The sequence below is a fragment of the Zootoca vivipara genome, chromosome 16, assembly GCF_965207765.1.
Source record: "Zootoca vivipara chromosome 16, rZooViv2.hap1.1, whole genome shotgun sequence".
NCBI classification, from domain to species: Eukaryota; Metazoa; Chordata; class Lepidosauria; order Squamata; family Lacertidae; genus Zootoca; species Zootoca vivipara.
The window spans coordinates 35,436,662-35,508,750 of NC_142599.1; the positions used below are offsets into that span (position 1 = coordinate 35,436,662).

A 72,089-nucleotide genomic window follows, 5' to 3' on the forward strand; every position below is an offset into this window, starting at 1 on the left:
ACATAAATCCGGCACTGCCCAGGTGGGAAGAAAGAGGGAGCGGAGCAGAGTGCAAGCAGTTGTGTGTGTGTGTTTGTGTGTGTGTGTGTGTGTGTGTGTGTGTGTGTGTGTGTGTGTGTGTTTTTAAATGCTTTATGCATCTGGGTCTAATCTTGTCCCTTTCTAAAAAATAATAATTGGTGCTTGTTTTTCTTTTTGTAAAGAATAAATGGGGTTTTCTCAGCACAGTGGAGGTTGTGTGTGTTGTGTCCCATTAGCACAATGGTGGCAACGCTTGCCCTTCTTCTGATAGGAAATCCCCTATATGCGGGGGGGGGGGATGAGGAGGCTGAGGAGGGTCAGTTGATGGGGAGTGAGAAAGTGAGAAACATCCCTGTTTTCACCTGAGGAATGTTGGAGGGTGTGTTGATTTATTTATTTTTAAGAGTGGGGTGGAGGTTCAATCTCAGCTACATTAAATCTTAAAATCTTGGTTCCAAATGAAACTACCACCAAGTCATTTTAAGTGAGAGACCAGAACCTGGGAAGCCTGGGTTAAAATCTTCCACTGGGCTGCGAAGCTCTTGGGCAAGTCGTCTCCGCCTACATCAGCTGGAGCGCTTCAGGATGAAAGTGAAATAAATACTTATCATTCTCTCCCGCCTGCTTCCAGTCATGAGCTCACCAGGAAAACGCCCGCAGTGTCATCCACCTTCCATGGAAATGCTCAGACATGCAGGAGGAATTCTTTGGCATGTGGGAAATTATTACCTGCGTGCTAAATATCAGGTACAGCAACACTCAGAGCTTACCAGCAGCTTAATCATAACCCATCCAACTGGGACATTGTGACATTGAATGTCTTCTCCTCCGCACATAAATTTGCCCCAATGTTTTCATTCATACTCAGTTGCCAGCTCTGCCTCCTAGTTTAGTGGCATCCTTAATGAGCTCATCTAATGTCTTCTGGGATGCAGGTGGCGCTGTGGTCTAAACCACAGAGCCTAGGGCTTGCTGATCAGAAGGTCGCCGGTTCGCATCCCTGCAACAGGGTGAGCTCCCGCAGCTCGGTCCCAGCTCCTGCCAACCTAGCAGTTCGAAAGCACGTCAAAGTGCAAGTAGATAAATATGGGCCGCTTCAGCAGGAAATTAAATGGCGTTTCTATGCGCTGCTCTGGTTCACCAGAAGTGGCTTAGTCATGCTGGCCACATGACCCGGAAGCTGTACGCAGGCTCCCTTGGCCAGTAAAGCGAGATGAGCACCGCAACCCCAGAGTCGGTCACGACTGGACTTAACAGTCAGGGGTCCCTTTACCCCTTTACCTAATGTCTTCTGGAGTTTCACCCATTCTTTGGTTTCATAACAAAGACCCAAAACATGTTGTGCAGTTAGTTGTGGGCTTCCAGCCAGCAACCTGTGGCTTTGCGTCTCATAAAGATACAACCTTTTGAGTCAACAAAAACGAAGATAAGGCAAACACGCTCCTTGTCTATATAGTAGCAGTTAGTACAGCTAAGCAAACTGCAACATTAAAAGAAGGGAGCCAGAGTGTTGGACGAGGTCAGGCATAGGCAAACTCGGCCCTCCAGATGTTTTGGGACTACAACTCCCATCATCCCTGACCACTGGTCTCGTTAGCTAGGGATGATGAGAGTTGTAGTCCCAAAACATCTGGAGGGCCGAGTTTGCCTATGCCTGGACTGTGTGTACCTGGGAAAGACTAGGGTTCAAATCCCCACTCAGCTGTTAACCTCCTGAGTGATCTTGGCATACCCTCCAACATTCCTCAGATGAATATAGGGACATTTCTCACTCCCCACCCAACTGACCCTTCTCTACCTCCCCCTGTTTTCTTCTCCACCCCCCACAGGGCATTTCCAACACCACGGCACCAATGAGACCCTCTCTTCCTGATACCTGCTTAAAATAGTTTTCAACCAGAAAAGTGGGGCTAGTCTAAGAGCATCAGCTTTAATGGACATTACCCCCAATTCTGCACTCAGCATTGCTATTTTTTGTGGAAATAGGGACCGAGAGAAGTCTGTCAAAAAATTATTTCATGCTCTTTCCAGTGAATCTAAATTGGCCGTAGCCCACAGCGACGCTCCATACAGCAGCTTTGCCAACATCCTGGTGTTGTAGAGTTCTAAAGTGGGTTGTACCGGGTTGCTCCCTTTTGTGCAATGATCAAATCAGAAGCTGAAATCTCAGGCCAAAAAATAAGATCCATAGCACATGGTGCTATAATATTTCTGCCGAGTTTCATGGTTAGAACAATTGGGAAATAAATTCCCTCGCATCATTCATAAGGAAATGGGGTCCTCGTTAGTTGCGTGATGACAAAGTTGCCCGTAGGATGTTATTGCACCTGACACTCGGCAGGTAGGCAGCTATTACTATTATATATATATATGTTTAAAAAACAACGCCTCCCATATGTCTGAGCCTTCCCAAGGGAAGCCTGCCAGTATTGCTTTTGTTTCCTGGTTAGGTAATTGGCACTGGGTATTAGAGGAAGAAATCAAGGCTCATAGGCTGCTTTAGGCACTCTAAATATATGAGTCAGCTTCTCGCCAATGCACAAGCAAATGGAAAAAGACTCCTCCAAGTCCATCTCCTCCTGTCTTTTTCTCCTGGGGGGTCGGGTGAATCATTCTGTGTACTGTAGCTTTCACAGCCACCTTGGTGTGTTCTGAGGCCGGCAACTGCTGTCCTAGCTCCTCTGGCCCAGAACCGGTGTCCGGGGTGAGAGCATGGAAGCGATTTTGCAACTCCAGTGACAAAGTGTGGTTCAAATCCCCACTCAGCCATGAATCTCCCTGGGCATGACCTGGACATGACTTGTCTCTCGGCCTAATCTACCTCACAGGGTTGTTTTGAGGATAAAATTGAGAGGGAGAGAACTATCTACACCACCTTGAGCTCCTTGGAGGAAAGGTGAGGTGTAAATGTAACAATAAAATAAACATCTCAATAAATCTACATCCCCTCCAAATGTATACAGTGGATCTGCTCCTATATCCCCACTTCTCCAGCATTTTTCATGTGCTCCATAATCTTTTTTGGGGGTAAGGTCCCAACAAAGGTTTGTAGAAACTTCCATCTCGGTAGTGGCACCCGCCCTGTGGAACGCCCTCCCAGCAGATGTCAAGGCAACAAGCAACTATTTTACTTTTAGAAGACAACTGAAGGCAGCCCTGTTTAGGGAAGTTTTTAATGTTTGATGCTGTACTATTTTTAATATTCGGTTGGAAGCCGCCCAGAGTGGCTGGGGAGACTCAGCCAGATGGGCGGGGTATAAATAATAAATTATTATTATTATTATTAATTATTGGTTCAATTCCCAATATAAATTTCAGCCATCTCCATCTCCACATCTTTTCAGAAGTTCTTCATCCAAAATCACCCCACCATCTGTCTATATAAGCATTCTGGGAGCTGTAGTTTGTTACGGGTGCTGAAAGTTTATACGAGACCCCCTGTTACCCTGACAGAGATACAATTTCCAGGGCAATTAATCCATAGCTGCCAAGTTATCCCTTTTTTAAAGGGATTTTCCCTTATGCTGAATAGGCTTCCTCGTGTGAAAAGGGAAAACTTGGCAGCTATGAATTAATCTCTCTTCATGGGGAACTCTGAGAATTGTAGCCCTGTGGTGGGAAAAAGAGGTCTCCTCACAAATGTCATAAGCCTTAACAAGCTACAGCTCCCAGAATTCTTTGGGGGAAGCCATGACTTTTTAAAGAGGTATCATTGTGCTTTAAATGTATGGGAAACAGTCTTACTAGAAAAGCTAACCAACAGACTGAAACTGACATGGGGGACAAATAAAGTAGGACACCTTCCCCAGACCCTCCAAATGTCCCTATTTTCCAGGGATGTCCCTGATTTAGAGAAGCCATCCTGGTTTTTGATTTGATCCTAGAATGTCCCACTTTTCCTTAGGGTGTTCCTATTTTCATTGGAGAAGTGTTGGAGAGTATGGAGTTATCTGGCCCCCGAGCTGTCTGAAGGCAGCCCTGTATGGAGAAGTTTGTTTTAATGTTTAATGTTTTATTATGTTGTTTTAATAATATATATAGTTACAGGTAGGTAGCCGTGTTGGTCTGACGTAGTCGAAACAAAACAAAAAAATTCCTTCCAGTAGCACCTTAGAGACCAAATAAGTTTGTCATTGTTATGAGCTTTCGTGTGCATGCACACTTCTTCAGATACACTGAAACAGAAGTCACCAGACCCTTATGTATAGTGAGAGGGTGGGGAGGGGTGATTGGCTGATAGGAGTGGTAAACCTGTTGACGACTGTTAATGACTGATAATGACTGCAATTGGTCTTGCAGGAAAAAGCAAGGGGTGAGATGGCTAAAGAAAGCTTTATCATGTATAATAAGATAAGAATCCAATGTCCTTATTTAGACCAGGTCTCTCCATGGTTTTAAGCTTGGTAATGAGTTGCAATTCAGCAACTTCTCTTTCCAGTCTGTTTCTGAAAATTTTCTGTAATAAGACAGCTACTTTGAGATCTTGTATAGAATGTCCTGGGAGACTGAAGTGTTCTCCTACTGGTTTCTCTGCCTTGTGATTCCTGATGTCAGATTTATGTCCATTTATCCTTTGGCGTAGGGTTTGGCCTGTTTGTCCAATATAGAGAGCTGAAGGGCACTGTTGGCATTTGATGGCATACACAATGTTAGAAGATGAGCAATTAAATAGTCCTGAGATGGTATGTTGGATGTTGTTGGGGCCAGTAATGGTGTTGTCCGGGTGTATGTGGCAGCAAAGTTGGCATCTGGGTTTATTGCAGGCTCTGGTACCAGTGTCCATGTTAAGTCTGGTGGTGGTATTATTGTGGGTGAGGAGTTGTTTAAGATTGGGTGGCTGTCTGTAGGCAATAAAAGGTCTTCCTCCCAGAGCTTGAGAAAGGGAACTGTCATTGTCTATATATACCGTGTTCCCCCTTTTTTAAGACACAAAGAACCACAAAGCCATCATATGTCTTGGAAAAAGAAAATGTCCCCAGGAATTGCTCACCCACCAGTGAGTGAGAAGGTCTCAGGAAAGAATGCGATTGCTTCAGTCTAGGCAAGGGGATATGGTGTAACGTTTCATTGAATGAAGCAACCTCTGGTTCTCCACCCCAGACATGAAAATGGTTGGGCAGACTGCTGGAAGTGTGTGTGTGCGCCAATTTCAAGGTAATTACAAATTAATGTTTCCCCTTCAGCTAAACTGCTTGAGAAACTGATGCATATCTTCTAGCCGATGAACTGCTTACAAATGCAGAACTAAATGACCCTGAGTAGATTCAAATGCACCCTTCCCTAGCTTGTCAGATTCCGCGGGTGTACGGTAGAAAGAATAACAAAGGCTCCATCTGCGTTATAAAATCAAAACACCATCTTGCCACTTTAACAGTCGTGGCTTCCAGGAATTCTTTGTGCTGAGAGTTGTTAGGCAGGCCTCCCCCCACCTCCCACAGAGCTACAATTCCCAGAGTTCCCAGAGAAGAGGAACTGATTGATAAAACACTCTGGGAATTGTAGATCAACGAGGGGAAGAAGGGGTCTGCTAACAGCTCTCGGAAGCGTTAACAATACAGTTCCCATGATTCTTTGGGGGAAGCCATGACTGTTGAAAGTGGTATTATAGTGACACCTGTAACATGCAGAGGTCACAGGTTCGATCCCCAGCATCTCCAGGTAGCACTGGAAAAATCTCCTGCCTGAAACCCTGGACAGCTCCTGCCAGTCTGTGTGGTCAAGACAGGGGCGTAGCAAGCTCTTCTGGTACCTGGTGTGACGGTGGTGGAGCGACCCGCCCAGGGGGCCACCACTGCAATCCTTATGCAGGGGCAGCCACCGATGCCGATGCGAGCCTCGCACCCCCCCAATGGATCGATGTGTCAGCAATCCGCCGGGGGTAAAAAGATCACTCCCCAAGCGGATCCGCCATGCTGATTGGCGCATTGGCTATCCGCCCAGTGGGCGATCTTGTCACCCTCCTTAGGCATGACACCCAGGGCGGGGCACCCCTCCGCCCCCCATATACCTATGTGAGTGGGTCAAGATGGAGTTAGATGGACCCAAATGTTCTGACTCAGTGTGTGTTCAACTCCGTACAACCTAGGGGTTGTATCTAACTTGATCCTAGACCTATTGGAATGAACAGGTCTAAACCATGTCTGTTGATTTCCACGGGTCTACACTTAGAGGAAGCTCTGCAAAGTCTCAACAACTGTTTTGCCCAACCCTGCAAGGAGTTTGCCCTTACCATCAATCTGACAAAGACCACGTATCAGCACTGTTGACCACATGTTTGAGGTGGTAGACTATACAGTCGTACCTTGGTTGTCGAACGTAGTTGGAAGTTTTGGCTCCCGAACGCCACAAACTCGGAAGTGAGTGTTCCGGTTTGCGAACGTTTTTTGGAAGCTGAACATCCAAAACGGCTTCCAATTGAGTGCAGGAAGTTCCTGCAGCCAATCGGAAGCCGCCCCTTGGTTTTTGAACCGTCTCGGGAGTCGAATGGACTCCCAGAATGGATTAAGTTCAACAACCAAGGTACCACTGTGTATCTCTCCCTCTCCCTCTCCCTCTCCCTCTCTCTCTGTGTAAAATTTAACAATCAAATATTCCGTATACAGTGGTACCTCTAGATACGCACACCTCTGGTTGTGTATCTTTCAGGATGCGAAAGTGGCAAACCCGGAAATATTTTTGGGGGTTTGGCCATGCGTGCATGCACAGAAACAGCACCTCTGGTTGCGAATTCCTCGGGATGCGACTGGACCTCCGGAACAGATCCCATTTGCAACCGGAGGTACCACTGTATTTAAATATACTCCATATATAGTATAATATAGTAATATTAAATTGTTAAATTGTTATTTTATATAGATAACTGAATCATATCAATTACAATTAATATAGCATAATTAATATAGTATGGCATGATGATCAACAAGCTTGAGGAAATGGCTTCTTTCCTGCCCCCGTCTGTCAAGGGAGTTTTGCTTAGTAAGCCCGGCTTCTCAGGCCCCCATCCGCACTGTGCATTTAAAGCATGTTTTGTTGTTGTTTAGTCGTTTAGTCGTGTTCGACTCTTCGCGACCCCATGGACCATAGCACGCCAGGCACTCCTGTCTTGCACCGCCTCCCGCAGTTTGGTCAGACTCATGTTGGTAGCCTCAAGAACACTGTCCAACCATCTCGTCCTCTGTCGTCCCCTTCTCCTAGTGCCCTCAATCTTAATTGGGCAGAGTTTCCCCCAAAGGAATCCTGGGAAGTGTAGTTTGCAAAAGGTGCAGGGAATTGTTAAGAGACACTCCCACCCTGCTTTTCAACTCAATCTCTTTAGAAATTTTGATGCTCTTTCATAAGATATCCGCAATGGTTTCAGAAAACTTTGGTGCATGTTTCGCAACACGAATTCCCACAGCACGTTATGGTTTATGCAATTTAACATAATTTGCCCACAGACATACAATATATATGTGTATGTGGAAAGGATGCTCATGGAATCTTGCTTCACGTGTGTTCACTTCAATGAGAGCCTGAAATGGCGAATTGCCTCGTATTTCATGAGCAATTTTGAAAGATGCAAACTTGGTTCACATCCCTAGTTCCTGGGTTGGCCCGAGTCAGATCAGCATGATCTGGACTCCTGGATTGCCCCCCCCCCACATTGAGTCAAGGAAGGTCTCTGCTTGAGCTCTTGCAGAGCTGTTGTCAATCAAAGTGTACAATCCTGATCTAGGCAGACCAGTACTGTATCTTACCATAAGGTTGTTTTCTATGTTCTCAAGATGCAAGTTTGATGACCGAACTTGGTGTCTTCTGTGCATATCAGAGCCGTTCAAATCCGCAATCTAAATTGAGAAACACTTCAAAGACCAAATCTAAATATGTTTACATTAAGGATCCATCATGCTTGGCAGGTGGATCCACACCCCAGCTGGAGGAAGTGGGCCCCTGCCAACCTGGTGCTCAGTCTGTTTTAGCATATCTTGTGTCTTTGCCTAAGACTGCATTTCAATGGCTCGGCTTGTTGTTCCAAATCATGCATGTTTCATTCATTTGTTCCATCGCCTCTAATTTCATCCTCCCCAATAAAAACTGGATTACACAAGCGTCAGACTTGGGGACAAGGTGGAAGCAGGCTTGGCCCCATATTAACACTTCAAAAAGAGAGAGCGAACCCACATTTGGGACATGACTCACCATAAATTTAGCTGGATGATTTGCCCTGAAACATTTGGATGTCTGCAATGGCAGAAAAGCCCAGTGGATGGTCTTTTAGGCTAATTTTAGGAGAAGGAAGGGAAAGGGTCTATCACTAGCTCTACTGGAAATAGTTACAGGTAGGTAGCCGTGTTGGTCTGACGCAGTCAGAACAAAATTTAAAAATCCTTCCAGGTATCTGAAGAAGTGTGCATGCACACGAAAGCTCATACCTATGACAAACTTAGTTGGTCTCTAAGGTGCTACTGGAAGGATTTTTTTTTTGTCTACTGGGAATGACAGAAATCCATAAAACATGTCAGAAGAAACAGGCACTGAGCAGACCTTGCCTCCCAAACAAGGAAGAGAGCTGAAAATGTATGTGCCATGTAACCTTAAGCAAACCAGGCACAAAAAGGGTTTTTAAGTCCCCCACCTTGCTTGGATTTAACTTCTGCAATTTTAACCAGCCTGCCTTTAGCTGTGTTTGGCTGAAATTGCACCAGTTAAATGTGTGTAAGCTGTGATTGTACTGTATAGGGCTTTGAGTGTGGAGACCTTTTAACCACCCCCAGAAATAAATTCAGACATGACTCAAATATTTGGATTGGTTTTTGGCAGAATTTAGGCCACAACTTTATTGATTACAATCAAGTGAGTGGTTGCATAGGCTCTGGGTTCGACTAGCTACCTGCAGCCCTGCAGGCAGCGCTGACTCTGGGCACCAGGGCTGTCTTAAGCATATCTGGTGTCCCCACCCCTCACCCCATTTCTCAGCGCAGCTGGTGGGCGGGCGCTGCAGCGCATCGCCCCCCGGGCGCCCTGCACCACCCAGCCTGGCCATAGGGCCGGCCCTGCTGGGCACCAATCATAAGTCAGCCTTGGGTGAACACCTGGGACAGTGGCAAGCAGGAGCCCTGCTTGGCCGCCGCCCAGATGAGCCCTGGACTCAGGCTCCGGGCACAACCCTGCACGGGGAAGACCAACCATGAGCCCATGGATTCCTTCTTAAAGGAATACCCAACGCATAGGGATGGCTAGGTATCCGGCCACCCCTATCCACCTGAACCAGAGCCCATCCGCAACCTTACAAGTTGTGACGATCTGCTACGTGGCAGGCGAAGCCCAAGTGGCACCAGCCAATCAGCCAAGTAGGGGAAATTCCTGCTGTGCCCCTGTCCCAACGACAGGCGACACACGACGGCAGAGCAAGGTCAAGCGCAAGCCCTAAATATAGGGAGAGGTGGGCGGGTGTTCCGATGCACTGAGCCCGAAAGAGGAAGCTCAAGGACACGTGCATGGGCTTAAATAGTGGTCCCTCGATTGCTTGGACTGGCGTCCCTCAGGCCCAATCGCTCCCTAGATCGAGAGACCACCAATAGGGTGTTGTGGCCGCTCCAATGTCCCCACCCACAACACAGGGTCTGGTTGCCAGGTCCCACCGCAACACATGCCTTCTTGTTAGGGAGGACCTGATTTATAGCACACCCTCAGAAGAAAATAGGGACATTTCTCACTCCTCCCCAACTGACCCTCCTTGACCTGACCCCCCATTTTTTGTCCCCACCCCACCACAGAACATTTCCTATCAGAAGAAGGGAAAGCACCGCCACCACCTCACCAATAGGACACATTCCCTCCACCGTCCTGAGGAAAACCGCTTAATCCTTATTTTATTTTATTCTTTTGCAGATTGACAAAAACACACACCAGTAAATAAATTTTAGAAAGGGGCAAAATTCAATGCGGGCGCACAAAGCATTTTAATAATAATAATAATAATAATAATAATAATAATAATAATAATATCAAGACTCCTTGCGCTCTACTCCACTCTCCCTTTTCCCCCACCCAGGGCAGCCCTGCCCTCTGCCTGCCCCACAGAACCAGGTGGCTGCAGCCTCTCTTCCTCTTCACCCGCTCTCCAGCAGCCACTACAAGCTGCCCAAGGAAGGAGGCCAGTAGTGGCAGCCACGGAGACCCTATGAAGAGGCAGCTGGGTGCTGTTTTGCAGCCACCACGACCGCCATTGTTCGGGACAAGCACCGATTCACTCTCCTCCGCAAGCTTGGCAACGACAGTGCTGGAGGGGGAAATAGGGACATTCCGGGATCAAATGTCCCTATTTTGATCCCTATTCCAGGGATCAAATGATCAAATGATCCCTCTTCCAGGATCAAATGAACCTGGCGAACCGGGTTCGCGTCTCCGCTCCTCCACATGCAGCTGCTGGGTGACCTTGGGCTAGTCACACTTCTCTGAAGTCTCTCAGCCCCCCTCACCTCACAGAGTGATTGTTGTGGGGGAGGAAGGGAAAGGAGAATGTTAGCCGCTTTGAGACTCCTTCGGGTAGTGATAAAGCGGGATATCACATCCAAACTCCTCCTCCAGATCAGAAGCTGGGATAGTGTTCATAATTCTGGGACTGTCCCTGGAAAATAGGGACATTTGGAGAGTATGTTATTGGTATGCATCTGATTGTCCACTGTAGGAAGCAAGATACTAAAGTGTCAGGAGTTTGTGCAGGAGCCGGTCCCTGGGACCAGCAGGGCTTTGCAGGACTGGGATCCTCTTCGGCTTGTTCCAGAGAGGCAGGGCACGACCGCAGAGGTGAGGCCACTTGATATCTGCTGCACCTGGTAGCAAGGGCTGGCAGGGGATATAAAGCCAGCATTTCCCCTCAGCTCTTTGCCACAGCAGCACACTCTCTGCCTTGCCGTGTGCCTCCTTACCTTTTGACTGTGACTTTGTGCTTAGACCTTCGGACTGTGCCTTCTTCCCTTGTGCTTCTTGACCCATGGACCTCTGCTCTTCGGACGTTTGTGCCTACCATCTTGCCCCCGGTCCCGACGCTCCTTGCTGGGACTTTGTTCGTAAGCAGCCCGGACTGTGACACCAAGCAGGGCTCTTCTCACATTCCTCATAAATGATTAGACACATTCACAGAGGGTGGTTCTACCAGGTTTATGAAGCACAATAGCTAAGAGCAGAGCCTCCATGTTTAGAAACAGTCTACCTCTGAATAATCATTTCCATGTGTTTATGCTCAGCGACAGGAGTTGGCCACCACTTTCCTCCCCGGTCTGCTGATATCCTTCCTGAAGACATCCGGCAAGTCTCCATTTGGATGTGCGAGCAACAATAAGATCCACGGCGAGATTATTATACTTGTAATTTGAGTTAATAAACAAATGTGTAAAAGCAGGGCATTAATAATAAATATGGAGCAACTAGTTATGCAGCATAGGAAGCCTTAATGTATATTGTACAGACACTGTAGGAAACTGGTTGCTGAATTAGATTCAATGGAGCTGTTGGCTCTGCCCTGCAGCTCCATCAGGTGGAGAACTACTTAACTGAAGATGGAAGTTTCTCCGCAAAGCACCTTGTGCTCCTTCTGCTGCCTAAGCTGCCCTCTCACACACATGCTAAGCAGGAAGGGGGAGCGTCCTGCTTTTGTTTGAGAAGGATAGAGCAGCTTCCTGAGTCCCTACGCAGCTGACTGACGGAACCTTAATAACTGCAGGAACTCAGCTACATTGAGAAAGGAAAAGCACTTTATATGGCCGTATCTTGGTTTTCGAACAGCTTAGTTCTTGAATGTTTGGGCTCCCGAATGCCGCAAACCCAGAAGTGAGTGTTCCGGTTCGCAAACTGATTTTGGAAGCCAAACATCCGATGGGGCTTCTGCAGCTTCCTCTTGGCTGCAACCAATTAGAAGCCGCTCTTTGGTTTTTGAACATTTTGGAAGTCGAACGGACTTGCGGAACGGATTCCGTCCGACTTCCAAGGTCTGACTGTATGTGTTATAACACTGTGACACCAGATGGTGCTGTGGAGTTACGTCTTTCACCATTGTGATTTCCCCCCTTCGAGTTTTACAATGTGTTTTTCTGAAACCCTTTTTTGATGTGTCTAGATCAGGCATCCCCAAACTTCGGCCCTCCAGATGTTTTGGACTACAATCCCCATCATCCCTGACCACTGGTCCTGTTAGCTAGGGATCATGGGAGTTGTAGGCCAAAACATCTGGAGGGCCGCAGGTCTAGATCCAGCTTAGGAACACCATACGTTTATCCTGAATCAGACCGTTGTTTCTTCTAGGTGATCTAGATAGTCCTCAATATCATGTACTAGGTTGCCCTTCCAAATCCAACGGTGGCAGAGGGGCTTTGAACACTAAAATGAAAAAGATATCGAAAGTCCTGAAGTAAGAAAAAAATCCCACAATCCACTCCCACCACAAATTTGGCATTAAAAGCTGAGTTACCTGACAGAGAAATGTGGAGGGAGAGGAAGTTCAGGACTAAACTGTTTTATTTGTGGAAGTTTTCAAGAAAATCTATCCAGCTTTATCTTCAGACTGCGGCCCTTTATGGTCTCCAAGAGCCACTTTTCTTCCAGGGATTCCTCCTCGCCTGCTCCAGCTGCTAGCATACTGGCAACCCTACATCCAGCTGCTTGTTGTCCTGGTCTGGTGGTATTCAGAGCTTGGGGTTGCTGTGGGCTATGCCAATTGGGTGTCCGCACTAAGTTTGGCATCAATAGGAACGTTACCGTATTGGCGCAAATATAAACCACACTTTTTTCCCCTTCAAAATTCCGTCCGTGAAAAGTGCTGCTTAAATTCGTGACCTTACAAAAATGGGCTTTTGCGATATCGCTGCTGAAAAAGACATATGGTAAAACAGAAGTGCGTGTGGGATTTTAAGGGAGCGGCTTATATTCGGGTATTGTCCCCCCCCCCCCGCCTTGAATTATGAAGGTGTGGCTTATATTTGGGCCAATACAGTAGAACATTGCCTTAAACTGGTCCATCTAACTCAGTTTTGTCTAAAGATTTGCCTTGCTTTGACTGGCTCCTGCCTCCATCCATTCTTCTCTGACAGATAATGGACTTAGGAGACCTTGAATCCCTAGATGGGGAGATGGGCTGTAAAAGCCAACTGCAGTTTTTTCCCTTGAGGTCCCGGGGGCTCAACAAGGAGCTGTTGGATGCAGAAGTGATAAACATGCTGCTAAGATGAAACCCATTTTAGCAATTCCCTTCATTCAGTGGGAGTCTGCAGGAGCAGAAATCAAGCCAGGGCAAACCAGAGAAAGGATAAAGGAACAAAGTTCAACCCCTTCACCCTTGTTTTCTAATTTCTGTAAACATAGTCACTATTGATTGGAGCTTTGCTCTGTAACTGTTTTAGGAAAATAAAAAAATTCCTTCAGTAGCACCTTAAAGACCAACTAAGTTTATATTTTGGTATGAGCTTTCATGTGCATGCACACTTCTTCAGATACACAGAAGAAGTGTGTATCTGAAGAAGTGTGCATGCACACGAAAGCTCATACCAAAATATAAACTTAGTTGGTCTTTAAGGTGCTACTGAAGGAATTTTTTTTATTTTGCTTCGACTCAGACCAACACGGCTACCTACCTGTTTTAGGAAAGATAGGGGAGAGGACTTCACAAGGTTCCCCCCCTTCCTCCAGGAGGCTAAACTCCCCTCAAAGTTTCAAGGGGGTTTATGAACTCTGTTATGCCTCTTCCTAGTCTGGATGGAAGATTAGAGAGGGGTCTTGGAGTGCATGTAGAAACTAGCCTGCTACATAAAGGTAAACTTTGCATTCCTTGCTCTACAAGCTTTCCCCTCTGTCCTGGACCTCAGGAGGTTGCCAAGAAGTTGCCCCTGGGCTGAAAAGGCTTCCCTTCCCAAGTCATAGAGGATGAAAAGAAGGGAGAACAAAAAGGGAAACACAATGTTTCTGTGATATGCTGAGCAACTTTAATGAGGGACAATGGAAGGAGACAATGGAAAAAGATGGTTACAGATGCAGATAAATGTGGGATGGAGCACTGAAAGCTTTAAAAATCTCGTCTCCTGACAAAGCTGATACAGAATTGTGGATTGAAGCAAAGACGGCAGGGTTGATCTCCATTCTCCCGTTTGACCTTGTGGGCTTAGAATCCTTCAACCAAGTACAGCCGAAGTATCTCTGGTGGAGGGTCCTGGCACATCCTTAATAGGGGCAAGTGTCATGGGGAAACAGGAGCCTGTTGTGAGAGGGAAGCATGCAGGAAGAGGCAAGCCAAAAGAATTAAGCCAAAACACCATACAAAGGATCGACAGAAATGCCGAGACCTCTAAAAACCCACTAACTACACAGTTGGGTATCTGGGGGTGCTCAGCCTTTCCAAACACCAGGTCCATCCATTCAGCTGAGAGTCAGAAGACTGCTTCTTCTTTCCTGGATATTTCGTCAAGGTAGGCATCAGGGCTTAACATGGTGAGCAGGAGGCTCCTTGGGGAGATCAGTAACCTCCTGGAGGATAGCAGCAGCAGCCTCCTGAGGGATCGCCCCATTTTACTTTTACTTTTTTGGGACAGCAGCAGCCCCCTGAGGAATCGTACCATTTTGCTTTTACTTTTTTGGGACAGCAGTGCCCTGCATGAGGATAGCCGTAACCTCCATAGGGATAGCAGGGCTCGCACCCTGGGCCATATCCCTGACCACAATCAGGACCCCAACCTGACCCACATCCATAGCCCCAGCCTGGACCACAAGGATAATAACAAGGGTGGTGATGCCAAGGATGCCAGTAGAATGGGCAACAGTGGAGGGAATCCTCAGTATTGTAGGGGCTGTTGAGGAAGGTACTGTAGCGGTGATGATTGCCTGGAGTCATCTTGGAGCAGGGAGAGTAGACCTGAAATGAAAGGAGACATTGGGTATAAAAGACAAATACTGCAAGCAAACAAGTGTGGGGAGAAGAAGAAGAAGAAGAAGAAGAAGAAGAAGAAGAAGAAGAAGAAGAAGAAGAAGAAGAAGAGGAGGAGTTTGGATTTGATATCCTGCTTTATCACTACCCAAAGGAGTCTCAAAGCGGCTAACATTCTCCTTTCCCTTCCTCCCCCACAACAAACACTCTGTGAGTTGAGTGGGGCTGAAAGCAGCTGCATGTGGAGGAGTGGGGAAGCGAACCCAGTTCACCAGATTAGGAGTCTACTGCTCTTAACCACTACACCACACTGGCTAAGACCTAAGACCAGGAGCCAAGCAAGTCCCCAGACCTCTCTACCAGGCCTGAGGACGTACTGATCTTCCTTGGTCACAGCCCTCAATGAACCTGGCCTTCGTATCCTCCAAGAGCATTTTCTGCCTGGCCTTTGAACACTTATAGAGCCTCTTGCAGACTGAACAGAAATCAGTGTGTGAGTTTGTCCTAGAAACTCATCATTGCAATATGCATCCGAGAATCTTGGAATATATTTAAAAGCCACTGTCACGATTCTATCCCCAGAGTTAAAGATAGGGTTGAAAGACATACGGGGGATGTCGTGGGCTGGTAAAACAAATCAGCATATTAGTGCAGTTTCCATTTCTTTAAACTAGATGTTGGGATTCTTCAACTACCATTGACCTTCCACATGGTAAGTCACTAGAGGAGGGAAGAAATCCTTTTGCAAAATGAAAACGTATATGAAAATATATCAAATCTTATGCCATTGTTGTGACAGGATGCAGGAATTCTGGGAAGATCTATGATGGCTCTCCTAAATGCTGAGTAAGATCATTGATCCACACGGCCTGTGGTGTCCACACTGGCTGGAAGCATTTCTCCAGGGTTTTAGGCAGGGAATATTCCCACCCATATCTGGAGATGCCGGCGTCTGAACCTGGGACCTTTTACATGCACAGCAAGTCTTCTTCCACTGAGCCTTGGCAATCTCATTTAAAAATAAATATTTTTTACGTTCCACAAGTATTTCCTCCCCGTTAATTACCCCTGACATTGCACAGCAGGGAAAATTCAGCAATTAATTTTAAGTTACTCTTACATTTAAGAACAGACAGAAATCAGAGCTATCTGAGCCAGCAGGAAGACCACGAATAGAGCAAATATTACCTAGTTTGCAGTGGTGCTGTTGAGATGGTTTCGGAGTCTGGGATCCCTTTGGAGTAGTCCATAGAGGGACAGCTCTTTTTATACTGTTCCGTGACGCACCTGGAGGAACTGAGTCTTGCTTAGCTCCAGGAAATTGTCATTAATTGTTAAGACCATCTTTCTCAGACTTGTAAAACTTTAATTGAATCTCCCCAATGATTATGTTTCTCTCATCGAGATGCTTTATTTTTTTCATACAAACTCAACAGTGATGTGTAAGTTCACACCCAGGAAGGGAATAACATTGATTTTAGAATATATTGGGGGACCAAGTCATTTCTTTGTGTTATGACAACCCCCTTGTGACCTGAATTCCCCACCCACGCAACTGGCTCCATTTATGGCACTAACCAAGTGCCTTTTGGTTAATTAGAAAACCATAAAATGTACTATTCATTGAGTTAATTGCGGGGCATAACCAGTGTTTAAGAATCACCCCGTTTCATAGAATCAGCATGCCCTGTGTGGCCTATGCCCTACAGCAGAGCAACTTGGGAAGTTGCCTTATACTGAATCAGACCATTGGACCCTCAAGCTCAGTATTGTTTACATGGATTGCAATGGCCCTTGAGCTAAGACATTTCCCATACTACTACTACTACTACTACTAAGGTTACACCCACAGCATTCATCTCAAGCACTCCTACACAGGGGCGTAGTGAGGCGCCGCAACACCCGGGGCTGCAAATTGCCATGCACCCAGGGGTGCGGCATCGTTACGTAGCGCCGGATCCAGCGCGTGCGCACGTGCTAGATCCGGTGCTTGCGCAGTCCGATCGGGGTGCTGCTGGCCTGCAGCGGCTCCACGTAGCACTGCTCGCGCATGGCAGCCTGTTAAGGGGTGCCGCATGAGAGCAGCATCCCGTAAGGCTGCCAAGCGCGTGCGGAACACCGTGGAGCTGCCACACACCAGTGGCACCCCGATCGGACTGCGCAAGCACCAGATCCAGCACATGCGCAGTCAGCACGGGGTCACGGTGACGTCACTGTGACCCCGTGCTGACTGCACACGCACTAGATCCGGCACTTGCGTAGTCCGATCGGGGTGCCGCTGGCCTGCGGCGGCTCCACAGAGCACCGCTCGCGCACAGCAACCCATTAAGGGGTGCCGCACGAGAGCGGCACCCCTTAAGGGTCGCGGTGCATGTGCGGAACACCGTGGAGCCACCGCACGCCAGCAGCACCCCGAACAGACTGCGCATTTGCGGGCGGAGGCGAGGGGTGGGCCAGGGAGGCCGTGTGTATGTCACCCCACCCAGGGCATCACTTGGGGAGGACCGCCCCCGCCCCCACTTGCTCTGCCCCTGCTCCTACACCTTCACCCCTCATGGCCTACAAGATGACTGCTGCATCAAATAATCAATGCATCCATTTTCAAAATGATATTCAACAGAAGCATGTATATAAATTCAGAGACCTTCAAAGAACCAAGCCCAGTCCTTTCAGCAGCTGATTGATTGCAGCCCATTGTCATATGTCAGTCCAGGAGCGCCTCTTGATTAACCCCAATATTCCAAATTATAGAGGAACCAGGCACAAACCATGCTGGAGACGGAGGCTCGTCCATGGCAGGGACACACTACCACGTCACACCCATTCTGCCTTTCAAGTTGACAGACATGGCCTTGAGTGGTACAGTGGTATGCAGCGAGATCCCCAGACCCTACTGGGAAGCATTGCCAGGATTTTTGCCTTGTGAATCTTGGCGTTCCCCTGCCTGAACCTCCTCGCTGCCTATGGAGGGCAGCAAGGAACTATGACCATGGACTCGTGACGTAGCCGGAAACCCAGTTTCCCTAATTCCCTTTTAAAGAGACACCATCTAAGTTGGTGTCTATCGCCACATTTCATGGCAGCAAACTTTCAAATTTATATACTGAAGGAGAAGCTTCTTTTGTGGCTCCGGAATCATTGAAAAAAAAAATCTGGTAAGCTTACTTCAGAAGCCTCTTAGGCATCCCAGTTAGCTCAGTGGTATAGCATCTGCTTTGCTTACAGAGGGTCACAATTTTGATCCCTGGCATCTCCAGGTATGGCCGGGAAAAGACTCCCTGTCTGCAATCCTAGAGGCAGCAAAAGCCAAAGGAGGGGCTCCCTATACAGTATAAGCAACAAAGTGGAAAAAGTTGCAGAAGCCAAGGATTGAATATACTGGGTGGTCAAAGAATAGAAACAAAGCAGGACAAAGTAACTTTATGAAAACAAGGCACACAATCTACTGTATAAGATTCTGGCATTATCCAGACCAGTAGTTCCCAAACATTTTGCCCTACAGACTGCTTGAAAATTGCTGAGGGTCTTGGCCTCAAATGTTTGACCTAGCGTGCTTCATGGCTGAGTGGGGATTTGAACCCTGGTCTCCCAGGTCCTAGTTTGACACTATAACCAGTACACCACACTGGCTGCCACTGACATAGGCATCACAAGGCAATTTATGTAAGATTAGAGACACATGAAAAAAACTAATCATGGTTTTGCGCAATACTGAAAAACTAGGGTGATGATTCCATCCGATGGGGCGATCCTTAAACATTATTACTTTTATTATTATTGCTGGTTGTGTCCTGCAATTAAGGCAATGAATATTACATGTTAAAGTTTTCTAATTGAGCAAAAAAGGTATTTTGCTAGTGGCAGGATTGGAGCAGGGAATCCAGGTCAAAAGATGGTCACGGTCACATTAAGAAACGTATTTTTCCTTCAGGATTTTGTACAACCGATGCCATTTTATTCCCTCCCCTTCCAACGGGTTAGCTTGCAGCCCATGGTAGAATGAACCCTGGATTAATGCAACATATCCCAGGGAGAAAAGCAAAATAATTGGATACTTTCAATTAAAATTTTGAAAGTCTGACAAAGATGGGCCAGACAGTCAGTGATGAGTTCCTGGAGCTAAGCATTACTCACTTCCGCAAGGTGTGTCACTGAACCATATAAAAAAGGTTGTCCCCGATTGACTACTCCAAAAGGATCTTGTACTCCACCCAAAAAATCAATAGGTCTACTGGAATCCAGTTACAGAATCACAGAATCATAGCCTTGTAGAGTTGGAAGGGACCCTGAGGGTCACCTAGTTCAACCCCCCTGAAATGCAGGAATTGCAGCTAAAGCATCCATGACAGATGGCCATCCAACCTCTGCTTAGAAACCTCCAGTAAAGGAGAGTACACCACCTTCTGAAGGAGTCTGCTCCACTGTCCAACAGCTCCTACTGTCCAAAAGGTCACTATCCCTCTTAAATTGTATTGCCCAGTACTGGACACTGTACTCTAGGTGTGGTGTGACCAAGGCAGAATAGACTGGATATGAAGAATGCTAAGCCAACAAGGTCAAGGGGGGAATTGGAGATCAACCAGGTTCTGTTTGCTTCAATTCACAATGATGAATAATCTTCATCGGGAGACAAGGTGTCTAATGGTTACTCTTTCAGTAGTCCGCATTGCATTGATCTGTAATGGTCGCTTCCCACTGTCTCTTTTTATTTTTCCTCAGTAAAGTGGTCCCACTTTGCTCTATTTGAGTAAAAAAAGTATTTTGCTAGTGGCAGGATTGGAGCAGGGAATCCAGGTCAAGATGGTCATGGCCACATTAAGAAATGTATTTTTCTTAATGTGGCAAAACCATTTTGTTTTCTTTTGTTCAATCTCATTTCTTTTCATCCTTTATGATTGGGGTCTAGAAGTCTTTTCAATCTGAGGGCCATATTTCTCTCCCTCCCTCCCTCTCTCTCACACACACACGATTTCAAGATTCAAAGTTGCATTTTAACACTCAACAATAATAATTGTATTCTACAATACCAATGACTTCCCACTCACCCAGCTTCGATGTTTATAATTGTAATTACATTTAATCGCATTTTAAAGTTCCCTCATACCCAGTGCCCAGCGCAGCTTCAGCTGGAAGTGCCGATAAAAGTAGAACTTTCGTTTTTGCCTTTTGCAGACAACTGACCAACAAATGCTGTCTTGAAACTGCTGCGTTATCTCTACATAAACTGTGTCTGCCCAAGTCTCACTGCTAAAAATAAAGAGGGATTGAGACTTATGTATGCAGTTACAGCTATTGCTATAGTGATTGTAAACAGTGCTACCGTGAAGTGTATATGACTAGTCAAACAAGACACCACTTGACTGAGTTTTACGTTGTCTGTGAGTATTTCTTCTCAAAGTGTAGCTTCAATTGCTGACCACTGCTTGCAGAGACTCCTCAGTGGATGAAAGCTGCTAAAGAGGTGCCTACACACGAGTATACTTGCAGCGAAAGTGTGATGGACTGTGATCTTTAATAGTTTCATCCTCTTTAACAGGTTTCTTAATATAATCTACTATTTTCACCCTTAAACTCCACTGTGGACTTCATATATAAAGAGTTGGGGTGTGGGTGGCGCTGTGCGTCTAAACCACTGAGCCTCTTGGGCTTGCTGATCAGAAGGTTGGCGGTTCAAATCCATGTGACGGTGTGAGCTCTCATTGCTCTGTCCCAGCTTCTGTCCACCTAGCAGTTCCAAAGCACACCAGTGCAAGTAGATAAGCAGGTACCACTGTGGTGGGAAGGTAAACGGCATTTCTGTGGACTCTGGTTTCCGTCACTGTGTTCTGTTGTGCCAGAAGCAATTTAGTTCTGCTGGCCACATGGCCCGGAAAGCTGTCTGTGGACAAACGCTGGCTCCCTTGGCCTGAAAGCGAGATGAGCGCTGCAACCCCATAGTTGCCTTTGACTAGACTTAACCATCCAGAGGTCCTTTACCTTTACCTTTTACCTTTATATGGTTACTTTAAAAATAAACTAGAAAAGGATTGCAGTCCTCTTTGAGAGAATCTAAGCTTGAGTCTCTTATCAGCACTGAAAGTTTAGCCACCTTTGCATACTCCATGATTTCAGTCAACCATTCTTTTCTCCTCCCACTTATGTGCATAGAGATTTCTTGCCGCTGTGGTTTCATTCATAAATACAGTTGAAGCTTCACTTGGAATTTCACTATCCAGAAATATGAAGGGCCATAATTCCTTCTTGGCAACCTCCTGAGGGCCATATGCCAGTCAGTGGCAAGTGGTGCAACAAATGAACATTTTACTTTTGTGCAGTAGGCTAATATCTACACACACTCACAGACTCGGTCTTAGGAAGCCTTTGTGTGTATTTCACAGTCACTGTTAGGAACTGGATGCTGGACTAAATTCGCTGGAGCTGTTGGCTCTGCCCTGCAGCTCCACCATGTGGAGAGCTACTTAACTGAAGATGGAAGCTAGGCTGGATCTAGACACGTTGTAAACCTCATAATGGAAGATCATGTTGGCGAAAGACTGAACTCTACCATGCCATCTGGTGCCACAGTGTTCTAACACATCCAAAACGCTTTCTCTTTAGGCTCTGTGCTCCTTCTGCCCATTGGAAATCCTCTCCTCCACACCCATCTACTAAACAGGAAGTAGTATGAGAGACCTTCAGTTTCTGTTGAACCTTACATGAGCAGGATAGAGCAGCTTCCTGAGTCCCTATGCAGGTGACCAAGGGAATGTTAACACCATACGTTTATCCTGAGTCAGTGGCGTGGCATGCAGGGGGACCATGGACCTGGGTGCAAATTTCTGAGATGGCTCAACCAGGCACCCCCATGACAGGTCTCTCATTGAGGCTGGAGCTGTGGGGAAGTAAGTTGTGCTCAGGCCAGGCCTTTGGGACTTGGGTGGCAGTGGCTCCTTCTCCCCGTGGCCAGCAAATGGACACCCCAGGGCCAGCTGAAGGGGAGGGCACCACTGCCACCACCCAATGAAGAAGGAAGGAGGAAGAGGAAAGTGGGAAAGCACTGCCAGAGCCGTATGAGTTGCTCAGAGTGCCTCGCAAGGGTGACAGGGCAAGGTAACACAGCAGCACCCCTGACTTTATGTTTCTCTGTCTTATCTCAGTTTGGAAGGAGGGATTCCCTTGATTAGATGCTGGCTGGCAAAGGGACTGGCCACTGCCCAGTCCACCAGGGGGCACAACACTTGTCCTGTCCTGGGTGTCAGAAACCCACACTACCCCACTGTCCTGAGTCAGACCGTTGGTCCTCAAGCTCAGTATTTTCTGTATTATACAGGCTGATAGTGACTCTCCGGGGTTTCAGGCAGCCTTACATGGAGATGCCTGGGATCGAACCTGGGACCTTTCACATGTAAAGCAGACCACTGAGCTATGGTCCTTCCAAAGTAGGAGCACACAAAGCTGCCTTATACTGGTCCATCTAACTCAGTTTTATCTATGCTGACTGTCAGTGGCTTTCTGGAGTTTCAGACTGAGGGCTCAGTGAAGAACTTCTGTATGCCAAGCAGATTCCGAAGTGACGGGCAAGCTGTTGAGATGAACCCCATCTTAGCAATTCTCTAACCGGGACATTCCCAGATCAAATCAGAAACCAGGATGGCTTCTGTAATTCTGGGACTACCCCTGGAAAATCGGGACACTTGGAGATTATATGGACCGGAGTTTCTTTCCTTGGCTCTCTAGTGAGAACCTCTGGTTACTTTGGAAAACAGCAAGGTCAAAAATGTTGTGAAAGGAAGACCATGAAGCGAGTACCTCCATTTTGACCACTTTAGGAAAGCCAGGGAGAAGGACCTCACAAGTTGCCCCTGCTCCAGGAGGCTGAACTCAACTCAAAGTTTCAGGGGGCTTCATAAAGGGAAGCATCTGTTTTGCACGAGAAAGCTCCCCATTCAATCCCTAGCACCTACAGGTAGGACTTAGAAAAAGACCCACCTGGAACCCTGGGTTCCCACTACCTGCCAGTGTCAGCAAAACTGAGCCAGGTGGGCTGATTGTGTGCCTATTTAAACCGGTCCTTTCTTCAGAACCAGGAGGACTGGATTTCTGCTTTATATTTAGGGAAAGGTCCATGGCATAGAAGGTCAGAGCACATCTGTTGCATCTAGAATCTCAACAGGTTCAATCTCTGACAAGCTGGGAAAAGCTGGGAATGTTTCTGGAGAGCTGCTGCCAGTCAGAGCAGACAGAATTTGGAAGTCACCCCATGCCCAGCCTAGGATTGACAGTGGAAGAGGCAGAGACCAGCATCCCTGGCAGTTGGCAGCCCAGCCTGTCCTTAAATGCCTCCAGGATAGGAGAGCCTAGCACCTCCCAAACCACATTGTTCAACTTTTGAATGCCTCTTACCTTTAGGGATATATCTTTTAAACTGTTCACTAGGGTACTGTTTAGTTTTACTTTCGTTTTACTTTACTAGTGTGGCAATAATGGGTGAGCTCATGATTTAGCATCCTAATGCCACTTAGTGTCTTCCACAATTCCCCAGGTGTTGCATTGCAAAAAAACAACCCATCCTCAGCTGGCCGACAATGCCCACTGCAAAAAGCTGGGCGTGCTGGCAGGGGAGACCTTCTGATGAGGCCCTGCACTGAACTGAAAGCAATCCAATGAGGAGTGTAGTCGCACTACACTAGAAGCAGGGTCTTCTCTGCTATGGCCCCAGTGCTATAGAGAAAAAGTGGGGAACCTCAGTGTTATGTACTGAGCTGAATCCTAGAACAATAGGATCCAGAATGCAGCAGTCTGAGTGGTCCGCAGGAGCCACCCAATCCAGCTCCAGGTGGAAGTGAACCAGCAACCTGATTGGCCTATAGGAGCAGCCAATCAGGCTGCTGGCAGAAGTCAATCCACAACCTGATTGGCCCACAGGTGCAGCCCTGAAGTAGCCAATCATGCAAGGCCCATTGTGTAAATAATGTATATAAGCAGACGTTTTTGGGGGAAAGAGCGATTCTTCTCTTCTTCTTCTATTGCTACTACAAGCTGAATAAAGAGCATGAAATTCACTCTCGACTCCGAGTATATTTCACTCAGGCCAGAGGCTCAGTTTGAACCTCCGGGCTTCTCTAGCTTGCCCTGCTCTGCAGACTATACTCCTCACTGGCCCTATTTACCACCCCAAGTGTTTTGGCTTGGCTGGGATGGGATGTGATTTTGCTTGACGGGATGGATGATGAGAGAGGCGTTTGTGAGTGCATGCAGAAACCGGCCTGCTATACAAAGGTAAAATTTGCATTCATTGCTCCGCATGCTCCTGCAGCTCTCCTGGCTCTCAGGAGGTTGCCAAGAAGGAAATGTTGCCTCTGGGCTGAAAAGGTTTCCCAACCCCAGTCATAAAGGATGAAAAGATGAGAGGATTTTTTTTTTTTAAAAAGGGAAACACAATGTTTCTTTGATATGCTGAGCAACTTTAATGAGGAACAATAGAAAAAGGCTGTTACAGATGCAGATCAATGCAGAGCGGAGCACTGAAACAATTGGATACCTTGTCTCCTGACAAAGCTAGTACATCATTGTGGACTGAAGCAAAGGCAATATGGCTGAATTCAAATTTCCCCTTTGACCTTGTGGGCTAAGCATCCTTCAGCCAAGTACACCAGAAGTGCCTGTGGTGGAGGGTCCTGGTGTATCCTTAACAGCCCTAAGAGGAGGCGACAGGTTTGATAGGGAAACGAGGGGCTATTGTAAAAGATAAGCATCCAGAGGCGGGGAACCCAAAGGAATTAAGCCAAAACACCGTGTAAAGCATCGACAAAAATGCTGAGACCTCATAAAACCCAATAGCTGCACTGTTGGGTCTCTGGGGAGCTCAGCCTTTCCAAACACCGGGTCCATCCATTCAGCTGAGGGCCAGAAGATTGCTTCTTCTTTCCTGGATATTCCATCAAGGTGGGCATCTGGGCTTAACATGGTGAGCAGGAGGCTCCTCGGGGATAGCAGCAGCCTCCTGGAGGATAGCAGCAGCCTCCTGAGGGATAGCAGTAGCCTCCTGGGGGATTGCAGCATTTCGCTTCCGGATAGCAGTGCACTGCATGAGGATAGCAGGGCATTTCATGAGGATAGCAGTGCACTGCATGAGGATAGCAGGGCATTTCATGAGGATAGCAGTGCATTGCATGAGGATAGCAGTGCATTGCATGAGGATAACAGTGCCCTGCATTAGGATAGCCGTAACCTCCATAGGGATAGCAGGGCTCGCACCCTGGGCCATATCCCTGACCACAATCAGAACCCCAGCCAGACCCACATCCATAGCCCCAGCCTGGACCACAAGGATAAGAACAAGGGTGGTGATGACAAAGATGCCAGTGGGATGGGCAACAGTGGAGGGAGTCCATTCCGGGGAGTTTACTGCTCTCCCCAGCTGTATTGTAGGGGCTGTTGAGGGAGGTACTGTAACGGTGATGTTTGCCTGGAGTCATCTTGGAGCAGGGAGAGTAGACCTGAAATGAAAGGAGACATTGGGTAGGGTGATTATAAAAGACAAATACTGCAAGCAAACAAGTGGGGGGAACCGAAGAAGAAGAAAAAGAAGAGTTTGGATTTGATATCCTGCTTTATCACTACCCAAAGGAGTCTCAAAGCGGCTTACATTCTCCTTTCCCTTCCTCCCCCACAACAAACATCCTGTGAGGTGAGTGGGGCTGAAAGACTTCAGAGAAGTATGACTAGCCCAAGGTCACCCAGCAGCTGCATGTGGAGGAGTGGGGAAGCGAACCCAGTTCACCAGATTAAGAGTCTACTGCTCTTAACCACTACACCACACTGGCTAAGACCTAAGACCAGGAGCCAAGCAAGTCCCCAGACCTCTCTACCAGGCCTGAGGACGTACTGATCTTCCTTGGTCACAGCCCTCAATGAACCTGGCCTTCGTATCCTCCAAGAGCATTTTCTGCCTGGCCTTTGAACACTTACAGAGCCTCTTGCAGACTGAACAGAAATCAGTGTGTGAGTTTGTCCTAGAAACTCATCATTGCAACATGCATCCGAGAATCTTGGAATATATTTAAAAGCCACTGTCACGATTCTATCCCCAGAGTTAAAGATAGGGTTGAAAGACATATGAGGGATGTTGTGGGCTGGTAAAACAAATCAGCATATTAGTGCAGTTTCCATTTCTTTAAACTAGATGTTGGGATTCTTCAACTACCATTGACCTTCCACATGGTAAGTCACTAGAGGAGGGAAGAAATCCATATGCAAAATGACAATGTATATGAAAAAAATACCATTTTTTTTGCAATTGTTGTGACAGGATGCAGGAATTCTGGAAAGATTTATGGCTGCTCTCCTAAATGCTGAGTAAGATCATTGATCCACACGCCCTGTGGTGTCCACACTGGCTGGAAGCATTTCTCCAGGGTTTTAGGCAGGGAATATTCCCACCCATATCTGGAGATGCCGGCGTCTGAACCTGGGACCTTTTACATGCACAGCAAGTCTTCTTCCACTGAGCCTTGGCAATCTCATTTAAAAATAAATATTTTTTACGTTCCACAAGTATTTCCTCCCCGTTAATTACCCCTGACATTGCACAGCAGGGAAAATTCAGCAATTAATTTTAAGTTACTCTTACATTTAAGAACAGACAGAAACCAGAGGAAGACCACGAATAGAGCAAATATTACCTAGTTTGCAGTGGTGCTGTTGAGATAGTTTTGGAGTCTGGGATCCTTTTGGAGTAGTCCATAGAGGGACAACCCTTTTTATAGTGTTCTGTGACGCACCTCGAGGAACTGAGTCTTGCTTAGCTCCAGGAAATTGTCATTAATTGCCAAGGCCATCTTTCTCAGACTTGTAAAACTTTAATTGAATTTCCCCAGTGATTATGTTTCTCTCACCGAGATGTTTTAATTGAAACTCTTCAATAATTTCATTTCTGACTTTGGAATGTTTTATTTTTCATAAAAACTTGACAGTGATGTGCAAGTTAGCACCTTGGAAGGGAATAACATTGATTTATTCTACATTCTATTTTGTGGGGGCAAAATCATTTCTTTGCATGATGATGACCATCTTTTGACCTGAATCTCACCCCCGCAACTGGTTCCATTTTTGCTATAAACAAAGTACCTTTTGGCTAATTAGCTATATAATGTACTGTTCATTGGGTTAATTGAAGGGCATAACCAGTGTTTAAGAATCACCCCATTTCATAGACTCAGCATGCCCTGTGTGGCCTATGCCCTGCAGCAGAGCAACTTGGGAAATTGCCTTATACTGAATCAGACCATTGGACCCTCAAGCTCCGTGTTTTTTACATGGAATGCAATGGCTCTACAGCGTTTCAGACAGGGGGCTTTCTCTGAGTCCTACCTGGAGACACCAGGGATTGAACTCAAGGTCTTCTGCATGCCCTGCCACTGAGATTGGGCTCTTCCAATGGCTCCTCACTCAGTTTGGAGAGATCCGTTTGGAGCTGCTTGCAATCCCATTTTCCTTCTGTGACCTTGAGCAGTTGGGTCTCATCAGCAAAAATGTCCACCTCACTGCTCACCCCTAGCTCCAGGTTATTTACAAATAGGTTCAAAATTACAGGCTGAAGCACAGATCCCTGGGAGAACCCTACTTATTACACCTCTCCATTGAGAACTTTCAATTTATTCTGGGCATCTCCAGGAATGATCCCTGTCTGAAATACTGGAAAGCTATTAAGATAAAGCCCTTCCCAAGTATTAGTATTCTATATTTAATAATTCTATATTTAAATTGTTTTAATATTGTGTTTTAATGTTACTCCACCCTGGGACCTAATGATTAAGGACATACTAATATAATATAATATAATATAATATAATATAATATAATATATAATTATTATATGCCCTTAACTATTCAATCCCAGGGTGGAGTACAGCATTAAAACACAATATTACAAATGATTTAAAAAAACTTGCAAAAATAACACAAGCTCCTTGAATTTGGGCCTGGAAATGGGCAACCAGTGCAGCTGAGGTTGCGGCGCTCATCTCACTTTACAGGCCGAGGGAGGCCGGTCTTCATCTGCAGACAGTTTTTCTGGGTCATGTGGCCAGCATGACTAAGCTGCTTCTGGCGCAACAGAACACTCAGCGCACGGAAACACCGTTTACCTTCCCACCGGAGTGGTACCTATTTATCTACTTGCACTTTTTTGGGGGGGGGGGTCGTGCTTTCGAACTGCTAGGTTGACAGGAGCTGGGACCGAGCAATGGGAGCTCACCCTGTCACAGGGATTTGAACCACCAACCTTCTGATCGGCAAGCCCAAGAGGCTCAGTGGTTTAGACCACAGCGCCACCCATGTCCCCTACTTATGTAAGATTAGGCACACACACACACATAACTAATCATGGTTTTGTGCAATAATGAAAAATTAGGATGATGTTTCCATCTAGTGGGGTGATCCTTAAACACTGGTTATGTCCTGCAATTAACACAATGGATATTACATGTTACAGTTTTCTAATTGAGCAAATTAGAAACCCTAGCGGTAGGGTTGGAACAGAGGATTCAGGCCCTAAATATTTGTCTTTCTGTATTTTCTAAGCTCAACACCATTCCAAGGGGGTTAGCTTGCACACATTACAGAATGAAGCCTGGATGAAAATAAAATAACTCAGGGAGAGAAACAAAATAATTGGAGACTTTCAATCAAAGTTACGCAAGTCTGACAAAGATGGGACGGACAGTCAATGATGAGCTCTTGGAACTAAGCAAAACTCACTTCCTCAAGGTGTGTCACCAACCCATATAAAAAGGGCTGTCAGGCTCCTGTACTCCACCAGCATTTCAACGGTGGAATCCATGCACTATTTCCTTAATTCATGGTCTTCATGCTGACTGAGATATCTCTTTTATCTGTAGGTATGGAAATGTAAAACTAACTGGAACCTCCACCCCCCCCCCTCTCCCTCCCTCTCTCTCCTGATTTTTGCCATTTCAGTGAAAAGTCCTCCTTCGGCAGAATACTGAAGGGACATTGAAAAGAGATTCAATGAGAAAAGAGGAGACTGAGAGGAGATATGATAGCCATCTTCAAATATCTAAAGGGCTGTTACATGAAAGATGGAGCAAGCTTGTTTTCTCCTGATCTGAAGGGTAGGACCTGAACAATGGCTTCAAGTTACAAGTAAGCAGGTTCTGACTAAACATCAGGAAGAACTGTCTGACAGTAAAAAGCTATTTGACAGTGGAACAGACTCCCTTGGCAGGTGGTTGACTCTCCTTCCTTGGAGGTTTTTAAGCAGATGTTAGATGGCCATCTGTCATGGATGCTTTAGATGCAATTCTTGCATTGCCGGGGGTTAGACTAGATTACTCTTGGGGTCCCTTCCAACTCTACAATTCTATGGTTCTATGATATCTAACAAATGCTTTCAAAATTTCCTTCACTTTAGGGGTTAGACTCATGGCAGCTGCTTCTAAATATATTCTAAAATTCTTTAGTTTAGTATAGTGTAAAAGCAGATTAAGAATTTTATAATATGAATTAAATGAAGAAGTATGTTTAAGGCAGAAATATAATATGTAAGGAGAGAGGAGTATGGTGTTGTCATAGATGATAAATATGTAATATATAATGAAAAGGATAATTATAGAATTTTGGTGTAAAATTTAAGAGGTATAAACATGTCTAAGATAGAAAGAAACAATGTTAAGATTATGATTATAAAATTGCCAAAGAGAGTATAAGATGAACCACAGTAAGGGGGGCTGAGGAGGTCAACCTACAATGTCAGAAAAGATGAATGGTTTTTGAATTATATATGTATGTTTTTATTTTTATGTTTAGATATGTTAATGTTTTTATTTGTGTTTTTTGTTTTCTATTTTAGGTAATGCCGGGGTTGGTGTGTGGCTGATGTATGTTTTGTTATTATATGTCAAAAAATCAATAAAAATTATTATTATTATTATTATTATTATTATTATTATTATTAAAAAGCTAAATAGATTCTAAAATTTTCAAGATTCAAAGAAATATATCCTAACATTCTCAAGTGGAATGAATGGTTTCTAACACCCACACACCTCCCTGCTCTATCTTCTATCCAATCAAGCAAGAGGCTCTATCAGAGTTGCAAGACACATTCCACCCAGCTAGTGGACTTTCTGAGGTTTTGGCATTTCTGTCAATCCTTTCTATGGCGTCTGGGCTTGTTCATTTGGCTTCCCTGTCCCTGGTTTCCAGTCACACTTGTCACCTTGTGTTCGACCGTTTAAGGATGCACCAGTACCATCCATTGTAGTCACTTTGACAGTATTTGGTTCAGGCATCCCCAAACTGCGGCCTTCCAGATGTTTTGGCCTACAACTCCCATGATCCCTAGCAAATAGGACCAGTGGTCAGGGATGATGGGAATTGTAGTCCAAAACATCTGGAGGGCCGAAGTTTGGGGATGCCTGATTTGGTTGAAGGATACTAAGCCCACAAGGTCAAAGGGGAGATTTGAGATCAAGCATGCCATTTCTGCTTCAATCCACAATGATATTTCTTCCCATCCCCCCCAGTTCTTCTGCATATCTTTTTTTTAATTTTAAAAACATCTTTATTTCTTATTTTAAAAAACCATACAAATAATACGGTACATAAAACAACAAAAACAAAACATAAAACACAAAATACACAAAATACAAAAAGTACAAAAAAAAGAACTTCCAGATATTTGATATGGGTTCCCTCTCACCATTTCTAAACCCTTATGTTTCTTCCTTTATATATTCCTCAGATATATTTATATATTCCTCAGATATATTTAGATTAGATTCTATCCTCCTTAATTTTGATTATATACCAAATAACTTGTTGGTCCTATTCTAGGCATATCACCCATTTTGAACTCATTCCTTCTTTCTCCTATCCTTAGGGATATTCTCCGGTATTAAAGCTTAAAAGGAAAATCTCCGGGTTTCCCCCCCCAAATGTCCATTTTAGCATTCTTTTCAATTTTTCATATACATCATTCCAAAATTTACTCACTTTATTACAGCTCCACCAGCAATGGAAATAGTCTCCTATTCCTTCATTGCACTTCCAACATTTATCCGCCTCATTTTTATATATTTTTGCTAATTTAGCCGGTGTCAAATGCCACCTAAATACCATTTCCCACATATTTTCCCTTATCCCCATACAGGCCGTAAAGTTTATATCCTCCCCCCACAATTTATCCCATTGGATGCTATCCTGTGCCCATCTAATAATGACATGCTGGTCAGTCAGTTCTTCAGCATGTCAGTTCTTCAGCATATCATAAAGGGACCCCTGACCATTAGGTCCAGTTGTGACCAGCTGGGGGGTTGCGGCGCATATCATCGAAACAGCAAAAAGAATATTGGAGGGCTCAGGATGAATTAGGCTTGTGGTCTGGGAAGAGTTATGAGGTCCGGATAGAATCATAGAGTTGGAAGAGACCACAAGGGCCATCCAGTCCAACCCCCTGCCAAGCAGGAAACACCATGAAAGCATTCTTGACATATGCCTGTCAAGCCTCTGCTTAAAGACCTCCAAAGAAGGAGACTCCACCACACTCCTTGGTAGCAAATTCCACTGCCGAACAGCTCTTACTGTCAGGAAGTTCTTCCTAATGTTTAGGTGGAATCTTCTTTCTTGTAGTTTGAATCCATTGCTCCATGTCCGCTTCTCTGGAGCAGCAGAAAAAACCTTTCACCCTCTTCCATGTGACATCCTTTAATATATTTGAACATGGCTATCATATCACCCCTTAACCTTCTCTTCTCCAGGCTAAACATACCCAGCTCCCTAAGCCGTTCCTCATAAGGCATTGTTTCCAGGTCTTTGACCATTTTGGTTGCCCTCCTCTGGACACGTTCCAGCTTGTCAGTGTCCTTCTTGAACTGTGGTGCCCAGAACTGGACACAGTACTCCTCTCAGGGCTTTAAATTTGGGGTGGGGAACATGAGGCTGGAGGGGTGACTTCCGGTTTTGCCGCGGATCGTCTCACAGGCAGGAAAAAAGAGCGCTGCTGCTCTTCTAACTCTGCTGGGCAAAGGGGGAGTCCCGCGTGGCTTGCGGACCCCAAGAAAGGTCGGGGAGGCGATCCCCGTCCGAACGGTCGGTCGTGTCCGTGGGTACTCCGGATATCTCGCGCGCACGGCGCGAGGAAGAAAGAGACCGGGACACTGCGACGTATTAAGAACAGCGGGACCAGCAGAGACAGCCAAACCGCGCCTGAGCGCTCTCGCCGGTAAAATTCCATCTATTTTAATCCCATCTGCAAACCCCCGGGCGTGATTTGAACTAAGTGAGAAGGGGCAACAAAAGCGCTGAGAGCGTCCCTCTCCGCACGCAGTGAGACATATAATTGCAAAACAAGTGAGACGGGGAGAAGGGAAGGAGTGAAGCAGAAAGTTTTTAAAGAGACGCTTGCAGGGATAAACCAACGTTTATTTAGGGGGGAGATATATGGACTAATTTACTGGAGCCAGTTGGACTTTGAATTGAGGGAAGCACACACACGCAAGTCCTGAGTCGTGTAACAGTGTGGCAAAGGGGAGAGGGGAATTATCTGAGGTAAAATGGCGACAGAGCTACAGACAGTATGACTAAGCAGAAAAAGTGCTAGAGAACGGGGAAGTGACGAGACGCACAGCGCCAGGAGCGTCGGACAGTTAAAGGGACACAGCATAATTAAGGAGAGACAATATTGATAGTCAGCGGCTTAAACAAAGCCTGCTTTCCCAGTGATTGCCCTTCGTCTAATAAGCAAGTGCGCCACCGTGTGTCCAAATAGAGGCATGCCACAAGATAACAAGAAATTGGAGAAAGTGAAGAAACTAAATGCCGAGACCACATTACAAAGAAGAACTTCTTTAACCAATCACGAAATGGAGCTTAAAGAGCTGATTCTGAGCCTAAGGAGCGATATAAGCAAAATAAAACAGGACCTAGCAGAAATTAAGACTGAGATGAATGAGAGGGTGAAAACCTTGGAAGATAAGGTGGAAAAGATTGAAGAGAAATACGAAACCATTGCAAAGGACACTCAGGAAACTAAAAATCATTTGGAAAAACTGGTAGAGACTTCAAACAAATCGGCAGAGACCATTCAAGAGCTTCAATCTAAAAACCAAACTATTGAAAAAACAGTGGACAAGATCTCTAAGGAAAAAAAGAGGTGGAAAGAAAGAGATGGAAGATATAAGGAAAGAGCTTGATAAGCAAAAGGCGGCTTATGAAGCCCAACAAGATGCCTTGGCTCTTATGCAAATGAAATTAAGAGAAAAAACGCTCCGTTTTCGAAATATTCCAGAATTACCACAGGAGAACATTGAGACCAGAGTGTCCAAAGCCTTGGCGAATTGGCTCCAGATAGAAGAGTCAGAGATAGAAGCAAGAATTGAGGAGGCTTTCAGGATCTACTCCAGGAAAGCAAGAATGAACAACTGGCCAGGAGACTGCCTGGTGTCCTTCACGACCTTATGGCTCAGAAATAAAATTCTACAGACTAAAGGGAAAAGGAAACTGATGATGGACGGTGTTGAGATAGTGGTCATGAAGGAAATTCCACCACACTTGCTTCAGAAAAGAAAGAAATACCAATTCTTGACCAAACACCTGCAAGCTAAAAAGATCTTCTTTAAATGGGAATACCCAGAGGGTCTTTCACTTTTTTATAAGGGAAGGTGGAGAAAGTTTGAGACGCCGGACTCTGCCGATAGATTTTACAGGACATACTCACAACAACTAGGGGCGGAAAGGAATGGAGAGTCTAGGGAGAGACAAGAACTGAGAGAGGAAGAGACAGAAATTGAAGCGGAAGGTGAGGAGGGAGAATCAGCGGCAAGCGATCTTGACGAGGCTGAAGAAGAAGGAGCGATAGAAGATTAATCTCACAACATACTTGTGGGCTGGACTTTAATAATAGACAAATATTCTACTCCTGACTACTATCCTCTGTCTGTTTTCTTCTTCTCTCTTTGTATTTTGTCTCCCTTCTCTTTTCTTTTTTTCCTCCTCTTTCACACCTTTCTCTTCCTCTCGACATCTAATTGGTTATATTGAATAAATATGAGTATTAAAGTAATTTCTTGGAACATTAATGGATTGAATAATAAGAAGAAACAGGACTAGCCATATATTGAAAAAAGAAAAGTGGGATGTAATATGTCTCCAAGAGACACATGTAAATAACAAACATGAAAGGGTTTTAAAAAATGAAAAATTGGGCCTAGATTTTGTAACATCCGACACGAAGAAGAAGAGAGGAGTGGTGATATATATAAAAAATAAATGGTGCCCAGAACTGTTATGGAAAGATAAAAAAGGTAGGATTGTAATCGTAAAAACACGGATTGAAGGAGAGAACTGGATCTGGGTGGGGGTTTATGCCCCGAATGGCAGCAAAGTGGTTTTTTTTTAAAGAATTAGAGGACCAATTGATGAAATATCACGGAGATAAAATTATACTGTTAGGAGATTGGAATGGAATTAAAAATCCAACTTTAGATAAATCAGGCCCTTTTCAAAGGAAAAAACAAAATAAGCTGCCAAAAATTTTTGATGATCTGACGGGAAACCTAGATTTGGTGGATGCGTGGAGACATAAACATCCCTCTCAAAAAGATTTCACATTTTTCTCTCACAGACACCAGGTGGCGTCTAGAATAGACGCCATTTGGATCCCCAGGGAACTTGTTTTGAGATTAGCAAAAGCGGAAATAAGCTCACACACCTTATCGGACCATAACCCGGTATGGTTGACGTTGGTTCCAGAGGTAAAAGATAGAAGATGGAGGCTGAATGTGTTCCTGTTAAAAAATTCAAAAATAATTCAAGATGTATCAACACAATACAAAGACTATTTAGATATAAATAATGGGGGAGAAGTGGACCCCACTATAGTCTGGGACGCAGGGAAAGCAATGTTACGTGGGTTCTTCATTCAACAAAACGCAAAATGGCAGAAAATCAGAGAGGAGAAAAAGGCTAATTTGTTACAAGAAATTAGAAAGAAGGAAAAAAAACTATTAAAAAAGGGAAATGAAGCCATAATCCATGAATTAAAAATTTTAAAATTGGAATATGAGAAAATGATTGATGAAGAATTGGACCAAAATTTACAATTTTGGAAATACAAAAATTTTAAATGGGCAAATAAACCAAGCAAATTATTAACCTGGCAACTAAAGAAGAAACAAAAAGAGAAAATTATTAATAAGATTGAATGTAATGATAGAGTTCTAGAGAAATCAAGCGAGATTGTGAAAGCCTTTCAAAAACATTATGAATTGGTTTATCAGAAAGAAGGTACGAACTTGCAGAGAATAGAAGAATTTATTAAAAAACATAATATGCCATCAATACCATCGAATAAGCTAAGAGCGTTAAATATGGAAATAACAGTAGAGGAAATAAAGGAGACCTTAAAGAAGATGAAAAATGGCAAGGCCCCAGGCCCAGATGGCCTCCCTACGGAACTATATAAGTCCCTGGATGAGGTAATGTTGGCCCCTCTGAAAGACCTATTTAACTTAATATTGGAAAAAGGTATTATCCCGCATTCTTGGGAAGAAGCGCAAATAATCTTAATCCCAAAATCAAAGCTAGAAATCCCAACTCCGAACGACTTTAGACCAATCTCGCTTCTGAATAGCGACTACAAGATATTTGCAAAACTGTTAGCGAATAGATTATCCCCCATATTAGAAGATATAATACAAAAGGATCAGGTTGGCTTTGTGAAAGGCAGATTCGCCAAAGACAACATAAGAAATGTTATAAATATTATAGAACTTTTAGAAAATAGAAGGGACAAACAAGCCGCAATTCTGTCCGTGGACGCGGAAAAAGCCTTTGACAGGGTGGCCTGGGACTTTATGCTAAGATTGTTAGAAGATGTAAAAATGGGGGACAGAATAGAAAGGGCAATAAAGGCCATTTACAATTCCCAAAATGCTAAATTAATTATAAATGGGAAGTTCACTAACAAGATTAACATCACGAGGGGGACAAGACAAGGGTGTCCTCTGTCCCCCATCTTATTTATCATTACTCTTGAAATTTTATTAAACACAATTAGGAAAAGCGATGAAATTAAAGGAATTGTGGTGGGCAATAAATGTTATAAAGTAAAGGCCTTTGCCGACGATATTATAATAACATCGGAAGATCCAATTACAAGCATTCCCAGTGCCATCCGGCTGATAGAAGAATACGGGGAAGTGGCGGGCTTGAAAATAAATTACAATAAGACAAAATTGTTAGTCAAAAACCTTGAGGTAAATGAGGAAAAACTGCTGCAAGAAACCACAAAACTTAAAATTAGTAAAAAAATGAAATACTTAGGAATTGAAATGACAACCAAAGCAATCGATCTGATTCAGGATAATTATACGGTAACTTGGAAGCAAATTAGGAAGAAATTTGACGTGTGGAGTAAATTAAAACTATCATTTATGGGTAGAATCTCAGCTATTAAGATGTGCGTGGTGCCTAAGATGAATTTCCTTTTCCAAAACCTTCCATTGTTGGGGTTGGAGAAAAATTTTAGGGATTGGAAAAGGGACATTGCGAAGTTCATATGGAACGGGAAAAAACCCCGTATAAAATATAAGATCCTGATAGATCATAAGGACAGAGGGGGATATGGCCTCCCAGATTTGGAAATTTTTCACGACTCAGCGGCATTAGTCTGGATTAAAGAATGGGTAGTTTTAAAAAATTCGGATATATTAGATCTAGAAGGTGATGGGCTAGGTCACGGCTGGCACTATTACATGATGAAAGATAGGATAGACAAGAAAAACTCTTTCATGTTCCATATTATTAGAAAATCTTTATTTAAAGTTTGGTTAAAATATAGGAGATTCTTTGAACCAAAAACTCCTTGGTGGCTCTCTCCAGCCGAATTACTGGCGGTGAGGAGACGTAATATGAATAATACCTGGCCCACATATCGTATGCTCCTGGAAGAAAAGGAAGGAACACTGAAATTAAGAGAATATAAAGAAATAAAACACCACTTAAATACGTGGTTAGATTATTTTCAAATTTATCAGAGACTACAATTGGATAAGAAAGTGGGATTTGAAAAGAATAAATCGAACCTGGAGGAAATTTTAATTGATAAAGAGGGCAAATATATATCAAATTTATATCAGATATTATTAAAATGGGAAACAGAAGAGGAGTTAACAAAAAATTATATGATCAAATGGAGTCAGGATTTGGGAAAAACAATCAGTATACAAAAATGGGAACAACTATGGAAAAGAGATTCGAGATTTACGCCAAATTATGATTTGATAGAGAATATATTAAAAATGCAAAACCAATGGCATTTAACGCCGGCCAAACTGGCTAAAATGTACCCAAATGCAAGTAATATCTGCTGGAGATGTCGTAAAGAAGTTGGGACATATGTTCATATCTGGTGGAGTTGTGACCTTATTAAAGACTTCTGGGAACTAGTTTATAAAGAGTTAAAGAAAATTGTGAAATATTCCTTTAAGAAACAACCAGAAATCTTTTTATTAGGGATGTTAGGAGAGGATATAAAACCGAACGATAGATGTGTAAAATAAAAAAATTCCTTCAGTAGCACCTTAAAGACCAACTAAGTTTTTATTTTGGTATGAGCTTTCGTGTGCATGCACACTTCTTCAGATACAGTGAAATGGAAGTTTCCAGGCACTTATGTAGAGAAGGGGTGGGGAGGGGTGGGGATGGGGAGGGGGGATCACTCAGAAGGGTGGTGGAAATGGGTGATTGACTGACTGATAGCTGTTGATGACCGGAAACGACTGCAAATGGTTTTGCATGAAAAAGCAAGGGTGGAGATGGCTGAAGATCGCTTATCATGTATAATGAGATAAGAACCCGATATCTCTGTTCAAACCAGGTCCCTCCATGGTTTTGAGCTTGGTGATAAGTTGCAATTCAGCAACTTCTCTTTCCAGTCTATTTCAGAAATTCTTTTGTAGTAAGACAGCTACTTTGAGATCTTGTATAGAATGTCCTGGGAGATTGAAGTGTTCTCCTACTGGTTTTTCTGTCTTCTGGTTCCTGATGTCAGATTTATGTCCATTTATCCTTTGGCGTAGGGTTTGGCCTGTTTGTCCAATATAGAGAGCTGAAGGGCACTGTTGGCATTTGATGGCATACACAATGTTAGAGGATGAGCAATTAAATAGTCCTGAGATGGTATGTTGGATGTTGTTGGGGCCAGTAATGGTATTGTCTGGGTGTATGTGGCAGCAAAGTTGGCATCTGGGTTTATTGCAGGCTCTGGTACCAGTGTCCATGTTAAGTCTGGTGGTTGTATTATTGTGGGTGAGGAGTTGTTTAAGATTGGGTGGCTGTCTGTAGGCAATGAAAGGTCTTCCTCCCAGAGCTTGAGAAAGGGAGCTGTCATTGTCCAGGAGAGGCTGTAGATCTCTGATGATGCGTTGTACTGTTTTAACTTGGGAGCTGTATGTGATGACTAGTGGTGTTCTGTTATTTTCTTTTTTGGGTCTGTCTTGCAGCAGGTTCTCTCTAGGTATCTGTCTGGCTCTGTTGATCTGTTGTTTAACTTCATCAGGTGGATATTTTAGTTCTAAAAAGGTTTGCTGTAGATCTCTTAGGTGAGATTCTCTGTCTGTAGAGTTGGAACAGATGCGGTTGTAACGTAAGGCCTGGCTGTATACGATGGATTGTTTGGTATGTTTGGGATGGTAGCTAGAAGCATGTAGATATGTTTGTCGGTCAGTTGGTTTTCTGTATTTTTTTATTTTTTTTATTTTTATTTATTTATTTTATTTATTTTTTTATTTATTTATTTTTTTATTTTACTTCGATCCAGACCAACACGGCTACCTACCTGTAACCAGATAGATGTGTAGTGAGCTATGCAACGGCCTCAGCAAGACTCTTAGTGGCAAGAGCATGGAAATCACAAGAGATTCCAAAGAAGGAGGATTGGTTACAAAAATTAATATCATATTATAATCTAGCAAGAAAATATGAATTATTGAAAGAAACAAATTTGAAGGATAATGTAAGAATTTGGGAATCACTTACCATTTATTTTAGTACACATGTAGATAACCCGTCTCTTCTTTCCGACGTAGCAGGACCCTAGAAATAAGAAGAAAGATAATTAATTATATGGATATTATATTTTTCGTTTCAACTGCAAATGTGGACAATATTTATTCCCTTTCCGAGACAGTAAGACTCAAGGATTAAGAAGATAGGAAAGAATTTAAATATTTGGATATCAACTGTATTGTAATATTCTGCATTTTTTTTTCAATTTGAATTTTGTTTCTAATTGTGGAAATCTGTAATATTGTGTGTGTGATGGAAAATATTTATAATATAGATAAGTCTAATCTAGGTTGTGAAGGAATAGGGTTGGGGGTAAGGCTAGGGGAGGGAAGGGGGGCTTCTGGAGGGAGGGGGGAAGGGGGTTCTTTGTTTTTGTGCCTGTTCTGTTTAGTTGGGTTTTTTTTTTATTTAATTGTTGTATATGTACAAATCAATAATAAACTTTTTTTTAAAAAAAAAAAAGTAAAAAGAGGCTGGAGGGGTGAATGTGGCCCCTCAGTCTTGCTCTCAAGAATCCTCAGGCTACCCCCCCCCTTTACTAGTCCTCCTGCTTTGCCCCTACCTTGGATGATTTTCTTAAACTAGAATGAGTTCTTGGACTCTGATGTTTCCTCTTGCCGGTCTGGATGGACGACAGAGAAGGATGTGTGGGCATGGGTAAATGTTAGCCTTGGCACAAAAAGAAAAGTCACATTCGTTGCTCTGCTCCATCTTTTCACTAGCACTGCCCACCGCTGATGTATGCCCCCACCTCCACCTCTAAGGTTTGCCTAGTAATAGATACAGCCCTTGAAAAATAACCAACATTTTGAATCAGGTCCAGTGCAGTTGCTCCAAAACAGGTGTTGTTGTTTAGTCGTTTAGTTGTGTCTGACTCTTTGTGACCCCATGGACCAGAGCATGCCAGGCACTCCTGTCTTGCACTGCCTCCCGCAGTTTGGTCAGACTCATGTTGGTGGCTTCGAGAACACTGTCCAACGATCTCATCCTCTGTTGTGCCCTCCATCTTTCCCAACATCAGAGTCTTTTCCAGGGAGTCTTTTCTTCTCATGAGGTGGCCAAAGTACTGGAGCTTCTGCTTCAGGATCTGTCCTTCCAGTGAGCACTCAGGGCTGATCTCCTTCAGAATGGATAGGTTTGATCTTCTTGCAGTCCATGGGACTCTCAAGAGTCTCCTCCAGCACCATAATTCAAAAGCATCAATTCTTCGGCGATCAGCCTTCTCTTTGGTCCAGCTCTCACTTCCATACATCACTACTGGGAAAACTCCAGCTTTAACTTTACGGACCTTTGTTGGCAAGGTGATGTCTCTGCTTTTTAAGATGCTGTATAGGTTTGTCATTGCTTTTCTCCCAAGAAGCAGGCGTCTTTTAATTTCGTGACTGCTGTCACCATCTGCAGTGATCATGGAACCCAAGAAAGTAAAATCTCTCACTGCCTTCATTTCTTCCCCTTCTATTTGCCAGGAGGTGATGGGACCAGTGGCCATGATCTTAGCTTTTTTAATGTTTTGAATCAGGTCCAGTGCAGTTGCTCCAAAACAATCGAGCTGTGTACTTATCTGTTGACGCCTGCCAAAAACTGAACAGCAGGAGCGGTAGTTTTCAAAGTTGCCTCCAGATGTTGCTGCGTTCAGAGTACATGATAGTTATCAAACCCGGAGGCTATCGAAGCATGGATGACAGCAGGCAAGTCTTTCAACAGATGAATAATGATGATGATAACATATAGTTGTGATTCTTTGTTAATGCTTCATGCCTTCTCCCTTGTTGCTGACTCTGCCTGCCACGCCTTCCCTAAACATGTCTGTCAGGGATAGATAACTTTTGCCCCTCGAGAGATTGCTGGACTGTAACTCATATCATCTCCCACTGTTGACCATGCTGGCCATCTGGGGTGTATGAGTTCAAGAACCTCTGGAGAGTGACAGGTTCATTTGTTTGTGCCTTTTTTGACAGAATACTAGAGGGGAAAGGGTTGGGAAATGGAGCAGGGACAGAGCCTCTAGTACCATGTTTCCCAAAATGGCATCTCCAGTTCTTTTGGACTACAACTCCCACCATCCCTAGCTAGCGAGACCAGTGGTCAGGGGTGATGAGAACAGTAGTCCCAATTGGAGTCAAAATAGTGACCTGGTAAGAGGGATGCGGGTGGCGCTGTGGGTTAAACCACTGAGCCTAGGGCTTGCCGATCAGAAGGTCGCCAGTTTGAAGCCCCGTGATGGGGTGAGCTCCTGTTGTTCGGTCCCAGCTCCTGCCAACCTAGCAGTTCGAAAGCACATCAAAGTGCAAGTAGATAAATAGGTATCACTCTGGTGGGAAGGTAAATGGTGTTTCCGTGTGCTGCTCTGGTTCGTCAGAAGTGGCTTAGTCATGCTGGCCACATAACCTGGAAGCTGTACGCTGGCTCCCTCGACCAGTAAAGCGAGATGAGCGCTGCAACCCCAGAGTCGTCCGCGACTGGACTTAACAGTCAGAGGTCCCTTTACCTTTACCTTAAAGATACATTAGGTTCAGCATGCTAGCAGAGGGAGATGTTGCTGTTACAACAAGGGAGTGGCGCATGTGGGAGAGAATCAGTCTCTAGCTGCACTTCAAATGGAACCTTCATAGTCTGACAGGAAATTCTTGACAAGCATATGGAAGAGCAAGCTATAACAATAACCTGAGGCACCCTTGCTGAAAGATCTCATAGGAATGAAGTGGAGGTCAAAAGAGCAAGCGGGGAAATTGCAGGACCTCCAGCTTTCCAGCAGAGGGAGAAGTTCTTCTTACATTGGAATGGTACAGTAGCATAAGAGGGAGAAAATCCATCTCTTTGGTCTCATCTGCACTATCTCAAAACAGCTGGTCGGATGACATGTCAATTTATGCAAAGCAAAAATCCAACTTTCTTTTCTGCCTGGTGGCATGCTTTTAACAAATCATGGCTCTTCTGTTATTTCACGCACCCCGCCACTGCCGCTGCCTTCAAAGACCCATGTCACAAAACCTCACTCCTCTATTTGCCTTTTAGTCTCACTGCTGTTCCCTTTGGATGAGCCTTCCTCTAATTCTGAGTAAGACATGGCTGAGAGTGAGTGAGTAGCTCAGGCAGAGACATTCACCTGCGAGGAAGCCTCTTTGTGCTCAGTAGGATTTACTTCTGTGTAAGAGTGCCCGAGGCTGAGATCTTGGTTGTGCTAAGTAAGGAAAACAGTCTCTTGCATGGCTGATAGGGCTGATAGCAAGGCAACATTGTGATCCATAGGGAAATGGGCAGCATGACTCTAGGCAGAATATACTTTCCTGGTACATCAGACAAGGCCCTCCAAGTGTCTCTATTTTCCAGGGACATCCTTGATTTAGAGAAGCCAACCAGGTTTCTGATTGGATCCCTGAATGTCCCTCTTTTCCTTAGGATGTCCCAATTTTCATTGGAGAAGTGTTGGAGGGTATGGAGTTATCCAACTCCCTAGGCTGTCAGAAGGCAATCCTGTATGGTATAGGGAAGGTTTTTTATGTTTAATGTTTTATTATGTTTTTTATATATGTTGCAAGCTGAGGCAACCCATTAAGATGTGTGGGGTATAAATAGTAAAATCATCATTATGGAATGGGATGTCCCTATATTCACTGGAGAACTGTTGGAGGGTATGTCAGACTGCAATGATAGCAAACAGCTTGCATAGTATGGATCCATGGAAGGCTACAATGCAGGAAGGTTGCACAAAACAGATTTTGAAAATAGATTTTCAAAGGAGATGGAGAAGAGCCCACTTTTTGCATTTGAATCTCTGTGGACCTGAAGGAGCGTCTCCACCCCTATAATTCTGCCCGGACACTGAGGTCCAGCTCCGAGGGCCTTCTGGCGGTTCCCTCACTGCGAGAAGCCAAGTTACAGGGAACCAGGCGGAGGGCCTTCTCGGTAGTGGCACCCGCCCTGTGGAACGCCCTCCCAACAGATGTCAAAGAGAACAACAACTACCAGACTTTTAGAAGACACCTGAAGGCAGCCCTGTTTAGGGAAGCTTTTAATGTTTGATGGACTACTGTATTTTAACATTTTGTTGGAAGCCGGCCAGAGTGGCTGGGGTATAAATTTATTTATTTATTTATTTATTATTTGGACCACAGCTGTCTACCACAGAACAATAGATGCCAGAGTCAAACAGCAGGGAGAACTGATGCCTTCAGAGCTCTCTTGGAAGGATCTGACTGACCATTGGCTAGGAAGAAGTTGCTGGACTAAATGGGCCTGCCTTGTGATCAGGCAAGGCAGTTCTGCCACAACAGATTTCTGTCATCTTCCAATAGATGGTACTGGTGACAGAAAGGTTGCCTCCACTGATAAGGAATTGCTGGAATTTCAAGGGCTGTCCTGATCATGCCCTGCTTGTGGTCTTCTTGGAGGCATCTGAATGGCCTCCTGTTGGAAACAGATGCTGGCATTGGAGGCTTGTGTATTAGGGCAATTGGGACACTGCCCCACCAGCCTCAGCCTGCTACTCAGTCGATCCCCACCTACATGCTTGCCTTCTTACTAGGAACCAGTCCAGGTGGAGGTGCCACCTGCCAACCTTCCTTCTCCTTGGACTCGGTGTTGCCCTTGTAAAACTCAGCAGAGAGGAGGGTGGGGACAAAACTAGAGTTAGCTGGCTCTGCCTGTTCTTGGTTCAGGCTCCCACTCCTGTAATGCCAGTTTCAGTGGATACCAGTCACCAATGATAAGCCAGCACCTTATCGCAAAAATCCATTTTTTTCAAGTCTGTTGTGGGCAGGAGTGTCAACTTGATGCCGTGACTGTGGGTGCCCAGGGCCATAAGTGTCATGCAGTCTGCATGGCCCTGTTGCTGAAGTTTGGGGTGCCCAGCTCCTTCATGAGGACTTTTGGGGGTGCTTGGGTACCCAGGGCCCCAGGGAGTTGATACCTATGGTTGTGGGAAAACACCAAACCAACCTTAATTACACTGTTGGATTTTCCTGTGATGTGATTGAATCCTGTCTAACTAAGGATGGTCTGAAACCACCCTCTGTTTGTTCAACCTGACTTGGCCAAAGATAAAGATGCAGTAGGCATGAGCTAAACCACTGAGCCTCTTGGGCTTGCTGATCTGAAGGTCGGCGGTTCGAATCCCCGCAACAGGGCGAGCTCTTGTAGGTCAGTCCCAGCTCCTGCCCACCTAGCAGTTCGAAAGCACGTCAAAGTGCAAGTAGATAAATAGGTACCGCTCCGGCGGGAAGGTAAACGGTGTTTCCGTGCGCTGCTCTGGTTTTGCCAGAAGCGGCTTAGTCATGCTGGCCACATGACCTGGAAATACTGTCCGCGGACAAACGCCAACTCCCTTGGTCAGTAAAGCGAGATGAGCGCCACAACTCCAGAGTCGTTCACGACTGGACTTAACTGTCAGGGGTCCTTTACCTTTTTACCTTTTTAGGCATGAGCTAGCACATATTCCCTCAGGGCTGTCTTAAGCGCCCCTGGCGCAGTGGAGCGATGGATCCCTCCGGCGCCCCACCGCCCCGTTTCCCAGTGTGGTGGGCGGGCGGGCGCTGCGCACAGCGCGGCTGCCACAGGCGCTGCTGTGCAGCGGGCGGGAAGGCACAGCGCGGTTGCCGTGGGTGCAGCTGCGCGTCGAACCGGCGGACCGGCCGGCCAGCGGGCGGGCGCAGCTTGCGGCGCCCTCCTGACGGGCCAGTGCCGTGGTGCCGTGCGTCACCGGGGGTCTACCTAGAGCCGGCCCTGTATTTCCTCTCTCAAGGGAAGTGATTGGCATTGAGGCTATCAGAAGTGAGTGAGCAGATGGGTTAGTTCTGTAGTCTGGTATCTTGTCCATCTTGGCAGATTAAGGAACCACAAAAGGAGCTAATTCTTCAATGAATAAACTTGGGAATCTGCTGCCAGAATCTGTGATGACAATGGCCAACAGTTTAAGGGGGTTAGTTTCCCTTGTCGTAGAGCAGGGGTAGGCAATGTGTTGCCCCCCCCCAGATGTTGTGGGGCTCCAAACCCCTTCATCCCTAACCTTTGGACCAGCAGCTTTTGGAAGAGACCACATTGGTTACCTTGTGACAGAGGATGAAGGGAAAGGAGGGGGAAGAAAACTCAACAGAAACATTCTATGATATGCTGAACATTTTAATGAGAAAATGAAGGAAGGAGTCAGTGGAAATGGTTCAGGGCAGATGGAGATAAATGCAACATGGAACACTGAAAAAACAATGATCAGACATCTTGACTACTGAGCTAGACATCACAAAGACAAAGCTGATAAAGCATTGTAGGCTAAACTAACAGGGTTGACCACCAGTCTTCACTTTGGCCATGTTGACTTAGTATCCTTCATTCATGCATAGTTGAAGTTGCTCTGGTAGAAGGTCTTCGTTCATCACTAATGGGTGGAATTGAAGGTGGCAGGTGTGACTGGGAAACAAGATCCTGTTCATAGGTATAGTAAGCATGCGAAGATAGGGAAACTCAAAGGAATAAAGTAAAAGCAGCATCTGGCTTGTTAAGAGAAGTGCTGAGGCCTCACAAATCCCACAGGTTCCACAGTGGGGATTCTGGAGTACTCAGCATTTCTGAATACCATGTTCATTCATTTAGCCTAGGATCAGAATCTTGAGTCTTCTTTCTTGGATGTTCCGTCAATGTTGTGTCTCAGATTTACATGGCCAGCCTTTTCCTTGGTAGGAAGCTCGGCTAAAAGGGACACAAACCCTTATGACACGGTACCCGGGAGGACACGGCAGACCAGGATAGCAGGGGATACACCCTGTGATGGGGCGATACCCCCGAGGACATGGCCATATCCGGCCAGGAAACTGTGGACGTTGTGGGTAGTAGCAGCCTGGATACTGATAAGAGAAGGAGTCAAGGCTGGAGAGAGCATCCATTTCTGGATCATAGAAGTCTTCCAGCAGCATACTGTCATTCAGGAAAGACATGTTGGACCAGGTAGGGTAGATCTGAAATGGCATTCGGATGTAGCGATTATGATCCACAAATACAGGATTAAAACAGAGATGTGGAACCTCAGACCCAAGTGCCAACTACAGGCCCCTCTAACTAACCCCCAAAACTCTCCCCAAGTCACACATCCTTCTTGACAGCCACACCCCCTTTTCTCCATAGTTCAAAAGTCTCACTGACGCTGCTTCAAAACCCATTTACTTTTTGCCTCCCTGGCTGTTAGCAAGGACACTGTTGCAGAAATCTGCAGCTGATCTCCCTTGTGGCGGGATTCCATGGCAAAAATGAATGCCTCTGGGATACATAGCATCCATCTCCTCAAAGCTCATTGCTTTCCTCATACTGTATCTCTTCCCTTACATAACCTGAATGTGCTCTCTTGGAGAAGGCGCCATAGCTCAAAGGTTGAGCACACGCTTTGCCTGCAGAAACCCCCACTTTCAATCCCCAGAGAAGACGACACTGAACCAGATGGGCAAATGGGCTGAGCTGCTATAAGGTGCTTCCTCTGTTCCAGTTAAATTTCCCAGAACCCTTAGCATTGGAATATTAGGTTATTCTGAGAGAAAGGGCTGTAGCTCAGGGGTGGAGCACATGCTGGGAAAGACTCCCAGTCTGAAACTTGTGTGAGCTGCTGCCATTCAGCATTGACAGTATGGAGCTATATGGACCTGCAGTTTCACTATGTAAGAGAGAACCTCCCATGAGGATTATAATCTTATTTTAATTTTAGAGGAATGCCCATAACTCAAGTGGCTGAGCATATTATTTTTTCCATGCAGAAGGTCCCGGGTTCTTCCACCAGTATCTGAGGGTCTGAAATCCTGTAGAACACTTGCCAGTGAGTGTGGACAGGACAGATCTAGATTGACCAGTGATCTAACTCCGTAGGGGAGAGCTCCCTCTGTTCCGTTTGAACCCTCCAAATTCCCTCCAAAATTCTCTGTAGGAAATATTTTGGGGGATGTTGGGTCTCCAAACAATTTCAACTCTGTCGACTGCAAAATGGTGAGAGGCATATGAACACCACAGCACAGTTTGACTGAAACACTCATTTTAACTAATCCTCCAGAATTTTGTGCAGGGGAAAAGTTGAACATTTATCTCAACATTTTGCTCTGGGTAAAATTCAGTGGTGAGGAACAAATCAAGTTAGTCTGATATTTAACAACCTACAGAGAAGAGAAGTAATACTATCAGCAAGAAACCCACGAACAGGGAAGAATTTACCTGGCTTCCTGCTGGATCCGAAGAGATACTTTCAGGGTATCAGATGCTTCTGGAGTGATCTGTATGGGAGACAGCCCTTTTTATATGGTTTGATGGCGTGCATAGAGGAAATAACTCTTGCTCAATTCCAGGAAATAAAAATTAATCGTTAGATCTTTAATGGTCAGCTGTTTCACTGAAGCTCCCTAATTATTTTGACTTCCCTGTTTAACGTTGTTAAACAGGAGCAGGTAAACAGTGTGGGCTGGTGGTTTGGGAAGGGTGTCTGAGATTACTTGTTAAAGCTGGAATTCCATATCAGCTGAACTCAATGGAACTTACACAAGGATTGTGATGAAAGTTTGTTTTAGAATACATTGACAAAGATTTTCAGGGACAATTAACTAGATGTTGCTAGATTCTAAACCCTATCACCCTTGACCCATGGTCCTGCTGGCTGGTGCTGATGTGACATTTCTTTAGCAAAATTGCTAAATCATTTAATCAAAAAGTCCAGTAAGCAGCATAGAAATAAAATAGTAAATCAAAACTCTGCTAAAATCCGTAAAGCTCCTGACAAAAGAAATGCAAACAATACTACTATCATTAACATGCAAATACAATAAGCAAGAATTGCAAAAAAGAAGAAATATAGATAACTTACTCAACTTGGTAGGCTTGCTGAAATTAAAATGTATTCTTCTTGTAAACCACTGAGTTGTTTTTATTATTATTTAAAAAACCAACAATGAATGCTTCTTTGAAACACATGTTTTTTACAATGTTATAGATATTCCAATTGTGGGGTGAAAGTAGAGGATTATGTAAATATGGCTGTGCAAAAAAAGTTACAATTTTCAGAGGATAATATTCAATTGAACTTTGTTGTTGTTTGGTCGTTTAGTCGTGTCTGACTCTTCGTGACCCCATGGACCATAGCTACATACCTACAATATGGAATTTGACAATTGGGGAGCATAAATGGTTCATTGTGGCAGCACAGTGCTATGGAACTCTTGCCTATTACTATCTGGAAGGCACCTCCCTATTGTTTAGACACCTGCTGAAAACATTTTATTCATCTATCTATCTATCTATCTATCTATCTATCTATCTAATCTATTAACTATCTATCTAATCCATCCTCCCCTTTTCATTTAATCTGTGGGGGTTGCACATGCCTGTTCTCTCAGCTGACCAACCCCCTCCCGTTCTCTCTACAAATCTTCCAATGCAGGCTTCATGATGACAGCCTTACATTTCTATGTATATCAGAAGATAAGTTATTTGCACTATGACACCATGCTGTTATTTTTACAGTTTGACTGTTTAGGCATTGACTGCTGAGCTTAACCTGCCCTGGTCCGGAAGAAGAAGCTTCAGCTTGAAACATTGGCAGGGTGCCATGGCATCATAGAGCATCAGGGACAGTAATTTGTTTTTTTAATGGAACATTTGTGGTAGGAAAAGTTTCAAGGTGTTTTCTAGAAGCTCCAGACCTTGCCCAGATTGCTACTCATGCCATATGACCATCCTGAAAGTTTAGAGTGTGCAGATCACCTGGTAGGCAAGAGCATGTGTGAATGCAAGGATACTCTTGAGAGTGCAAACCACCCTGAAAGTGTAATGAAAAAGAGGGGATGTGTAAGGGCCCTAAATCAGAGAATGACATTCCATCACCTCTGTTTGCAGTCTTTGGGGAAAGTAACATCCTTTGTTTAGTTGCAAGAAATGAAAGTAATGAAAGCTAGCAGTTCGAAAGCACATCAAAGTGCAAGTAGATAAATAGGTACCGCTCCGGCAGGAAGGTAAACAGTGTTTCCGGTCACCTGCTCTGGTTGGTCAGAAGCAGCTTAGTCATGCTGGCCACATGACCTGGAAGCTGTCTGCGGACAAACACCGGCTCCCTCGGCCAGTAAAGCAAGATGAGCCCCGCAACCCCAGAGTCGTCCATGACTGGACCTAACAGTCCCTTTACCTTTACCTTTAATGAAAGCAAAGATCTACAACAGGTGGTTTTGTTTGATTACGCTGGTACACAGACACATTCTGCAGCTGTCTCATTAGGTGAATCAGCTACTTCACACACCTTTTACGGGAAAGGGGAAAGAAAACAATAATTGTGGAGATGATTGAGCTTATTAAAGGTGTTTCTTAAATGAAATGAGGCTAATGAAACATGCACATTTAAAGCAGCATGTAAAACAGCCTCTCCACCCTGGCCTAGTGCCACACTTTTAACACGGGGGGGGGGGAGGCTTCAATACCGCCAGAAAAAAGCACTGGATATGTTAATTGCATGCTACCTGGCAACACGCGGGTGGTGCTGTGGAGGGGGCGCAGGTGGCGCTGTGGGTTAAACCACTGAGCCTAGGGCTTGCCGATCACAAGGTCGGTGGTTCGAATCCCTGCAATGGGGTGAGCTCCCGTTGCTCGGACTCAGCTCCTGCCAACCTAGCAGTTCGAAAGCACGACGAAGTGCAAGTAGATAAATAGGTACCGCTACAGCGGGAAGGTAAACGACGTTTCCGTGTGCTGCTCTGGTTAGCCAGAAGCAGCTTTGTCATGCTGGCCACATGACCTGGAAGCTGTACGCCGGCTCCCTCGGCCAATAGAGCGAGATGAGTGCTGCAATCCCAGAGTTGGTCACGACTGGACCTAATGGTCAGGGGTCCCTTTACTTTTACCTGGCAAATCAACAAGTACAGTAATCTGTTCTGAAAACCTTAGTATGTTGCTGCTGGTTAGCAGAAAATGTTGCTGCTGGTTAGCAGAAAATTGGCTTTTCATAAATTAACATGTTACCCAGCCGGCAGTTTTGGAGATAGTGCAGATGAGCCCAAAGGTGTTGTTTTCCCACCTCATATGCTACCCTTTCAATGTAAAAGCAACTTCTGTGGGAAAGCTGGAGGTCCTGCAATTTCATGCCTCAGGCTATTGTTGTAGCTGCTGTACCAGAAGGCTGCCAGGAATTACCCTTCAGCTGCAAAAAAGTAACTTTTTCCTGCTGCTCTAAAATTAGATAAAATTAGTGTTCCAACCAACCCCAAATCGGCAATCAGGGGATAGTGTGTCTCTCAGTTCTGTGAGAAGGCTGTATATATAAATATTTTGATACTGTGTATGTCTGTTCTGTAAATTTGCAGTATTCTGAGTTATAGTACGTATTGCATCGAGATGTTTAGTGTGCAATATACTTGTATTTTGTATACAGAGTTGAACTTGATTAGGTTCTACTCTCTGTATTCTTCTATTGTCAGTATCAGAGCCAAGTAGGTTGTCAAGGAGAGCCCTTAACCCAAGACTGCATCATCTGATTACACCACAATTTCTCCCCTGAACCCAACCATCTGAGTCTCTTTAAGAGGGCAGTTGGGTGCGGCAAATCCAGAAAACAAGGCCCATCATCCCTGGTCCATTCCCAATCAAATGCACAGTGAATGAAAATTTTCCCTTGCCCCTCAGGAAATCCTGGAAGTTCCCCGGTGTAAACAAGCTTATTTCTCAAAATGCCTAGCTTGTTAAGCCTCTGAATGAAGTTTTTGGAGATCAATATTGGGAATGTTCCATTGCACTCATGCTGTTTCATTTCCAGATTTCCCAGACTGCATCTCGTTGGCCACTGTGAGAACACAATGCTGGACTACATAGGCCAGGGAGAGAGGAAACTGTGTTTCTGGACTCCAGCTCCCACCACCCTTGCCTTTGGCCATGATGCCTGTGGCTAATAGGGGATGGAGTTCAACAACATATGGAGTGTCCCTGGTTCTCCATGATCCCCCTGAGATAGGTGTTTTTGCTGCATGAATAGTGTGACCTATATATTAACCACATAAAAGCTTTGGAAGAAGTTGCAAACCTGGGCGGTGCCACAGATTCAAGGCTGTAGTGTTTCAGAATTACAGTAACGATCACTGATTAGATCTCATGTCGCTCTTAATCCCTTGCAAATTATGGGATGTGCTTGGGTAACGATGGGGTTTGTTTTTTTTTTTTTGAGTGGGTGGGTAGTTCTATCCTGGAAAGACCTCTGACAGAATTCCAGGGGGATTCTGGAAAATGAATATGGCTGTGCATTGGATCCGGCCGATGCCCAGATCCCAAACTGAGTTATGTCCACCTACAGGTGTGCCATCTTGCCTTCGTGATTGAGGGGCCACGCAATGCCACCACCTCATGTCTGCATGCCCTGCTCCATGTGTGCATGACGTCAGCACGTTGTGTGTGCCCACCACTGTAGAACTTTAGGGGGGGCCGGCCCCTGCATTGAATTTCTTTGGGTGGGGCTCGGCCCTCATGGTCCCACATAGAAGCCACCCCTGTCCACCTGGGATTCAGCAGGATAGACTTGAGGTTGAGCCGTATCACTCCAGGTCAGAATGGATCCACCATGAGCAATCTGATGCCATCAAAGAGTAGTGGTGGTGGGGATCTTGCAGTGAGAATGGAAGGGAGGAGGTGATGTCTTCATGTCCTTCTCTCCAGAAGTGGCCGATATGATGGCATTGCTCCCCTTCATTTCAACCCATCAAGTTCCCTGCTGCCTCGCCACTTCTCCTGTTGATTAGGTGCAGTGATGTGTGGCTTTGGGAAGTCAAGTAAGCCACCCTACCACACCCTGCCAGCCACCACCGCTTCTCTCTCCCCCCCCCCCAAATGCATGTCTAATTATGGTTCAACATGTGGTGGTGGGGAGAGAAGGTTGGTTGGCACCTGAATGTCTCAGGAGTGTGCTTTTGGGAGTGATCAAACTGTTGGAAGGTTATAGCTCCTGCTGTGACTGCAGAGACCGATGCGGGTGATACAAGTTTTGCTTAGCTGGGGGAATGAAGGCACCCGTTGTGTTGCTGTCAATGCACCATGGCATTTCTTCTTTCTGTGCAACTCCTAGTGGTCATTCCTCTTCCGGTCACTGCTGTGGATACATGACCTGCCAACCTCCAGGCAATAGGCCCAGTGCCAGAATCCAGCTCCCCATAGAGCATGTCCTTGGGGATCCTGCCATCTTCCATTCTGTGGACATGACCAAACCAGAGTAGACATCAGTGCAAACATGCCGGAAATGTGGGGTTGGGAGAGCACATCTTTGTTTGAGACTCAGCCCTGCTATGTGATGTCCAAAACCAATGCCTGCATGTGGACGGCATGGAGGCATTGCCTTGGGGCAGTTGTAAGTTGCCCAAGACTCACTTCCATAAAGCAGCATGCTCAACATGGAAGCCTAGTAGACCTTCACCTTGCTAGTGGATGTTAGCATCACATCCCCCCATACCCTTTCAGAGAGGTGAGCCATTGCAATGGCTGCCTTGCCAATATGCATGTCCAGCTCATTGTTGGTGGAAAGCTTGCTGGTTATGGTGGAACCCAGGTAGACAAAATCATCTACCACCTCAAGCATGTGGTCACCATTGTGGATGCATGGAGTGCTGACAATGTCCTAACCCAACACTAATTAAAATGTGCATGCTCCCTGTCAAATTCAGCTGGTGCCCCAGATCTGGGATGTGGTTGTTGTTGTTGTTTAGTCGTTTAGTCGTGTCCGACTCTTCGTGACCCCATGGACCAGAGCACGCCAGGCACTCCTGTCTTGCACTGCCTCCCGCAGTTTGGTCAGACTCATGTTGGTAGCTTCGAGAACACTGTCCAACCATCTTGTCCTCTGACGTCCCCTTCTCCTAGTGCCCTCAATCTTTCCCAACATCAGGGTCTTTTCCAAGGATTCTTCTCTTCTCATGAGGTGGCCAAAGTATTGGAGCCTCAGCTTCACGATCTGTCCTTCCAGGGAGCACTCAGGGCTGATTTCCCTAAGAATGGATAGGTTTGATCTTCTTGCAGTCCATGGGACTCTCAAGAGTCTCCTCCAGCACCTCCAGCACCAGCTACCACTGGGATGTGGTAGCACAGCATTATCCTGAGTCAGATGAGATGCACTCTGATTAGGACTCAGATACACTGCCCAGATAATGAGTGAATTTTCTCAACCATTTCATGTGCCTTCAGGCTTGCAGACATTTTGGATGGAGGTGTTTTTTATGACTCAGCTGAGTCTTCATTTTAGGACCTATAGAAGGTGTGCTCTGTAGAAGATCACTCTCCTCATCTTATCTAAGAAATGCCTTTAATAAGCTCAGTCATATGCCCAATTATTTCTTGTTTCTTCATTCCTTTCCAGTAAAAGGCGTGTGAAGAAGAAACGGCTTCGCCCACTGACACTATAATATAGCATGTCTGTGCGCCAAGCTAATAAAACAAAAACCTGTTGAGGATGCTGGTTTTCATTGCTTGCCAAATAATCAAATGACGGGACTCCTCAAAAGAGTGGAAAGAGTAGTGATAGGGTGTCATTTTCTGATCTAGGCCCACTACAGTCCTCTTTTCCATTGCACATTCAGGATGGTTTGCACTCTCATGTGTATCCTTGCATTCACACATGCGCCTGCATTCCAGTTGATCTGCACACTCAAAGTTTTCAGGCATGAGTAGCAATCTGTGAAAGGTCTGAAGCTTCCAGAAAACACTTCAAAACTTTTCCTACCACAAATGTTCCATTAAAAGAAACAAATTACTGTCCCCGATGCTCTACGATGCCATGGCGCCCTGCCAATGTTTCAAGCTTCTTCTTCCGGACCAGGGCAGGTTAAGCTCAGCAGTCAATGCCTAAAAAGTCAAGCAACAGTATGGTGTCATAGTGCAAATAGCTTATCTTCTGATATACATAGAAATGTAAGGCTGTCATCATGCAGCCTGCATTGGAAGATGTGTAGTTGCATGGAGTGGGAAGGGGGAGCTTTAGGTGTCAGGGAAGGATGATGAGGAATGGCCCAGAGCCAGGGGAGTGGTGGTGGGATAATGAAGACAAGTCAGAGGATTGGGGGGGGGGCAGAATCCATGGATGCTGAAAAAGCAACAGGCTTGAGTGAGAGAGATGAAGAACAGGCACAAAGCTCTGCCAATGTAGGACAGGCAGCTGAGGAGGAGGTGGGAGCTGAGGCTGCTACCGATTCTCAGAAGCCTACCATTCCTATTGTATTCAACTCCCCTCCGCTCATGTCTCCAAGGGCACAGAGGGCTTTGCATTTTGCAGAACAAGGAACCCAGAGGTCGCAGGGCAACCCCCTCCCTGATGGAGTTTAAGACCAGTGTTGAAGCAATGATTCTTCAACATCAACTTGGTTGGACTGGTCATGTTGTGCGGATGCCTGATGATCGTCTTCCAAAGCAACTACTCTATTCTGAACTTAAAAATGGAAAGCGTAATGCTGGTGGTCAACAAAAGAGGTTTAAAGACTGCCCCAAGGCAAATCTTTAAAAATGTAGTATAAACACTAACAACTGGGAAACACTGGCCTGCTAGCCCTCCAGTTGGAGAACAGCCTTTACCGAAGGTGACATGGGCTTTGAAGAAACTGAATCGCAGGATGCAAGGGAGAAACGTGCTAAGAGGAAGGCACACTTGGCAAAACCACACCGTGCTCAACTCCCGCCTGGAAACCAATGTCCCCACTGTGGAAGAACGTGTGGATCCAGAATTGGCCTCCACAGTCACTTACGGACCCATTGTTAAAATCGTGTTTATGGAAGACAATCTTACTTAGCTACAGAGTGATCGCCAAAGAAGGAGGAGGAGGAGGAGTTTAAGACTGCAGGGTAAACAGCTGGAGAGAGGAAGACTTAGGGGGAACTGGGAGGCTCAGGTCAACAGTTCTGGCAACTGTTTTACCAGGGGTCAGTCTTGCCAGAGGTTTCTTTCTTTGCATTCTTTTTCCTCGAATAAAGAATCAACATTATTGATCTGAGTCTCCTTTCTGACCTGCAGCTGAACCAGCCCTGACAATAGGAGGTAGAGAGAACAGGAGGGTGTTGGCCAACAGCGCAAGCAGGGGTGCAACCGCATGTGTGAATGCAAGCATACTCCTGAGAGCAGAAACCACCCAGGCCCAGTTGAGTGTTGTTAAAATAAATAAAGAAGACCTGTGCTACATAATCTTCCTTCTGCAACTGCAAGGATTCGGTCTTTCAGTTGTGGCAGCGCAGTGCTGTGAAACTCCTTGCCTATTCCTACCAGGAAGACTGAAAACATTTTATTTATTCATTTCGTAACATTTGTTTTTTTTAAAAAAAAGCCTCAAAGTGCTTTACAAAAAGAATAAATTTTAATTTCACCAAGCCTACCAAGTTGAGTTAGTTATCTATATTTTTTCTTTTTTCTTTTGCAGTTTACTTATTGCATTTGCATGTTAAGGATAATGCATTTCATTTCTCTATAGTTTTATAGCTTTCAGCAGTGTTTTTAATCTACTCTTTTATTTCTTACAGGAGGTTTTGATTAAATGATTCAGCAATTTGGCTAAATACATACATACATACATACATACATACATACATACATACATACATACATACTTCGGCCCTCCAGATGTTTTGGACTACAATTCCCATCATCCCTGTCCACTGGTCCTGTTAGCTAGGGATGATGGGAGTTGTAGGCCAAAACATCTGGAGGGCTGCAGTTTGGGGATGCCTGATCTAGAGCAGTGTTTCTCAACCAGTGTGCCTCCAGATGTTTTGGGACTACAACTCCCATCATTCCTGACCACTGGTCTTGCTAGCTAGGGATAATGGGAGTTGTAGTCCCAAAACATCTGGAGGCACACTGGTTGAGAAACACTGATCTAGAGGGCCACAGCTTCCCCACCCCCTGATAATATTCTTGTAGAACAGGGAGGGGGGATATGCAGCTGAAAATCTTCTTCAATGTGTTCTAAAACAAACTTTCAGCACAATCCACATGTGTCTACTAACCTTCATTGCGTTCAGCTGATATGGAATTCCAACTTTAATGAGTAATCTCAGACACCCTTCCCACACCACCAGCCCACACTGTTTACCTGCGTCCTTTGCAAAGGTAAGGGTAGGTGAAAAACACAACGTTAAACGGACAAGTCAAAATAATTAGGGAGCTTCAGTGAAACAGCTGACAATTAAAGATCTAACGATTATTTTTTATTTCCTGGAATTGAGCAAGAGTTATTTCCTCTATGCATGCCAACAAACCGTATAAAAAGGGCTGTCTCCCATACAGATCGCTCCAGAAGCATCTGATACTCTGAAAGTATCTCTTCGGATCCAGCAGGAAGCCAGGTAAATTCTTCCCTGTTCATAGGTTTCTTGCTGATAGAAATACTTCTCTGTAGGTTGTTGAATATCAGACTAACTTGGTATTTTTTTCTCTCACCACTGAATTCTACCGAGAGAGAAATGTTGAGATAAATGTCCAACTTTTCCCCTGCACAAAATTCTGGAGGAATATTCAAAACGAGTGTTTCAGCTGAACTGTGGTTTGGTGTTCAGATGCCTCTCATGAATGGTCACCATTTCATGGGTGTTCTAGTCTTCATGAGAAAAGAGTCTCTGAATTTGGCATAGCTGAAATTGTTTGGAGGCACAACGTCCCCCAAAATATTCCCTACAGAAAAAGGTTTGGGTAATTTTTTTGGGGGGAAGGCTCACATGGAACAGAGGGAGCTCTCCCCTACAGAGTCAGATCGCTGGTCAGTACTGTCTACACTCACTGACAAGTTTTCTCCAGGATTTCAAACCAGGCCCTTCCCAGTTCTATCATCAGATGCTGATGGTTGAACGTGGAACCTTCTGCATGGAAAATAATAATATGATCGGCCACTTGAGTTATGGGAATTCAATAACTCTTCCTGCCCTACCTGGAGATCCTGAGTAATGAAACTAGGAGTTTCTGCATCCAAACAGAAGCTCAGCCACTGAGCTATGGCCCCTTCCTCAAGTGGGCACATTCTCGTTATGCAATGGAAGAGATGCAGTAAAAGGAAAGCAACAAGCTTTGAAAAGATGGATAATAAATAATAATAATAATAATAATAATAATAATAATAATAATAATTTATTTATACCCCACCCATCTGACTGGGTTTCCCCAGCCACTTTGGGCGGCTTCCAACAGAAATATTAGAACACACTAATTTCTTAAAGATTAAAAGCTTCCCTAAACAGGGCTGCATTCAGATGTCCTCTAAAAGTCTGGTAGTTGTTTTTCTCTTTGTCATCTGGTGGGAGGGAGTTCCACAGGGCAGGTGCCACTACCGAGAAGGCCCTCTGCCTGGTTCCCTGTAACTTGGCTTCTCGCAGTGAGGGAACCGCCAGAAGGCCCTCGGCGAGGACCTCAGTGTCTGGGCAGAGTGATGGAGGTGGAGATGCTCCTTCAGGTATCCTGGACCGAGGCCGTTTAGGGCTTTAAAGGTCAGCACCAACACTTTGAATTGTGCTCGGAAACATACTGGGAGCCAGTGCAGGTCTTTCAAGACCGGTGTTATGTGGTCTTGGCGGCTGCTCCCAGTCACCAGTCTAGCTGCCGCATTCTGGATTAGTTGTAGTTTCCAATTCATCTTCAAGGGTAACCCCACATAGAGCGCATTGCAGTTGTCCAAGTGAGAGATAACTAGAGCATGCACCACTCTGGCGAGACAGTGCGCGGGCAGGTAGGGTCTCAGCCTGCGTACCAGATGGAGCTGATAAACAGCTGCCCTGGATACAGAAATAACCTGTGCCTCCATGGACAGCTGTGAGTCTAAAATGACTCCCAGGCTGCGCACCTGGTCCTTCAGGGGCACAGTTACCCCATTCAGGACCAGGGAGTCCTCCACACCTGCCTGCCTCCTGTCCCCCACAAACAGTACTTCTGTCTTGTCAGGATTCAACCTCAACCTTGTCAGGATTCAACCTGGATGCAGAGGCATTCATTCTTGCCATGGAATCCCACCACAAGGGAGATCAGTTGCAGATTTAGGCAACTGTGTCCTTGCTACCTGCCGGGGTAAATATGATAGACCTCCAGTGTCAGAAGCAGAGGAGCCTCTGAACACCAGCACTGGGAAAGAGCAATGTAGTGAGTGCTGTTTCAACAAGGTCCTCTTTATGGGCTTCCCATTGGGTCCTCTTGCTGGCCACTGTGAGAAAAGGATGCTAGACTGGATGAGCCTTTGGTCAGATGTACAATTAAGATCAGGAACATGGGCCAAATTTTTCTCTTTCCACCCCCCTCTCTGATATAGCCAACGATGGGAGACACCAGAGACAAAAGAGAGAGGAGTTATACAGTGGTACCTCGGTTTATGAACACAATTGGTTCCGGAAGTCTGTTCATAAACTGAAGCGTTCATAAACTGAAGCGAACTTTTCCATTGAAAGTAATGGAAAGTGGATTAATCCGTTCCAGACGGTCCACAGAGTACTTAAACTGAAGCGTTCATAAACTGAAGCGAACTTTCCCATTGAAAGTAATGGAAAGTGGATTAATCCGTTCCAGACGGGTCCGCGGAGTACTTAAACTGAAGCGTTCATAAACTGAAGCATGGGTGTAATTGGTTCCGGAAGTCTGTTCATAAACTGAAGCGTTCATAAACTGAAGCGAACTTTCCCATTGAAAGTAATGGAAAATGAATTAATCCGTTCCAGCTGGGTCCACGGTGTTCATAAACCGAAAATTCATAAACCGAGGTGTTCATAAACCGAGGTTCCACTGTAAATGTAAATGATATCTTTTCTGCAGTGGGCAAATTTCTACATGCAAGTGCACACTCCTCTGTCTCTTCCTTTCAGACAAGCGAGAGGAATTGACAGATTTCAAGAGCACCTTCCAGGCAGGCAAAAAATACATGGGACTTGAAGCAGGGTCAGTGTCAGCTGTGAACTGTGGAGGAGAAGCAGTGTGGCTGTCAAGAAGGATGTGTGACTTGGGGAGAGTTTTGGGGGCTAGTTAGAGGGGCCTGAAGATTTCTGCAACAGTGTCCTTGCTAACAGCCAGGGAGGCAAAAAGTAAATGGGTTTTGAAGCAGCGTCAGTGAGACTTTTGAACTATGGAGAAAAGGGGATGCGGCTGTCAAGAAGGATGTGTGACTTGGGGAGAGTTTTGGGGGCTAGTTAGAGGGGCCTGTAGTTGGCACCTGGGTCTGAGGTTCCACATCTCTGTTTTAATCCTGTATTTGTGGATCATAATCGCTACATCCAAATGTCATTTCAGATCTACCCTACCTGCTCCAACATGTCTTTCCTGAATGACAGTATGCTGCTGGAAGACTTCTATGATCCAGAAATGGATGCTCTCTCCAGCCTTGACTCCTTCTCTTATCAGTATCCGGGCTGCTACTACCCACAACGTCCACAGTTTCCTAGCCGGATTTGGCCATGTCCTCGGGGGTATCGCCCCATCACAGGGTGCATCCCCTGCTATCCTGGTCTGCCGTGTCCTCCCGGGTACCGTGTCATAAGGATTTGTGTCCCTTTTGGTCGAGCTTCCTACCAAGGAAAAGGCTGGCCATGTAAATCTGAGACACAACATTGACGGAACATCCAAGAAAGAAGACTCAAGATTCTGATCCTAGGCTAAATGAATGAACGTGGTATTCAGAAATGCTGAGTGCTCCAGAATCCTCACTGTGGAACCTGTGGGATTTGTGAGCCTCAACACTTCTCTTAACAAGCCAGATGCTGCTTTTACTTTATTCCTTTGAGTTGCTCTATCTTGGCATGCTTATCTTAAGAGCAGGCTCCTGTTTCTCAGCCACACCCATCACCTTCTATTCCACCCTTTACTGGTGAACCAGGACCCTCTACCACAGCTACTTCAACTATGAAAGATACAAAGTCAACATGGACAAAGTGAAGACTGGTGGTCAACCCTGTTGGCTTAGCCTACAATGATTTATCAGCTTTGTCTTTGTGATGTCTAGCTCAGTAGTCAAGATGTCTGATCATTGTTTTTTCAGTGTTCCATGTTGCATTTATCTCCATCTGCCCTGAACCATTTCCACTGACTCCTTCCTTCATTTTCTCATTAAAATGTTCAGCATATCATAGAATGTTTCTGTTGAGTTTTCTTCCCCCTCCTTTCCCTTCATCCTCTGTTGCAAGGTAACCAATGTGGCATCTTCTAAAAGTTGCTGGTCTCCACATCAAATTAGTTTCACCCAAGATGTCCTATGGTTAGGGATGATGGGACTTGGAGCTCCAGAGCATATGGAAGGCACTTCATTGACTACTCCTGCTGTATGAGGGGGAGCCATTGGCCAACAAAGATATTTTTGGACTACAAACCCCATCTTCCCTGTGCATTGGCCATGCTGGGGAATTGGCTGGGGAATTATTGGCGCTGTAGTCCAACAATGTTTAGAGGGCCACAGTTTTTTGAATTCTAATTTTTCATTAAAAAAATATTCCCCATCACAAGGAGAAAGAGAGAGAGAAATATATGCTCTATGGAAAGTTTTACATCAGGCCCAAGGGCAATCTAGTTCAGCATCTTATTTCACATAGCAGCATGGGGATTTGAGCCCCTATTTTTCCATTGAAGCCGAAACTGTAGGTTGCATCAGAGCCAATGACAGGGAGAGCCAGCTAAAGCTAGTTTTCTCCCCACCCCCCTTTCTGCTGAGTTACACAAGGGCAACACTGAGGTTAAGGAGGAGGAAGGTGACAGACAGCTCCCCAAACCTGGAGTGTCTGCCAGCAAGAAGGTCAGACTGGTCAGACTATGGTTAGGGGGGTAGTTCCACATTTCTCCTAATTGACAAGCCTCAAACAAGAACATAAGACTATCAGGTTGTCCATGAGTTAGTATCCACTTTCTGCCCTCCATAATTTTATAAGCACCTCCTTGATCATTCTGACTGCTCTTTTCTGCCCTGTTTCTAACACCCGACCTACCAGATGCCTACATGGAGATCACAGGCAGGACATGATAATGACACCCCTCAATCATGTGTGTTTGTGTTGGTAGAGCACAAGACTCTTAACCTCAGGCTTGTTCTCTGTTGTCATTTGTGTGACAGGTTAAATTTGGCAGGGTGGCAGCTCATGGGATCTCCTGAGAAGGAGAAGGGGTTGAGACATTTAGAAAGCTAGCCCTTACGGGGGTAGGGCCATCTCCCCCTATAAACTTCCCACTCAACTCTCAGGTATTTCTTTTCCTCCAAACTCAATTAGCTCTTGGTTGTTGCTTGCGTGTCAAGACCCCGAGGCCTCCGCGGAAGCTGAAACAAGAGGGGGATCCCCTTGGCTGTGCGGCTGTTTAAAGGGGATAAGCCATGCCCCCTGGCTGACCAGATTGGCCGGCCGAGGGCCATGACGCAGGGCTTTGCCAGACCCCACTGTATGTGGAGGCCACATGCTCTGACCGCAATGCCATCACACCCAGAAGTGGAATGGCTTTTTCTTCGCCTTTGTCATCTCACCCTAATTTTTTTTTTGAGGGGGCTGCCACCCCAAAGCTGATGGACATTGCAATTCAATTAGTGTGTGTGCTGTCATGGCTTAAAATTAGCCACAGTTTCTTTAATAGAAAAGGAACTGACTCATGCAACGTGTCATAATAATAATAATAATAATAATAATAATAATAATAATAATAATAATAATTTATTATTTATACCCCACCCATCTGGCCGGGTCTCCCCAGCCACTCTGGGCGGCTTCCAACAGAAGAATAAAACACAATAATCTATTAAACATTAAAAGCCTCCCTGAACAGGGCTGCCTTCAGATGTCTTCTAAAACTCTGGTAGTTGTTTTCCTTTTTGACATCTGTTGGGAGGGCGTTCCACAGGGCAGGCGCCACCACCGAGAAGGCCATCTGCCTGGTTCCCTGTAACTTACCTTCTCGCAATGAGGGAACCACCAGAAGGCCCTTGGTGCTGGACCTCAGTGTCCGGGCAGAATGATGGAGGTGGAGATGCTCCTTCAGGTATACTGGACCGAGGCCAGGTGTCACCCTATGCCTGTATATATAGAGTGGTCTTTGATTGTGTGCGCTTGTGGGTTGGTTGGACGGTATAAAATTGGCTGAGTCTGGTGTGTGTAAAAGCTGTCAGTCGTGGTTGGAGAAGAAGACTTTTCAAGTATAAAAGCAGCTATACTCTGCAAGAATACTCTTTCTCAAAGACTCTTTTGTGCCAACTAGGGCCCGAGGACTAGGCAAAAAAGTAAAAAGGAGGTCATAGAATCATAGAGTTGGTAGAGACCACAAGGGCCATCCAGTCCAACCCCCTGCCAAGCAGGAAACACCATCAAAGCATTCCTGACAGATGGCTGTCAAGCCTCTACTTAAAGACCTCCAAAGAAGGAGACTCCACCACACTCCTTGGCAGCAAATTCCACTGTCAAACAGCTCTTACTGTCAGGAAGTTCTTCCTAATGTTTAGGTGGAATCTTCTTTCTTGTAGCTTGAATCCATTGCTCCGTGTCCGCTTCTCTGGAGCCGAAGAAAATAACCTTTCACCCTCTTCTATATGACATCCTTTAATATATTTGGACATGGCTATCATATCACTCCTTAACCTTCTCTTCTCCAGGCTAAACATACCCAGCTCCCTAAGCTGTTCCTCATAAGGCATTGTTTCCAGGCCTTTGACCATTTTGGTTGCCCTCCTCTGGACACATTCCAGCTCGTCAGTATCCTTCTTGAACTGTGGTGCCCAGAACTGGACACAGTACTCCAGGTGAGGTCTGACCAGAGCAGAATACAGTGGTACTATTACTTCCCTTGATCTATATGCTATACTCCTATTGATGCAGCCCAGAATTGGCTTTTTTAGCTGCTGCATCACACTGTTGACTCATGTCAAGTTTGTGGTCTACCAAGACTCCTAGATCCTTTTCACATGTACTGCTCTCAAGCCAGGTGTCACCCATCCTATATTTGTGCCTTTCTTTTTTTTCCTTTTTGCCCAAGTGTCGTACTCTACATTTCTCCTTGTTAAAATTCATCTTGTTTGCTTTGGCCCAGTTGTCTAATCTGTTAAGGTCATTTTGAAGTGTGATCTTGTCCTCTGGTGTATTAGCCATCCCTCCCAATTTGGTGTCATCTGCAAACTTGCTCAGGATGCCCTCAAGCCAATCATCCAAGTCATTGATAAAGATGTTGAATAAGACTGGGCCCAAGACAGAACCCTGTGGCACCCCACTAGTCACTTCTCTCCACGATGTAGAGGAGCCATTGATGAGCACGCTTTGGGTTCGGTCAGTCAGCCAGTTACAAATCCACTGAATGGTAGCATTGTCTAGCCCACATTTTACCAGCTTCTTTACAAGGATATCATGGGGCACCTTGTCAAAGACCGTGCAGAAATCGAGAAAGGCTATGTCCACAGCATTCCCTTCATCTACCAGGCTTGTAATTCTGTCAAAAAATGACATCAGATTAGTCTGACATGACCTAATTTTTCAGAAACCCATGCTGACTTTTAGTCATCACAGCGTTCCTTTCTAGGTGCTCACAGACTGTTTGCTTAATGATCTGCTCTAGAATCTTTCCTGGTATTGATGTCAGGCTGACTGGGCGGTAATTGTTTGGGTCCTCTCTTTCCCCCTTTTTGAAAATAGGGACAACATTTGCCCTCCTCCAGTCTGCTGGGACTTCGCTTGTTCTCCAGGAATTCTCGAAGATTACTGCCAGTGGTCCTGAAATCACCTCTGCCAGTTCTTTTATTACTCTTGGATGTAGTTCATCTGGCCCTGGAGACTTGAATACATGTAAACTAGCCAAGTATTCTTTACTTGTTCGGGGCTGTGTTTCCCCTGCTGAATCATCTGCTCCATATTCTTCAGGTCAGGCATTGTTTTCTTTTTTGGAGAAGACTGAGGCAAAAAAGTGGCTGGGGGAACCCGGCCAGATGGGCGGGGTATAAATAATAAATTATTATTATTATTATTATTATTAAAAAGGTATTGAGGAGTTCTGCCCTTTCTCTGTCCCCTGTTTGCATTTCACCATCTTCTCCTCTAAGTGACCCCACTGTTTCTTTGTTCTTCCTTTTGCTACGGACATACACATAAAAGCCCGTTTATGGTCAGAACCACATCTTTTTCAAACACTGACACATGCAACATGTTATGTGATCAGGTATGTGGGGCAGAGCTTACCTCCCCCAAAAATATTGTATTCAAGTTGGCAGCCTGCCCACAAAATTCCCTCACAACACTGAGCTATTTGTAATGTTTCTTTTTTCTTCCCAACCTCCCACATTTTATGGTGCAATTTATCTTTGGAGAGTAAAATACCCCCCCCTCCAAAAAAAGTCTTATGTTTCTCAGGGATATGGCTCAAAGTTGGGTGTTGGTGCAGGAGTGAGGGGCAATTATTAAAGAAACCCACAGAGAACAGGTGCTATGCTGAAGCTCAGTTTAATGCATAAGAGGAAGACAGAACATTTTCATTCCAGAAACAAAGGAAGAATTGCCTTGAAGGCATTGCAGTAAGGTGATTCAAACATTGATCTTGATGACACAGATAATACATGCACATTTAGAGTTGTATTATGTTTCTATGGCATTCGAGCGCAATACAAGTGGGATGCATTCAAACATTTGCCCCTCAACTGGAGAAACATTCCACAGCAAAAGTAAAGAAGAAGAAGACAAAGAAATAATGCATAGTGAATAGAAGTTGGGATCAGCACATCCTAGGAAGCAGCTGCACATTTGGAAGGCAAACATGGATGAGACAAGCATCTGGGCATCTGGAAAACCTGGTGGTTTGACTGGGGACACTTGGCATTTCTGGAACCTAGGCCCATGAGATCATCAATTGTGAAGCCATGCCGAGTTTGTCAATTGCCGGTGTGGGCAATCTGCCGGTCTGAGTGCTCTCTTTAATAGCATGAATAGCGTCCAGAGCAGCCGTATCCCAGGCCAGCTCCAAAGGAGGATGTGCCCCCACAGGCAGTATATCCTCCCACACGAACTGGCTCACATGTGGCTGTGAGTATTGGTCCTGGACATATCACACTACATGGAGCTGGCTGGATGACTACTTCCGATGGTGGCATCTGAGACACGCAATCAACACTGGCATTAGGATTTATAGCGAGGCTACTGGATGGCACTCCACCACCAGTTGAACCCCCATAGAATCCAGTGGAGCCAAAGCCACCGTAGCCTCTATAGCCCCCATAGCCCCCAAAGCCACAACTTGGTCTCAGCGAGCCCAGAGTGCCAACTGGGTAACAGCAGGAGGAAGCGTAGCCGCAGACCATTATGGAGTGATGGGTTCTGGATCTGAAATGATGATAAGCAAACATTAATCCAATTTATTCATGATTCATGCATCCAATTTGGAAAAAACAACAACAACTACAACAACAAGCCCTACCACTGCCAGTGAAGAAGAAGGAGAGGAAGAAGAGGAGATTATAACACAATCTGGAAGTCCATTAAAAAAATACCCTATGATTAAAAAAACACACCAGGCCAGCTATAGAGCAGCAGTCCAGCATTGGAGGCCTCTTGGTGGTGTCACCAACGGGTTTGTCTCAGTTGCGACCTCGTGAGATGGTCTACTTCCAAGCAGCTCCCCGCTTTTGGAACACGTGCCTCACTAAAGTGTGTCTATCACCCATTTGATTAACTTTGAGAAAAGATCTAAAAGCATCCTTGTTTACTCTTGTCTGTTCCTACGAACCCTGAAATTATTATAGCTTTTCTTTTATGTTTCTAAGAGTTGAAGGTTGTCCAGACCCCTCAGAATCAACAATGAAGAGTGTGAGAGCACAGGAAAACTCAAAGAAATGTAAGATATTGATTCTATTATATATTTATGTCCTTCCCTTTCTCATACACAAACCCTTTCTTTGGATGGGACCATTTTATGTTGTGTTTACCATATGTTGTTGATTGTTAAAATCTAAAACTGTAAAATAAATAAATAAATATCTCTCCATGGATAGGCCAATGCCTTCAGTGGTCACATATTCCATGTAGCTACTGTGCTACCATTCTTCTTCATGTTTGGTTGGAATCTCATTATACTCAAAAAATCCAATTTCTTATTAACTTCTTGCTCCAACCCCCATCATCCCTTGGCCAAACTGGCTGAGCTTGATGCTATTTGGAATGCAACAACCCCATGGCAGCCACAGGTTTCCCATCTTTTCTCCTGCAACAGAAAGGAGATATGTTCTGTCATCCATGCCTCAGCCCTTAAGATATTTGGCAATGGAAGGTATCTGGCCTCATAATCACCTCTTCCTTCCTCACCCCCCCTTTCCCTTTTATGCTGTGCTTTTTCAGTTGCAATCCTAAACTTGCACCAAGGAGCTACCCCCTTCGTGTTTTGTTTTGTTTTCGTTTCTGATTTTTTTGCAACATGTTCTAGGAGCCCTGCCAAATACACTTTGGAGAAAGAAATGCCTGGCTCTGCTGAAAATTGGGAAAGCCCCCAGCACCAGTCTGTGTGGACCAGGAATAGGGTGGGGATATCTGTGAGCCTCCAGATGTTGCTGGACTCCAACACCCATCAGGCCCAGGCAATGGCCAGGAATTATAAGAGTTGTAGTCCAGCAACTCTGGGAGGACCATTGATATTCCCCGTCCCTCCTGTAGACAGGAATGAACTAGATGCAGAACTGCTCTGACTCCATATGAAAGGAGCATCCCTACATAGTCCAAGTGCCCTGGGAAATGACAAAGAAGATGAGCAAGGAGAGGCAGGTCTGCGTTCAAAGAAGGAGACAGAGAGAGTGAAGTTTGGAAAGGAAGAGGCAGCAAAAGGCATGGAGTTCTCTCACTTACCAAGGTCTCAAGAGAAGTTCTCAGGTGAAGGTGAGAGGAGCTGTTGTTGGAATCATGGGCAGAAAGGCCTTTTATACGATTCCAGGACTGCAAGTCCCTCCCTTGTAGACAAAAACTGCCTTCAGGGGTCCAACCCTCAAAGGCCCTGACTAATTATTGGAAGTGGACTTCATCCTGAGCCACCCTGTATTCATTAGCATGTGCTTTGTACAATTCCATTCCCCTTTCATTATCCTCCTATTTACTCCTTTTGATGATTGATTATGATACTTTTTACAATTGGTGTTGCCCCCTGCCATAAAGAATGTTTGCATGTCAAGGTTTCAAGCCCCTAGTCCACTCTGTTCTAGAGTTTGGTGTAAAGCCCATCTTCCCAGCCATGGGTGGTTTCATCGGTTTCATAGAAAACCTTTTAAACTTCCCTTTTTAAAAAGTCTTTGAAATTGAATTCAGGGGCCATCCGGCAGTCATGCCATGGGTCCATCTCTCATGTTCAGAAAGTGGTGTTGGGGGATGAGTGTTCAGACCCCTGGGCACTCACTTGTGGGGTGCCTCAGGGTTCCGTTCTTTCACCCATGCTTTTTAATATCTATATGAAGCCGCTGGGAGAGATCATCAGGGGGTTTGGGTTGGGTGTTCATCAGTATGAAGATGACACCCAGCTTGACCTTTCTTTTAAATCAGAACCAGTGAAGGCAGTGAAGGTCCTGTGTGAGTGCCTGGAGGTGGTTGGAGGATGGATGGCAGCTAACGGATTGAGGTTGAATCTTGACAAGACAGAAATACTGTTTTGGGGGGACAGGAGGCGGGCAGGCGTGGGGGACTTCCTGGTCTTGAATGGGGTAACTGTGCCCCTGAAAGACCAGTTGCGCAGCCTAGGAGTCATTTTGGACTCACAGCTGTCCATGGATCTCCATCTGGTACACAGGCTGAGACCCTACCTGCCCACAGACTGTCTTGCCAGAGTGGTGCATGCCCTGGTTATCTCCCGTTTGGACTACTGCAATGCTCTCTACGTGGGGCTACCTTTGAAGGTGAGCCAGAAACTGCAATTAATCCAGGATGCGGCAGCTAGACTAGTGACTGGGAGTGGCCGCTGGGACCACATAACACCGGTCCGGAAAGATCTACACTCTCTCCCAGTACGTTTCCGAGCACAATTCAAAGTGTTGGTACTGACCTTTAAAACCCTAAACGGCCTCGGTCCTGTATACCTGAAGGAGCATCTCCACCCCCACCATTCAGCCCAGACACTGAGATCCAGCACTGAGGGCCTTCTGGCGATTCCCTCATTGCGAAAAGTGAGGTTACAGGGAACCAGACAGAAGGCCTTCTCGGTAGTGGCACCCACCCTGTGTAACGCCCTCCCAGCAGATGTCAAGGCAATAAGTAACTATTTTACTTTTAGAAGACAACTGAAGGTGGCCCTGTTTAGGGAAGTTTTTAATGTTTGATGCTGTACTGTTTTTAATATTAGGTTGGAAGCCACCCGTAGTGGCTGGGGAAACCCAGCCAAATGGGCAGGGTATAAATAATAAATTATAATAATAATTATAATTACTAGTATCCTCCACTTTCCAGCTGAGGAGTGGAAAGTTCAATCCCGCTTGGGGGTCTCCTTGCAAAGTTCCTCCCCTGTCTCTTCCTCCCTGATGCTCCATGCCCTGAGAGCCCTTGATCTTGTTGGGTGGGCTCCCGCAGGGTGCTCCAAGGCTATGTCCTCCTGGTATAAGGCACTCTGTGCTACTGAGGTCACCTGAGCTTCAAGCTACAGAAATGGGTCCAGAAATGCCCCCAAAGTGCATACCCACTCCTTCAGAGGGAGTATAAGACCCATCTAGTCTATGAAGCCACCCATTAACTGTGTCTCAGTATTATCTGCATCAACCTCCATTTGCATTCAAATCATCCCCCAGCTTGTTTCATTCCCCTATGCTCTGGGGTATAACGGAGAGCCAAGCAGGCTCCACAAAGCAGGAGAGGGTGCTCAGGAGTGAATGTGTCAATGGCCTGGGCTATTCAGATGTTCCAAAAGTTGGCCAGGACTTGACAGGAGCCCCAGTCGAAGCTTGACCAACGGAGAAGATTCATACTACAAAAACATCTGGAGGGCCCACTACAGTGGTATCTCGCAAGACGAATGCCCTGCAAGGCGAATTTTTCGCAAGACGAATGCGTCTTGCGATCTGATGGTGACTCGCAAGACGAATTCATTTTGCGAAAAATTAGTCTTGCGGTTTCCCATAGGAATGCATTGAAATTTAATAAATGCGTTCCTATGGGCAAGAAAATTAGTTTCAATGCATTCCTATGGGAAACCGCGATTCACAAGACGAATTTTTCGCAAAATGAATTGACTCGCGGAACAAATTAAATTCGTCTTGTGAGGTACCACTGTATGTTGCTCACCTTTGGTCTACGCAAATTGAGAACCAGCTGTTGTCAGGGGACCACCAGGGGTCAGCAGAGAGCCCAGAGACGAGGCACAGGGGGTCTCTGATGCTGGGGGTTCCGAGCAACGCCAGGGCAGTACGGGAATGTCACTGAGTAGCGACAGGCAGGTACAGAGCCCTGTGATTGAGGGGCTCTCTGACTCTAGGGAGCCTGGGCAACATCTGAGCAGCTCAGGAACAGAGAGGAAGGTAGTAGCCCTGTCACCTTAACAACGCAGGGGACTTAAACGCAGGGAAGAAAGGAGGGGACTAGCGATTCCCAGACTACTATGTTGGAGGCATTCCCGCAGAACGCCACTTCCGGGATCTGAAAGTCACTGAATGGACATGAGAACTTTAGCTCTGTCTTGTACATATCTGTATAATAAAACGTTGTAAATATACAGACGTGGAGCCAGGAGTTGTTACTTGCGGAAAGCTCGACCAGTACCCTCACAGCTGTCCACCATGGTTTCAGGCAGGAGCCAATTCTCAGTCCTACTTGGAGGTGTTTGGCAATTGAACCCGAGACCTTCTGTGTGTGATGCACTTTTTTTAAACCACTGAGCCACAGCCCTTCTCTGTGCCAGAAGCATTCTAATGCAAGCAGCAGAAGAGGTTTGGGATGCAAAGTTGTGGTGCCCATGACAGTCTCTCCAGTTTGCAAATGTGCTCCTGGGCCTAAATGGTTCACAAACTCACCATGGCAAAAGAATATACCTGACAGCAATTCCATCTATGGCTTGTGAAGGCAATGTGGGCCTAGCTGGGGAAGGCTAACCCACACCCTCCAGTAGGGAAATTGGGGTGTGTGGCCTACAAAAAGGTGTCTTTGGCAGGAGCCAAACTGGGACATCCCAGGATCCAGTTAGAAACAAGGGTGGCTTCAGAAATTATGGGAAGTCCTGAAAGCCCTGGGGGTGGTTATGAACTATGTTCCCCAGTCTTTGTCAAAGACCCAGACAGACATATTCACTAACAAAGCGGCTGGTTTGTTTTGACACAAATTACAGTAGCTCCAAACCTGTCTATTATGTGTAAGGTGGTATGTGTGACTATCCATGGGTGTCTGAGTAAAAACAGCTGCTGTTTTTCATTTATTAACTCCCTTAATAATTCCCGCATTAGTCAATGAGCAATGCATCCATAAAGATCTAAGCATCTTGTCCCACCTACTTGTTTTGACTGCAAATGGCTACCCTGTAATATTGAAGAAATCAAAGCAGCACTGCTGGACCATTTAGCTGCTCAAACTGCTTATGTCTGAGTATTTTTACTTAATTTTATGGCTTCACCAAAGCAAAGAGACAGGATGCAAAGTGCCAAAGATGGATCATTCATGCTCCAAACCTTGTTACTCCAAGTTGGCTTTCAGAATGAGTTTAAGTTGCTGGATGGGATTGCTCTTCCCTCTCTTGGTTTCCTTTTTCTATCACATTTGTTTCAAGCTTCTTAGACTGTCTCTCTATATAGAGACAAGGAATACACAGAAACACACATACACTCACACACCTGGGCAATGATCTCTCTCTCTCTCTCTCTCTCTCTCTCTCTCTCTCTCTCTCTCTCTCTCTCTCTCTCTCTGTGTGTGTGTGTGTGTGTGTGTGTGTGTGTAGGGCTAGAGCCTAGGAGATTCATGTCCAAATCCTCACTCTGCCATTAAACTCACCGCATGACCTTGGACCAGTCAATATCACTCATCCCAAGCCACTTGGTAGTGCTGCCATGATGATTAAATAGGGGAGGTGGGACCATGCATCTTCTTCTTCTTCTTTGGCGATCACTCGTAGCTGAGTAAGATTGTCTTCAGATGCTTATAAGGCCATCCCTTTTTGACCTGCACCGTAGGATTGGACCCTGCTATTACTGAATTCTTGTTTTCAATCTGTATTTTCTTTTTAAATAATACTGGCCCCATCTGTGCTAGACATCTAAAATTGTTAGCGGACCCCAGTTCCCTGCACAGAGCTAAAATCCCCAAAGTGCCCTGGGATTGTTGGTTAAATTGCTCTGGGATTTGTAGCTCTGAAAGGGGAATCATGATCTCCTTACACCTCTCAGCACCCTTCACAAGCTACAGTTCCCAGGATTCTTTGGGGGAAGATGTGACTCTCCAACAGGTTCTTCTTATGTTCCATACTTGGTGGCAGTGCTTGGTAGCAGTTCCTCTGAATGCCAGTTGCTGGGAATCACGCCTTCTTTGGCGATCACTCGTAGCCAAGTAAGATTGTCTTTCATAAACACGATTTTAACAATGGGTCCGTAGTGGAGGCCAATTCTGGATCCACATGTCCTTCCACAGTGGGGACATTGGTTTCCAGGTGGGAGTTGATCACGGTGTGGATTTGCCAAGCGTGCCTTCCTCTTAGCACGTTTCTCCGTTGTGTCCTGTGTTCGAGCGTCTTCAAAGTCCACAAGACCTTTGGTAAAGGCTGTTCTCCAACTGGAGCACTTGCAGGCCAGTGTTTCCAAGCTGTCAGTGTTTATACTGCATTTTTTTTAGATTTGCCTTGAGACAGTCTTTAAACCAGTCCAACGAAGTTGATGTTGAAGAATCATTGCTTCAACACTGGTGATCTTTGCTTCTTCCAGTACACTGATATTAGTTCGCCTGTCTTCCCAAGTGATGTGTAAAAAATTTCGGAGACACCATTGATGGAATCTTTCGAGGAGTGGGAGGTGGTGTTTATAAGTGGTCCATGTTTCACAAGCATATAGTAAGGTTGGTAGTTCAATAGCTTTGTAAACAAGCATTTTGGTTTCCCTGTGAATATCCCGGTCCTCAAACACTCTGCACTTCAATCAGGAGAAAGCCGCATTCAGAGCTCAGGCAATGCTGGATTTCGGCATCAATGTTGGCCCTTGTGGAAAGGTAACTGCATAGGTAGAAGTGATCAACATTTTCCAACGTTACACCAGAGTTG

At 45.3% G+C, this 72,089-nt stretch overlaps 2 long non-coding RNA genes across 2 annotated transcripts; one reads left to right on the forward strand and one right to left on the reverse strand.

Moving 5' to 3' along the window:
• Positions 1 to 13,953: 13,953 nt before the first annotated feature.
• LOC148683173 (uncharacterized) lies at positions 13,954 to 20,161 on the reverse strand. The gene is made up of 2 exons (XR_015947466.1): positions 19,957 to 20,161; positions 13,954 to 14,899 (listed from the first exon to the last, which is right to left on the reverse strand). It is a non-coding gene; the product is annotated as an uncharacterized LOC148683173 (long non-coding RNA).
• Positions 20,162 to 56,144: 35,983 nt separating this feature from the next.
• LOC118078606 (uncharacterized) lies at positions 56,145 to 60,025 on the forward strand. Its single transcript, XR_004691744.3, has 2 exons — positions 56,145 to 56,281; positions 59,193 to 60,025. It is a non-coding gene; the product is annotated as an uncharacterized LOC118078606 (long non-coding RNA).
• The last annotated feature ends 12,064 nt before the right edge of the window (positions 60,026 to 72,089 follow it).